The sequence below is a fragment of the Mustelus asterias genome, chromosome 12 (genome assembly GCF_964213995.1).
Source record: "Mustelus asterias chromosome 12, sMusAst1.hap1.1, whole genome shotgun sequence".
Lineage (NCBI taxonomy): Eukaryota > Metazoa > Chordata > Chondrichthyes > Carcharhiniformes > Triakidae > Mustelus > Mustelus asterias.
This window is the reverse complement of record NC_135812.1, coordinates 77,441,885-77,513,973: the sequence shown is the minus strand read 5'-3', so window position 1 is coordinate 77,513,973 and position 72,089 is coordinate 77,441,885. Positions and strand designations below refer to the sequence as shown.

At 43.7% G+C, this 72,089-nt stretch overlaps 1 protein-coding gene across 1 annotated transcript; it reads left to right on the top strand.

Moving 5' to 3' along the window:
• Positions 1-17,026: 17,026 nt before the first annotated feature.
• pik3r6 (phosphoinositide-3-kinase regulatory subunit 6) lies at positions 17,027-70,059 on the top strand. The gene is made up of 20 exons (XM_078225470.1): positions 17,027-17,179; positions 19,711-19,803; positions 20,158-20,265; positions 24,117-24,208; positions 26,275-26,340; positions 28,695-28,827; positions 32,813-32,882; positions 40,306-40,489; positions 44,048-44,204; positions 46,780-46,866; positions 51,991-52,450; positions 53,859-53,949; positions 54,421-54,543; positions 56,563-56,673; positions 57,518-57,608; positions 60,664-60,734; positions 62,745-62,835; positions 65,627-65,697; positions 67,007-67,125; positions 68,783-70,059. The coding sequence occupies exons 1-20, from the start codon at positions 17,167-17,169 to the stop codon at positions 68,934-68,936; spliced, it is 2,385 nt and encodes a 794-aa protein (XP_078081596.1). The 5' UTR covers positions 17,027-17,166; the 3' UTR covers positions 68,937-70,059.
• Positions 70,060-72,089: the final 2,030 nt, after the last annotated feature.

The following is a 72,089-nucleotide window of genomic DNA, read 5'->3' as shown; positions in this document are numbered from 1 at the left end:
AAGACGGGTTTTTACGACAACGGTCATCATTAGACTTTTGATTCAAATTTCACCGTCTGCCGTGGTGGGATTTGAACCTGGATCGCTAGGTCTTGCTCTCCGGAATACCGGTTTGATGACAATACCACTACACCACTGCCTCCCCCTTCTTAAAGAAAAGTTATTTGCCTTGGATTAAAATACTTATTTGCCAGGATTATGGGAAACCACAGCGAACATTAATATTTGAGGGTGTGCGTAAACTTTTGAGTTATGGTTTTGTGACTTTTATTTTGCACAATGGGCCTGGATTTGGTTTTGCAAGTACCGGAATTGTGATCATTCTCGAATTAAAAGCTAATGTTTCACCCCAGACTCAAATGACAAGAAACAAAGAATCTAATTGAGGCTTTGGCCAGGATTTGAGGAAGTTTATGCTTTTGTTGCAAGTTGCTATGGGACAAGTAGTTGTTCAATTGTGTAAGAGTGCAGACGGGATTTCACAGGGTTACTTGCAAAAAAAAAAGAGCTTATTGTATTGGTTGAACACTTTCAGAGACCATTGACTTGTAAACCCTTGAACTTTTACGATATGGTGGCTTCCATTTTCAACTAGAAGAAGAAGAACTAGGCGCAGGGGTAGGCCATCTGGCCCCTCGAGCCTGCTCCGCCATTCAATAAGATCATGGCTGATCTTTTTGTGGAATCAGCTCCACTTACCCACCCGCTCACCATAACCCTTAATTCCTTTACTGTTCAAAAATTTATCTATCCTTGCCTTAAAAACATTCAATGAGGTAGCCTCAACTGCTTCACTGGGCAGGGAATTCCACAGATTCACAACCCTGTGTGTGAAGAAGTTCCTCCTCAACTCAGTCCTAAATCTGCTTCCCCTTATTATTTTGAGGCTATGCCCCCTAGTTCTAGTTCATCCGCCAGTGAAAACAACTTCCCTGCTTCTATCTTATCTATTCCCTTCATAATCTTATATGTTTCTATTAGATCTCCCCTCATTCTTCTGAATTCCAATGAGTTTAGCCCCAGTCTACTCAGTCTCTCCTCATAAGCCAATCCTCTCAACTCCGGAATCAACTTAGTGAATCTCCTCTGCACCCCCTTCAGTGCCAGTATATCCTTTCTCAAGTAAGGAGACCAAAACTGTACACAGTACCCCAGGTGTGTCCTCACCAGCACCTTATACAGCTGCAACATAACCTTGCTGTTTTTAAACTCCATCCCTCTAGCAATGAAGGACAAAATTCCACTTGCCTTCTTAATCATCTGCTGCACCTGCAAACCAACTCCTTGAGATTCCTGCACAAGGACACCCAGGTCCCTCTGCACAGCAGCATGCTGCGATTTTTTACCATTTCAATAATAGTCCATTTTGCTGTTATTCCTACGAAAGTGGATGACCTCACATTTACCAACATTGTACTCCATCTGCCAGACCCTCGCCCACTCACTTAAATTATCTATATCCCTTTGTAGACTTTCAGCATCCTCGGCACACTTTGCTCTTCCACCCACCTTAGTGTCATCTGCAAATTTTGACACACTACACTTGGTCCCCAATTCCAAATCATCTATTTAAGTTGTAAACAATTGCGGTCCCAACACTGATCCCTGAGGCACATCACTAGTCACTGATCGCCAACCAGAAAAACACCCACTTACCCCCACTTTTTGCTTTCTGTTAGTTAACCAATCCTCTATCCATGCTAATACATTACCCGTAACACCGTGCACCTTTATCTTATCATAGAAATCATAGAAACCCTACAGTGCAGAAGGAGGCCATTCGGCCCATCGAGTCTGCACCGACCACAATCCCACCCAGGCCCTACCCCCACACACTTATCCGCTAATCCCTCTAACTACACATCTCAGGGACAATTTTTAACCTGGCCAATCAACCTAACCCGCACATCTTTGGACTGTGGGAGGAAACCGGAGCACCCGGAGGAAACCCACGCAGACACGAGGAGAATGTGCAAACTCCACACAGACAGTGACCTGAGCCGGGAATCGAACCCGGGACCCTGGAGCTGTGAAGCAGCAGTGCTAACCACTGTGCTACCGTGCCGCCCGTCTTTGGTAGCAGTCTTTGGTATTTGAAGTTCACCCATTATGAATTCTGCATTCCTGACAAGGGCTTGTGAATAACCTATTAGACCCACACATGTTTTACAGAACTCCAAGAATTTTCTATTGCTTTTCGAATCAAAGCATCAGTGTTTACAGCATAGCCATCGTTAGCATTCCCTTCCCTTTCGCTTATATCTTTTTTCATATTTAACTATTTATTCCTTTCTCTTTAATAGCCACTATGGATTCTACTTTCACCATTATTGCTGATGGGGCATTATAGGTCCTAATAATACTCTAAGTTAAAATTTCTCCTCTCTTCCTTTCTTTAACATGTAGTATCTTGAGCCTTAGAGATGCACTAAAAACAGCAAACTTGTGTATGAATTAAATAATCACTTGCATGTGAGTTATTTTGACATTTCCCACTCCAGCAACAATTATCTTAAATATCTGTCCTCCTGCACTGCCAAGAATGCCTTATTTTATATCTTGGAGTAATTATTTTATGAGTGTCTTGGGAGGCAGTGGCATAGTGGTATAGTCAGTGGACAACTAATCCAGAAGACCAAGGATAATGCTCTGGGGACCCGGGATCAAATCCCACCATGGCAGATGGTGAAATCTGAATTCAATCGCAAAAAGTCTGGAATTAAAAGTCTAACGATGACCACAAAACGATTGTTGATTGTCGTAAAAACCCATCTGGTTCACTCATGCCCTTTAGGGAAGGAAATATGCTGTCCATACCCGGTCTGGCCTACAGGTAACTCCAAAGCCATAGCAATGTGGTTGACTTTTAACTGTCAGTGATGCCCACATCCCATGAATGAATAAAAAATACATGAAAACATATGTAGTATACAGCAATCCACGGAGCAGTACTTACCAATATGTGCCTTTTGCATGGCTGGGCATAAATGCCCGACTTTAACTTGAGTAAAATGACAATGGAACATGGAGATTCCTCAGATAAACCTTTTGGATACCCATAGGAATATTCTAGTAGATATTCTAAAGTCTAGAAATGTTTGTTAAATATATATTCCACCTTGTCAACTAACATGAATATCATAAAGAAAGGGTTCAACTGGTTTCATTGATATCTGTCGGTACCCGAGTGATATAGAAATCTTTTTCTCTACTTAGTTTCTACTGAACATCTGGTTAACAGCCCAATATAAGATTGACTGAGCAGTTGTTGGTGTCATTAAAAATGACGCACTCCTATACATGTGCAGGATGTTGGTTTTACCTTCTATTTTCTGCATACTTGATGTGACCTTATTTTAACATATTCTCTACACAAGCCAAACCAGTATTTTTACTTGGTGTAAGAATATACAGGTGAGAGTAAGGCTGACCCATGCAAATGTGAAGAACACTAGTCTGCTTTCCAACATTGTGTGACAAGATTCCTATATTTTCGTGCCTTTTTTGTGTACGTTTTTAAAACTTCAGAAATGATGCCATTGCTGTCAATGGCAGCTTTGCCGAGGCAGTGGAAACTCATTACTGAATTAGAAGGTTAAGTGCCCCACTCTAAAGACTTGAGTACATAGGTCTGAATTCTCCGGTCGAGCACCCTGTCACCGTTGCCAGCAAGAATGGAAAATTTGGCGTGCAGCCAAATCTCCATTCTTAGCAGCAGGACCAGAGAATTCCAGCTGCAGGCGGGATCGGAGAATTCCGGCTGTAATCTAGGCGTCAGTGTAGTACAGTTGCTTTGGCAGGAGTGCCTCTTTCAGGTGAGATGTTAAAGACTCCTCATGTGAATGTGAGAGGTCCAATAGCATCGTTTGAAATTCACGCCAATATTTATCCCTCAACCAACGCCATCATAAAACAAATGAACTGGCCATTCTGATTGTTGCTTCTAAAACCTTGCTCTTTGCAAATGGCATGTGTGGCTAGATGACATTGATTTAGTTCATTTCAAATGAATTGGCGGTAAAGCACGTTGAGTTGTCCCGAAGACTTGAAAGCTGTAATATGAAGACAAGTTCATTCTTCATTGTGTGTTAGCAAATGGGAATTTTAGCAGACAGATATAAGAATTGAAATTCCCACCAGTATTTGGAATTTAGAGCTTATTCTCCGACTAGTACTCCCTAACTTTTCTTAATGCTTCACAATTTTGGTGTTAAAACTGACCCTAAGATGAGCTTCCACACATATTCACGCCACCCTTAAGACTGCACCTCCATCAACTTCACCTGAATGCACCCCTGCCTCAGCTTGTCTGCCGAATCCAACACATGGTACAATGGCACAGTGGTTAGCACTGCTGCCTCACAGCACAAGGGACCCGAGTTCGATTCCAGTCTTAGGTGAATGACTGTGTGGATTCTCCCCTTGTCTGCGTGGGCTTCCTCCAGGTGCTCCAGTTTCCTCCCACTCTCTGAAGATGGGTAGGTTAGGACAATTGGCAATGCTAAATGCACGATGGTTCAAGCTTTCCTGATATTCAGTAGAAGGAATGTTTGGTCCTGATGTTGATAGGGGCAGGCTTGGTGGCCAGAGCTTTAGTCTCCAAATTGTATGAAAATCAGTCTTGGTGAGGAATATTCCAGAACAGACCACAGCCCCAGGCAAGGAGCCAGCAACTACTGGTGGATCCTTGACCCTGAGGGGAGAGGATGTGGAAGGCTCCAATCCCAGGCTGGTCTTTCCATTGGAGGAGGTGAGTGGGTCCAATTCTAGGGAAGGAGGTAACCTGACAGTGGGAGAGTCAAGGTGAAGGTCCTCTGTCCCTTCTGGTCCACATGCATTGCTATAGGGCACTTATCCTTTTCTGTGAATAAATCGTGGCTTCCCTTGAGCTGTTGGATTTCCCCAAGGCTGAGATTTCCCCCCATAGTGTCTTCACCAAACATCTCCCCCCTCTCCCTATTTAAGCATGTACCAGATTCCCTGACTCTGAAACCATGGGATCCTCTGCTGGGAAAGTGAGACAATCTCCTGTTCCTTCAGCTACAGTTGTAATGTGAGCCACCCAGGGCCACATACTGACTAGAATGATCTACTTCCTCTTGGGTTGAAGTATCTGAGCTGGTGCATGAGAATGAGTAAGCAGATGATGCAAGAGCAGAGACTGAAGAGGTTATGGCTGAGGAACATGGAACAGGATATTGGTCAAGGGACTTTATTGGTGGTAATAAGCTTGACTTCCTCTCCCTCTTTATCATTATCATCTTCCTCATTCTTTGCATCCTCACGGTTGATAGAAATATAGAAGCCCACAGCATAAAATGATACCATTTGGCGCTTTGGATGAGAGTGGGAACATAGAGTGCAGCAAGGAACATGTGCTCAGTCAGGAATTTGGTACAGGTGGGAACTTTGTGCAGTGGGGAATAGAGTTCCGCTTTTTTCCGAAATCCAGTAGCTGGTGGGTGTTCTTCTATTGCCTCCAAGCTAGGGGACTTGCTGTTCACTTTAGCTGTATAAATCAATAGTGAATTGACTAATTAAATAAATAAGATGAGACAGACAGAGAAGTGATGTTGGTGTGCCATGACTGCAACATGTAGAAATCTGTGGATCACAGTCCTGGGAACCAAATCCACTGTAAGAGTCTGCAACTTGAGCAACTTCGGCTCAGAGTTGATGAGCTGGAGTATGAGTTACAGTCACGATGGAGTGTCAGGGAGGGGGAGATTTACCCGGACACAGGAGGCAGTTAGATCTCTTGGGTTAGTTAGGACTTTAGGGTTGGTCAGAGCTCGGAGGGTATGGCTGTGGAGATTCAGAAGGTAGTGAAAGAGGAGTCCTCCACTTAAACCAGGAGGTATGAGGTGTGGGTTAGGAGAAGGACGGCAAGGGGTGAATGAGCAAACTGAATATGCTGCAGGATTCCATTCAGCTGGAATCTTTGAATGACCCAGACCTTGGTGTGCAGGGCATAATTTCAAACATTTTCAGATATGAAACTTGGAAGCATTGTAAACTGTGAGGAGGACAGTGTAGAATTTCACAAGGACATAGACAAGTTGGTGGAGTGGGCAGGTATGTGGCAGATGAAGTTCAATATGGAGAAGTGTGAGGTGATGCATTTTGGTCGGAAGAATGTGGAGAGACAGAAATAAAGAGTACAGCTCCGAACCGGATACAGGAGAATAGAGACCTGAATGACATGAAACTTGGAAACATTTTGAACTGTGAGGAGGATAGTATAGCAAGAAGGATCCATCTGGGTCTCACTTAGAAAGCTGAGGATAGGGTCAGTGTTGGGGCCTTGCTCTTCCTGACGTATATTAATGACTTAGACCTTGGTCTAAAAGGCACAGTTTCAAAATTTGCAGATGAGACAAAACTTGGAAACTTTGTGAACTGTGAAGAGGGTAGCGTAGAACTTCAAAAGGACAATGACAAAATGATGGAATGGGCAGACAAGAGGCAGATGTTGTTCAATACAGAAGTGTGAGCTGATTCATTTTGTTAGGAAGAACATGGTGAGACAATAGAAAATAAAAGGTCCAATTGCAAAAGGGATGCAGGAGCAGAAGTACGTGTGCATAATCCATTGAAGGTGACAAGACAGGTTGAGAACATGGTTAATAAAGCATACGGTATCCCAGGCTCTCCGTACATTCCAAGAAAAACAAGGTTACATTGGACTTCCAGCCTCCTTACTCAGCTGGAGCATTGCATCCAGTTCTAGGCCCCGCATTTTTAACAAGATGTGACAGCGTTGCAGAGAGTGCAGTAAAGACTCATGAGCGTGGCTCTGGGAATGAGGGACTTCCATTACGAGGATAGATTGGAAAAGTTGGGACTGTTTTCCTGAGAGAAAAGAAGGCTGACAGGGGACTTGATGGGGAGAAACTGTTCCACTTGTGAAAGGATCAAGAATGAGAGGGCACAGATTTAAAGTAATTGACAAGCGAAGCAAAAGCGGCATGAGCAAAATCTATTTTACACAGAGTGGTTAAGGTCTGGAATGCAGTGCCTGAGAGCGCGGTGGAGGCAGTTTCAGGAGAAGGGAGAAATTCAAAGAGAAAGGTCGGGGCTACAGAACAGTGTAGTGATAAAGTAGAAGTTAAAGTAAAGTTTATTTGAGTCACAAGTAGGCTTACATTAGCACTGCAATGAAGTAACTGTGAAAATCCCCTAGCGCCACACTCTGGCACCTTTTCGGATACACTGAGGGAGAATTTAGCATGGCCAATTCACCTAACCTGCGCATTTTTGGACCGTGGGAGGAAACCGAAGCACCCGGAGGAAACCCACACAGACACGGGGAGAATGTGCAAACTCCACACAGACAGTGACCCAAGCCGAGTCCCTGGCGCTGTGATGCAGCAGTGCTAGCCACTGTGCCACCCTGTGGGTAACGCAAGCAAGAGTTGGACAGGAAAGGACAAAAGAGTTTAACAGTAATGGTGCATCAGTGAGTAAGGATCCTGCGGTGAATGGTAATGACATTACCAAATCTTTATCTGAATGTGTGAAGCATCCACAATAAGATAAATGAACTCGTAGCACAAATAGAGATAAATGCTTTAAAACTAATAATGATAACAGAGACATGGGCCCGAATCTTATCACCATTCACGCCGGCGGAATTTTCCCATCCCGCTTCATTGAACAGCAATTTGGCTGGCCGCCAAATTCTCCGACCTCGCTGCAGCGAAGCATGGCGTGAGCGCCAGGTAAGATCACACCCACAGTTACCTGGTGACCAAATCTGGGAAATAAATATTCCTGCTGCACGACATTTCAAGTAGACGGATAGAATGGCAAAGGAGGTGGGGTAGCCCTGATAATAAAGGATGACATATGGACATTAGTGAAGAAGGATCTTGGCTCAGAAGTAGAATCAGTATGGCTGGAGATAAGAGATAGCAAGAGTCAGAAAATACGATGTGAGTTGTCTATAGACCTTTAGCAGCAATTATCCTATTGAACGTGGCATTAAGTAAGAAATTATTGGAGCATGTACCAAAGGCAGTGCAATAATTATGTGGGGTTTTAATCATCATATAGACTGGATCACTCAAATTGGCAGGGGTGGTCTTGAGGTGAGTTTGTAGAATGTTTTTATGACAGTTTCTTGGAGCAATATGTTGTGAACCAAGTAGAGATAAGGCTATCTTAGATCTAGTATTGTGTAATGAAGCAGGGGTAGTTATTTATCTCATAGTAAAAGATCCTCTGGGAACTAGTCATCATACTACCATTGAATTCCATGTTAAACTTGAAAGCGACATAAACCAATTACCTCGGCATGAGGGAGAACTGGTAAAGTTAATTGGATAAATAGACTAAAAGGTATGGCGGTAAATAAATGGTGGGAAACTTTTAAAGAAACTATTTGAAATGTTCGACAAAGTTACATTTCATTGAAAACCAAAAACTCAGCAAGAAGGATCCATCTGGGCCTCACTTAGAAAGCTGAGTATAGGGTCAGTGTTGGGACCCCTTGCTCTTCCTGATGTATATTGATGACTTAGACTTTGGTCTTAAAGGCACAATTTCAAAATTTGCAGATGACACAAAACTTGGAAACTTTGTGAACTGTGAGGAGGATAGCATAGAACTTCAAAAGGAAATTGACAAACTGATGGAATGGGCAGACAAGTGGCAGATGAAGTTCAAAACAGAACTGTGAGCTGATTCATTTTGGTAGGAAGAACATGAAGAGACAATATAAAATAAAAAGTCCGATTCTAAAGAGGGTGCAGGAGCGGAGAGACCTGGGTGTATAGGTGCCTAAGCCATTGAAGGTGGCAGATCAGGTTGAGAGAGCGATTCATAAAGGATACAGTAAACTAGGCTTTACTAAGTACAAGAGCAAGGAGATTGTGTTAAACATGTATAAAACTGGGTGTCACACTTCAGGATAGATGATTTGATAGAGGTATTCAAAACATTGGACGTCTGGATGGGGTTTAATTGAGGCATTCAAGAGGAGATTAGATTATTATCTGAAAAGGAAGAATGTGCAGGGTTATGATGGGAAGACAGGGGAATGCCACTAGGTGAGTTCCGCATTCCGAGAGCTGGCACAGATATGACAGGCCAAGTGGTCTCCTTGTGTGCTGAAAGGATGGTGAGAAGCCATCTCTTTCTGTGGTGATGGATTGCCTCTTCAACAATGCCCATTGGTTCTATGACAAAAATTTTGCTGACCTTAGTCTGGTACCTCACGTTGACTCACAGAACACCATGGTGCCAGTTTAATTTTACTCCCAGAAGAACAGGGCAAGTTTATCTAAAATGGCATTATGGGTACGGGTGAAAGAAGGACCTAATTGGCCGAATCTTCTGCTGTTTTTCCAGAGTTTCAGTGAGACAACAGCTGGGTAGCTCTCCAGCTACGCAGCGGAGTTTTCTCTCCAGACACTCTATGCCAGGGCAGTGCCAGTGCATGTCCTCGCCCACACCCCACCCCACCCCCGCTCCCGCTCCCCATCCCACCCCGGGGCTATACTTACCTTTACGCTCCCAGTGGGTTCCTGCCAACAGCTTCACGTTCTGCAGAAGCTGTTGTAAACCTCGCTGACATGACGTCACGGCAGCGAGGGGGGATTTTCCCTTCCTGGGGCGGGGGGAAGGCGGTGGGTGGGAGAACATGGTTGCGTCACCACCGAGGTGAGGGGAAAACCCAAGCATGAGATCTCGCTGGCATTCCCGCAGCCCTGCAGCAAATGCCGGCTGAAAATACCCCCAATGTAATGGCCACCAAGCTCTTTACAGCTAATGGAGAACTGTGGGAAATACAGGGACAGGGTTTGCGCGCACCTCCTGGATTGCTGAGAAACTTTTCTTCATTCGTTCATGGGATGATGTTAAACTTCTAGAGCGTTATTACAGCTGCACTCGTCTGGACATGTGGCGCCCCATTCTGGGACCCCCAGCATTTCAAGGCAAATATTCACAAACAATATTGATCTTTGATAATATATGAACCATGTGGAATACATGATCATAAAAATAATATATAGCACCTTTCACATCCTCAAGAGAAGATTGCAAAGAGCTTCCCAATCAAAGAATTACTCCTGAACCGTGGTCACAGTTCTGGAGGGCAGAGCAGCCACTTTGCACCAGATTATCTAAAACCTCTCAGCCTGGTGCTTGGTTTTGGTTGAGGAATAAACATAGGCCACAACTCCCCCCCATGTTCCACTTTGAATATTGGAACCTTTGGCATCCACTTGAGTGTACAGATGGGGCCTTCATTTAATATCTCACCTGAAAGATTCTGCTCCTGACAAGACAGCATTGCCTCGGTACAGTGTTGAAATACCAGCCTGGATTATATAGATGATTATATGGTGATTGAATCCATAGGCATCTGACTCGAGAGTGCGGCCTACAACTGGCACTTCACTGGTCATAGTGTAATTTTTAAGTTTTCACTCTGCCAAGAAGTATTTTTAGTATAAAGTCTTTCTCCCTTCAAAATAGCTCATTTGAAAAGATGTTCTTAATTTGTTTACCTGTTGAAATGTATTCCTGGGTTTACGATTACTCAGCAACTTGCTGGAGAACTTCATCTTGAAAATGAGTTTGACCCATGGTGTAAACCCTGCTGGGATGGCCAAACGGAATCTTCCCTCATCACATAGACCAATCATAGAATATCACAGTGCAGAAGAAGGGCATTCAGCCCATCGAGTGTAACCTACACATCTTGGGACACTAAGGGACAATTTACTCTGGCCTATCCACCGAACCTGCACACCTTTGGACTGTGGAGGAAACCAGAGCACCCGGAGGAAGCCCATGCAGACACGGGGAGAATGTACAAACTCCGCACAGTCACCCAAGCCAGGAATCGAACCCAGGTCCCTGGTGCTGTGAGGCAGCTGTGCTAGCCACTGTGCCACCGTGCCTTGCAAATGATTCCGTGAAAATCAGCATTGCTGATTTCACAGGGTGCATTTGCATTCCAAATGTGAAGTAGCTTCAGCCTTCTGACCAGTGCTAAGTTGCGATATTATTAATGTGATGTTGAAAGTGCACAATTCCAACTCCAGTGTAATTGTGCGTTGAGATTCTGCCTATTGTGACAGGGCTGCTGAGAGAGTTTATCTGATTATTGACTTATTCCCAGGAGCGAATTTACAATGAAACACACCGTGTTGTGGCACAGCTCCTCCCCTGCCTCTCGCCTCCACGAACGACAAGAGGGGCCCCAAAATGATGAGTGAGTGCTGAACTGTCGGAAGTGCCGTCTATGAGTTGAGGCATTAAACTGTCAGCTGGGTACAAAAAAAATCTCCTGCCAGTTTTCCCCCCCCCCCTCTCAGGACGTTAAAACAAACCATAACAGGATTTGTGAGCTTGGTGTGGCTGGAGCGAAGGGGAGGGAGAGGAAAAGTGTGGGGGAGGCAGCCTCAGCGTGCCCCATGCAAAATGGATGGATGACTGAGAGACGGAAGACACCTCCCTCCCCCCCCCCATGGTGTCCCTGCAATGATGTCACCTTTTGCAGCTTTTAGATTCACACTCTGGGCTGGCTTGGTTATAGTGTGCGGGCTGCTTTCACCAAAGCGCTGCACTGGCGCAGTGATATTGTTGCTGGACTGGTAATCCAGAGACCCAGGGTAATGCTCTGGGGACCCCGGTTCAAATCCCACCATGGCAGATGGTGAAATTTGAATTAAATAAAAATCTGCAATTAAAAGCCGAATGATGACCATGAAACCATTGTCAATTATCTTAAAAACCCATCTGGTTCACTGAGGACGGACATCTGCCTTCCATACCTGATCTGGCCAAGTGTGATTCCAGACCCACAGCAATGTGGTTGACTCTAAAGTGCCTTTAGAGATGGGCAACAAATGCTGGCCCTGCCAGCGACACCCACATCCCATGAACAAATCATTTTTTAAAAGGTTTAGTTGTGCAAAGTACAATGAACACAGCGCAGTTCCAGAGTGAGGAATGGTGACACAGTTCTTGGCAGCAGTGATTGCTATCTGGAACATGCATGAAACTGACCAGCCATTGCTGAAGCTCCTTTAGAACAAAGAAAATTACAGCACAGGAACAGGCCCTTCGGCCCTCCAAGCCTGCACCGACCATGCTGCCTGATTTAACTAAAACCCCTTACCCTTCAGGGGACCATATCCCTCTATTCCCATCCTATTCATGTATTTGTCCAGACGCCCCTTAAAACTCACTATCGTATTTGCTTCCACTACCTCCCCTGGCAGCGAGTTCCAGGCACCCACTACCCTCTGTGTAAAAATAAAACTTGCCTCGTACATCTCCTTTAAATCTTGCCCGACACCTTAAACCTATGCCCCCTAGTAATTGACTCTTCCACTCTGGGGGAAAAAGCTTCTGACTATCCATTCTGTCCATGCCCCTCATAATCTTGTAGATTTCTATCGGGTCTCCCCTCAACCTCCATCATTCCAGTGAGAACAAACCAAGTTTCTCCAACCTCTCCTCGTAGCTAATGCCCTCCATACCAGGCAACATCCTGGCAAATCTTTTCTGTACCCTCTCCAAAGCCTCCACATCCTTCTGGTAGTGTGGCGGCCTTTCTCTCCATTCACTGCAATGTTCGCACAGCGACTGCTTTTGGGCATTTTAGCATCAATGGCTCCCTCTTTCCTCCCCTCCCATACAAGATATCACATCAAACGATGGCAACTATATCAACGCTCACCAAAGCATCCACACTGGAGAATGTATCATTTGAGTCAGATCTGACCAATCACACTTCACTTTATGAACATAATCCTTCAACCTATTGGTCTCAATTTTTTATCATGTTTTGCATTAGTTGTCACAATCCGTGAGTGTTGGACTGGGGTTGAGCTGGAGTAAGTATGTAGAAAGACTTAACTTTTGGGTTAAGGCCATGGAAATTGCAAACTATACCCAAGAACAGCGCAGTTTTGTTCTTTCATTAAAAAGTAGAAGCAGAAGTAGGCCATTCAGCCTTTCGAGTTTGCTCCTCCATTCATTTTGATCATGGCTAATCATCAAATTCAATATCCTGATCCCACCCTTCCCTCCCGTATCCCTTGATCCTTTTAGCCCCAAGAGCTATATCTAATTTCTTCCTGAAAGCAGACAACGTTTTGGCCTCAACTACATTCTGTGGTAGTGAATTCCACACATTCACACCCTCTAGATGAAGAAATTTCTCCTCACCTCAGTTCTAAAAGATTTACCCCTTATCCTCAAACTATGACCTCTAGTTCTGGACTCCCCCATCATTGGGAACATTCTTTCTGAATGTAACCCTGTTAGAATTTTATAAGTTTCTATGAGATCCCCTCTCACTCTTCTAAACTCCAGTGAATACAATCCTAACTGACTTAGTCTCTCCTCATATGACAGACTTGCCGTCCCAGGAATCAGCCTGGTAAACCTTCACTGTACTCCCTCTATAGCAAGGACATCCTTCCTCAGATAAGGACACCAAAACTGCACACAATGATTTCACCCGTGGGTCTGCAACATTTTACCCGTGGTGCCTGCCCAACTGAACTGCAAATTTGATGAGGGAGTAGCTCAAGTGGTCACAGAATACATGAATAGGAAGCCAGTCATCGTCACAAAACAGGCCAGTTTTAAGCACAAGAGAGAAAGTCGGCAGCAAAATGTGCTTATAGCAGAATTGAGAAAACTGAAACATGTGACTGGTGGGTTTCTCAACATTGCAATAGAAGGTGATTTTGTCAACAGTTTGAAGCAGAGGAAACTGTTGGTGAGATGACAGATACACATCTGCTAGAGCTCTCAAAATAACGTTTGCTTTAGAATTGGTGAAAGATCATTATGGCATAGGCAGTGTAATATTTGGATCAGGTGACCTGTTAACAAGCTCATTGTCGTCCCAGGCATCAGCCTGGTAAACCTTCGCTGCACTCCCTCTATAGCAAGGAAGGCCTTCCTCAGATAAGGACACCAAAACTGCACACAATGCTTTCACCCGTGAGGCTGCAACATTTCACCCGTGGTGCCTGCCCAACTGAACCACAAATTTGATGAGGAATTAGCTCAAGTGGTCACAGAATACATGAATAGGAAGCCAGTCATCGTCGCAAAACAGGTACGTTTTAAGCACAGGAGGGAAAGTAGATAACAAAATGTGTTTATCTCAGAATTGAGAACACTGAAACATGTTATATTTTATTAAAATGGTGGCAGGGCTGCCGATTTAGGCCCCTGCCTGCCTCCTGTTTTGTAAGAAACTGGAATGCTGACTTTGGGTTTACGATCTGTCATCATCATGCCAGCTTTTAAACATTTGCAAGCATAAAATCCTAGTCTCAGTCTCCTTCCTGTCAATCCCAACAAGGAACCTGAGTAAGAAATCATATCGCAGGGTCAAACAAATGAAGAGACTTGCGTGTCTACAGATTCCGTAACAGGGAAGGGGGGGACAGGAAATTGGGATCCTTGTCTGAATTGAATTTTGAGCTAATTCCTCATCAAATTTGTGGTTCAGTTGGGCAGGCACCACGGGTGAAATGTTGCAGCCTCACGGGTGAAAGCATTGTGTGCAGTTTTGGTGTCCTTATCTGAGGAAGGCCTTCCTTGCTATAGAGGGAGTGCAGCGAAGGTTTACCAGGCTGATGCCTGGGACGGCAATGAGCTTGTTAACAGGTCACCCACTTCAGAAAATAGATTCTGAAGATCTGTTACATCATCAAAAGTATGCAAGAAAACATTCAGGAAAATTGCCCAAGAGGAAAACAATATTTTCCTGAAAGAATCATCTGGAAAATGGAGGCAAAACATATAAAAGCAAAGGGATTGTGCTAAAGTGTTATCATTCGTTGTTTGGGCTTCAGCTGGAGTGTTGTGGACAACTCTAAGCACCAGACTTCAGGAAGAATGTAAAGACCTTAACAAGGGTGCAGCGGGGGTTTACCAGGCTGTCACAAAGGTTGAAGGACTCAGGTTTGAGGAGAGCTTGCAAACGTTCAAGGTCTATTCACATATTTGTGGTGAACAGAGTTCAGTCTTCCTCTTCTCACTTTACGGATCCAGAATCCAAGTAGCACATTCCATTCTTCTGTCCATGTCATCCTGAGGTCTACAATTATTATCACTATCTGCTAAACTGTCGAGATTGTCAGAGATAGGAAAGTAGAAGTGTGAGTGCTAACTGAGTGCTTGTATGACACATCCCTTGCCTTCCTTTCATCTGACTATTCCCTTCATTATATAAATTATATGATGTAGCTCTTGACCATACACTCCTATTGGAACATCTTCCAATCAGGCAAGGCATAATCTGTAAATAAACATTGCAAATGCTACACTGTGAAATCCTGGGATTGTGTGGTGGGAGGAGGTGTTGTTTTAGCTCAGTGTGGGTGTATAGTGAAACATCTGTTATTCACACTCCAATTTTCACTGGACAAAGTCTTATGTAGGGCGTTAAGCCAACTAGCCGGTGTTGAGAGGCTAATCTGTATTGATTTTGCTTTCATTTCCCATTGCTGCGTATTGGTGCAATAACACATGTTGAGAACTCTCATTTATGTCCTAATATCCAGTATCTATAGTGTAAAATTCCTTTTATTATGATGGATTCAGCGCTATACTTTCAAAATTGAATTTTTAGGGATCTACAGGTGGCTGTCACACCATCAGCTTTAGTGAGAGGTTAACAAAGACAACATTCAATTCTTACTGATCATTGAATCTTGACTTTAAAGGCAGTCAATGAAATAGAACCATTGAGCAGAATTCTCCATCACTGCAAGGCTGCCCCTGGTCTCTTTATTAGTACCACAATGCAACTGGTGGAGGTTCATATGCATGAGCAGATCTAACTCCTAAGATATCAGGCTCCTAAGAGTATCAGGCTAAAGAATCTGGCTAAAGTGAAACTGCTGTTACTGGACAAGAAGAGGTAGCTAAAGACATAGACGGACCAGACTGAAATCTTCCAGTGACTGCCCTGTGATGAAAGCCAAGGTTGAGACTGTTAGCTAAATGTGGGTCAGAATGGAGGCCAGTGCAAGGTGATGCCCCTTCATGGGGCTGACTGTCTGGACAATTAGATCCCTGCCAATTCCCATGTGTCACCCCTGGGAAGTTGCGGGTAGATAGGATGGATAATTCATCGGAAAGCTAAGCTTTCCCACTTTCAAACAGCGGCCGCCCAGCGGTAGTACGAGCCAAGGTGGGGGGAGGGTATTGCAAACTGTACATTGACTTGACAGCAGGCCTCACTGCCTGAATTTTCCCTCATTGTCCACCATTACCTTGCCTCATTCTGGCCGGAGTCGCAGAGTAGAACCCTGCCCAATTTACCTTTGCAGAAAAGACTTAGAAAAAGAAAAGTGTGCTCAAGCATAATAGGCAGCAAGCTCTAAAACTGAAATAAATGTTGCCATTCAGAGAGGAAAATTGCAAAGTGCAGGGAAAATGTTTGTGTTAAATAATGTTGTAGGCGTTTAATTTATAAATTTGAGTGCCAAAACAATTCATTTTTAATCGCAATTGTTTAATTATTGCAAAGTACACGCTGATTTCAGCCTTTTTGTGGATGTAAAGAAACAGAGCTAGTTGGTTCCGAAGGAGAAGAGTGTCTATTTGGATAGCATTTCTTTGCAATATCGAATGTTTCTCTAGAAATGCAGACAGTACTTTCATTGCACAATGAGCTCGTTTTTCAGACACCACTGCTCAAACCACATGTGGTACCTGTTGCTTCCACCTCCCCACCTCCAGCTTCCTGTGCAGTTTGCTGAAGGCTCTCCAGCTCTGTCCATGTAGTAGATTGTATCCTAGCTCTCTGATTGTAAAAAGTTGCAATTTCAGCCACAAAGTGGTTGTGTTTGTTATGATGTTGCATGTTAAAAAAAAGCACATTTGTAAAAAAAAACCATTCACGGACAAACATGGTATTGAATGCTGAACCTAAAACTGTGGGTTTAACAGCCAGAGCTTCTTTGCGAACACAGTTTAAATACACTCCGCACTGTAATATTGTTTCTCTTTTTAATTTTGTAGCTGTAAACGGTGACGGGAGGAAAAATAATGTAGACATCATCAGGATCCACAGGCGCAATCAATATAACAATCGGGAAACCCGGCTTTTATCCCAGTCAGTCTCTTGTATGTGGCTCCTCGATTCCATTGAAGACACTAAGCAGCACTTTAACAATGGAGCCTGGAGGTTAGTCTAAGTGAAGCTCTGTAGAAACTTCCCATATTATGTCAGCACTTTTGTTCACAGAAACTGAGTCGTTTACGCTCTGAAGTGTAACTTGTTGTGAATTTTAATCATATGCCTCGTCCCGTCAAAAGCGATGGATTTCTTTCATAGTTTTGTCATCCGAATTTCCACACTTGACTCAGTTCGGCGATGCTGATTAAAATTGGGGCTCCGACAATTGATCAATGACTCCCGGCTGAATGAATGGCAACAGAAATGTGGTACATTGCAGTACAAGGCGTGTGGGTTATATCAGAATGGTACTGTGATGGATCAGTTGCATATTAAGAGAATGGCACAGTAAGGACTCCTGTTATCTCTAATGGTATTAATGTGAGAAACCTGGAGTACCGCCGGGGGTTGTTACTGTGAAGGATGAGAGTACATGCCACAGTTATTCTGAGAGGTGTTAGGTTTGTGGGGTATTTTGTTGCGAGTGATATGGGCTATATCGGGGAGTGGTACTCTACCAGATGTAGAGTATGTCAGAGTATTTTTACATCGGGGAAATGTTACTGTTACGAGTGTGAATTATAAGTTGAGAAAGCCGTTTCAAATTTAAAGGGATTCTTAGCTTTATAGAGAGGGAGAGACAGACTGAAATGCAAGGAAAATGACATTATAAAACACTGCTTAGGCCTTAATTGGAGTATTGTGGCAAATACTGGGCATCATACTTTAGGAAGAACGTCAAGGCTTTTGCAGAGGTTGCAGAGGGGATTTGGTACAATAGGATTTCCGTTATGTGAAGGGACTAGAAAACCTTGGAGTCTTAGAGCAGAGTGACATAGATTTGAAGCGAACTGATTCACAGGGTTATGGGGAAAAAAGCTAGGGTGTGGGACTATATGTATAACCCTTTCATGCTGCGTGGAATGCCGCTTTCTCTGCTATAGGATTCGGCAGTGTTTAGCACTTCTACCTTACGATGCCAGGGATCTATGTTCTTTTCCGGCTTTGGGTGACTGTCTCTGTGGAGTTTGTACATTCTTCCCATGTCTGCGTGGGTTTCCTCCGGGTGCTCTGGTTTCCGCCCACAGTCCAAAGATGTGTAGGTTAGGTGAATTGGCCATGATCAATGCATGGGGTTATGGGGAAAGGGCGGTGGAGTGGGCCTGGATAGAGTGCTCTTCCGGAGAGCTGGTGCAGATTTAATGTAGTAAGAAGGCTAACAACACCAGGTTAAAGTCCAACAGGTTTATTTTGTAGCAAAAGCCACTAGCTTTCAGAGCGCTGCCCCTTCGTCAGGTGGGTGGGAGTTCTGATCACAAACAGGGCACAAAGACACAAACTCAATTTACATGAATAATGATTGGAATGTGAGTCTTTACAGCTAATCAAGCCTTAAAGGTACAGACAATGTGAGTGGAGAGAGCATTAGGCACCAGTTAAAAAGATGTGTATTGTTTCCAGACAGGAAAGTTAGTGAGATTTTGCAAGTCCAGGCAAGTCATGGGGGTTACTGATAGTGTGACATGAACCCAAGATCCCGGTTGAGGCCATCCTCATGTGTGCAGAGCTTGGCTATCAGTTTCTGCTCAGCGATTCTACGTTGTCGTGTGTTGTGAAGGCCGCCTTGGAGAACAGATTTAATATGCCGAATGGCCTCCTTTCGCACTGTAGGGATTCTATGGATTCTAGGATTCTAAAAAACACGAGTAAAATTCATGACCGAAATTTCACCATCCCACCCGTTATGGGAATTGTAGCGGGTGGGACATGGACCATGTAAAGGTCCGTTGACCTTGGGTGGGATTTTCTGGGATGAGCATGGCCAGAAAATCCCACCACATAGTGTTCAAAATCATAAAGGGTTTGATAGATTAAATTCGGAGAAACTGTTTCCAATGTCAATAAGGGTTAATTACAAAAGGACACAGATTTTAGATAATTAGCACGAGGAAAAATAATTTACAGAGTGAGTTACTATGGTTTGGAATGCATTGTTTGAAAGAGTGGTGGAACCAGCAAAATGGTAACTTTCAAAAGGGGTTGAATAAACAGTTGAAAGGGAACCACTTGCACGGCTACAGAGACAGAGCAAGGGAGTAGGACTAATTGGATAGAATCTTTCAAAGACTTGTGGGCAATGTGGTTTGAATCACCACCTTCTGTGCTGTACCGTTCTACTCTTCCTAATGCTTGAGAAAGGTATAACAAGAGGTTTGAAGACTAAAAAAAGATTAATTATAGAATCCCTATAGTGCGGAAGAGGCCATTTGACTCATCGGGTCTGCACTGATTCTGTGACAGAGCATCTTACCCAGGCCCTCTCCCCTGCCCTATCCCTACACATTTCCCATGGCTAGTCCATTTAATCTATACATCTTGGGACACTAAGGGGCAATTTGGCATGGCCAATCCACCTAACCTTCACATCTTTGGGCTGCTTAATTGTTTTCATGGGAGAGATAAGAAATTTGTGTCCCCAAAATAGAGGATTAATGGGTTTATTTATGTTATGAAATTATTTTTATTCATGCTTGTTTCAGTGAAGGATCCAGTAAAAGACACTGCAGCGTCATGGGAGGTAAAACCTGCAGAAGGCACAAGGTTGTCACAGGACTACTGCACAAGTACTGGGGGTAGGTGACGCCAACACAGAAAGATCCAGAAATGTGCCGGCCTTTGCTTCCCTTTGGCTCTTTCTCTCGCTGTTTCTCCAGTTTTCCTTTCATTTTCTTCCTTTCACCTCCAATTTTCTCAGACTCTTACTTTCCCCTCATAATGGTTTTCTTTTCTTTTTTTCAAACCAACCCTCTGCTGCTGCAGATCCCAGATGAGACAATATTGTAACAAATCGGGCTGTGAGAAAATATTTTTCTGACACTTTATTTCTTATGGCCACTCTCCCATTTCTATGGGGATTGGAGACTCCGAGAGTCAGTGTTTGTGATAGGTCTTGGTAAAATGTGTCTTATTCTGTTTGATTTGTTTAGTTGGAAGCCCCGGTATAGCAGGAAATGCTGAGGCTGATGTTCTGCGCAGTGTAAAAGCCATTATACGGGAACTGGAAGAAGGACCCTCAGGAGTCCAATGCAGTCGAGGTAAGTTTTTAAGTTTAAGTTTATTTATTAGTGTCACAAGTAGGCTTACATTAACACTGCAATTAAGTTACTGTGAAAATCCCCTCGTCGCCACACTTTGGCACCTGTTCGGGTACACTAAGGGAGAATTTAGCATGGCCAATGCACCTAACCAGTACATCTTTCAGACTGTGGGAGGAAACCGGAGCACCCGGAGGAAACCCGCGCAGACACAGGGAGAACATACAAACTCCACACACACAGTGAACCAAGACAGGATTCGAACCCGGGTCCCTGGCGTACGAGGCAGGGATCTGTGGTGTCCGAGGAAAGATTTTTAAGGTTATCAGTTAAAGAGTAATGAACTATTACTTAGATCAAATCTCAAATATAACTAAGTGGCGCAGTAGTTAGTACTGCTGCCTCACAGTGCCAGGGTCCCAGGTTCAATTCCAGCCTCAGGTTACTGTCTGTGTGGAGTTTGCACATTCTCCTCATGTCTGTGTGGGTTTCCTCCGGGTGCTCCGGTTTCCTCCCACAGTCCAAAGATGTGCGGGTTAGGTGGATAGGCCATGCTAAATTGCCCCTTAGTGTCCCAAGTTGTGTGGGTTAGGGGGATTAGTGGGGTAAATGGGGTTTACGGGGATAGAGACTGAGTGGGATTGTTGTCGGTACAGGCTCGATGGGCTGAATGGCCTCCTTCTTCACTGTAGGGATTCTATGATTGAATGATTGATCTGCCAATGGTCTAATGCTATAACTGATATTTGGTTGACAGTCTTATGATTTTGCCTTTTTTTAAATTTAAGAATAATATATTTAATTTAAATCATAGTTCTATCTGCCATCATGTGTATACAAAATCCCTTAAATGCCTTTTTGAACCCATTGTGTAACCAGACTGATAAAGCTGTGTAAGACACTTGTTTGTCCTCAGCTGGAGTATTGGATCTAACTCTGGGCACCGCACTTTAGGGAAGGTGTGATGGAATTAGAGTGAGTGCAGCAAAGATTCAGGGTTGTGGTTCCAGGGATGAGGAAATTTAGTTAGTTGGATAAATCGGAGAAGTTGGAGCTGCTCTCCTTGGAGAGGTGATTTGATAGGGGTGTTAGGTCTGGACAGAATGAACAGGGGGACCTGTTCTCATCGGCCAAGGGACAGAGAACGAGAGGCCGCTGACTAAGGGCGATTGGAAAAAGAAACAACGGCAACATGACGGAAAACTATTTTACGTAGTGATGTAGGATGTGGAATGCACAGTGGAGGCAGATTCAATCGAGGACTACAAAAGGGGAATTGGATAATGAACTGAATGGAAAAAATGTGCAGGACTTGAAGGAAGAGGCACAGGAATGGGACTAGGTGAGTTGCTCGTGCAGAATGCTGACATAAACACAAGGGGCTGAATGGCCTTATCCTGTGTTTTGAACATTCTCGGGGCAATTCTCTCAGCCTGCTGCACTGCTCTAGCAGCACAGCGGACCAGGAGACTCGAGCAGAGGCTGTGTAGTGATCTTCCCACTGGGCGCCATGGCCTCCACACATCTCCGGCAGCCGGATTTCCAACGTCGTTAGCACTGCACCAGAAATCGGCGCGAGCTGACTAAATTATGCTCCAGGCCCACTAGCCTCTCTCCTCCCCAACCGGGAGAGTTTCACTCAGCAGGGAGCTGGCGGCCCGACCCCACTGGAGCGAAGGGACCATAGAGGCACACCAGGAGGTTGAGGGTAAAGGGAGGGGTGACCCCTGGGCATTGCCAGCCTGGCCTCCTGGCACTGCCCAAGGAGCAAAGCACTGCCCACAGGGCATCGGGGCCAGAGTGAGGCAGGGTCTATCGGGAGCGGGGCCTCTTGGGGGGGGGGGGGGGGGGGGGGGTGGGAGAGATCAGTGGTGTGGGGTGTCCTGCTGCCACTCTGCACTCAGCGATGACAGAGAGAGGGAGGCCAGCGATTGGGGCTGGCCACCGGGGTGGTGTTTGGCCAACCCGAGATTTACTCCAGTTTTTTCACGAATTCGGCACTTAGAATTTTTTTGGTGAGAATCCCACCCTCTATGTTTCTGTGAATTGGAGGTCAAGGAATACCAGTCACACACACATACAGTCATGGAGTGGATAGAATTCCCACAACTGAAAGTGGATCATTACCAATGATTTTAAACTCTTATGAAAATAGAAATGCATGCATAGCACTCACTGATTATTCCTAATGAGGTAGCAATTCATTTATCGTTTTGTCAGACACTTTAGGAACATTTAAGCGGTTATTGGATAGGCACATGGAGCACACCAGGATGATAGGGAGTGGGATAGCTTGATCTTGGTTTCAGATAAAGCTCGGCACAACATCGTGGGCCGAAGGGCCTGTTCTGTGCTGTCCTGTTCTATGTTCTATGTTCTACCAATCCAATTCAGCAGCCTTGATCTTTCACCTTTGATAAGGGCAGCTTTAGAATGCTGTATGCAATTTTAAATGGCCTGCTTTTAAAAAGGGCAAAGGTCACTGGCAAGCACAGAATGGTAAGGATCATGCTGAGGCTTAGGGGGCAAACTTAGTTTACATTGAGGAAACGGCAACAGGGGAGTGACAGGCCATTATCCAATTCTTCAAAATGGGAACACAGGGAAAAATGGGAATACAAGTTTAATCAGGTTCCTTAACTTGTACTGTGAATAAACTAACATATATTAGTGCAAAATTAGTAATCCTCAAATCAGACTGCACATTGGAGGATATAATTTTAAAGCCCTACAGCGTCTTCATGCAATTCAATGTTTTTAGAGACATGTATAGACAGAACTGTATGGTGTATGTTGCTGGAACCATTTGGTACGACATAACTGGTCAGATAACTCCAATTCCTGATCCTTACTGTTTAAGCCGTTTAAACTTTCACAGAGTACAACTAATTATTTTTAAAACTAAAAAGTCACGGAATTTCTTGTGTATTTAGAATAGAATAGAATCCCGAGACTACAGAAGGAGGCCATTCGGCCCATTGAAACTGCACTGACAACAATCCCACCCAAACCCTATAGCCATAACCCCCACATATTTTCCCTGCTAATCCCCCGACACTAAGGGGCAATTTAGCATGGCCAATCAACCTAACCCGACTGTGGGAGGAAACTGGAACACCCGAAGGAAACCCACGCAGACACGGAGAGAACATGCAAACTCCACACAGACAGTCATCCAAGGCCAGAATAGGACCTGGGTCCCTGGCACTGTGCGGCCGCAGTGCTAACCACTGTGCCACCATGTCGCCCTTATTTACATGGAGATATTCGTAACTGGGGTATAAGACAACTACCCAGTGTAAAAGAACAAAGAAAACTCTGGTGCACCTGTGTTACACAGACAATTACACGATAGCATTTCTTCTCTCTTTTATGCCCATCTAGTGATTCCTGCCCCTAAGTGCACCTCAGTTAATTATAGGATCTGACTCAGACGAACAAGCCATGCATACAAATTTCCTATGCTGGCTCAAAGCATGTATAAAATTAAGCCTAGACTTTTAGATGAAGCAGAAAATGTTATTTTTCTTGTAGTTTGATATATTTTGAACTTACTTTGCTTTTACTTCATTGAGATCTGTGCTGAGGTCTAAGTCATATCAAAAAGCTTCCATAATTACATTCCATAAACATACAATGCCCAATGTGCATGAACATGAGCGTCATTCAAATGGCTTGAAACCTTTGCCCAAGTTTCATGTTTTCCTCGGGGACTCTGTTTGCACTTATCTCTGCTTTTTTAGAACTGTTTTTGCTTTCTGACAGAATATCAGCCCTCCATTCTGAAGACTAAATATGTTTATTTGAATTATTGTAAATAATGAAACCGCTGTATTTATTCTTTTCCACAGGGATGTTTAGGTGGACATTGCACAAGAAGACTGAACGAGACCCGTACAACAACATTTTTCTGGTCAAAATTCTCATTAGTGAACTGGAACTGGTGAGAAATTATTTAAAAATAAACATGTGGGCCGGGATTCTCCCAAAAAAATTCCAAGTCCCAATTCGTGTGAAAACGGGAGTAACTCCTCCTGGTTTTTTAGCGGGATTTTCAGAATGAATCACCCAAACTCTGCATCACACAGTGCCTCAATGGGATTCCCTCTGAAGATCAGGGGGCATGGCCTGTTCTCACTGGAGAAGCCGGCAGCATAGCGCTGAGTGGGCTACTGCGCTTGCGCTGATCTGTCAGCGCAGAGATTGGCACATGTGCAGTGGCCCCTCCCATTGCCAGCCTCCCGATCGCTGGCCAGCATCGCAAACCCCTCCCCATCGCTGCCCCTCTGACCCCCCTCGCCTCCCGATTGCTCGCCTCCTGGACCCCCCCCCCCCCCCCGCCCCACCCACCCCCCCCGCCCCCACCCACCCACCCACCCACCCCCCCCCCCTCCCCCCCCACCCCCACCCCCATCTCTCCAAACCCAGATGGCCAGATCTGACCGCCGTCCTCCCTCAATCCCAATGCATAGTGACAGTGGGAACCCCACTGATCGCCCCCTATAAGTCCCATCCCCCAATAGGTTCTGGCCCTGTCCCCTTGGCACTGCCCATTGCCTAGTGCACAGTCCCAAGGTGCCCGTTGGACATTTGTCAGTTTGCCCCTTGGGCAGTGCTGGGGGCCAGGCTGGCACTGCCCAGCGGTACTCCCCCACTTCACCCGGACCTCCTGGGGGAGACTTCAATGGCCTCTGTTCCCTCCAGAGGGCTCGGGCCACCTGTTCTTCGCTGGTGTGGGGAGCAGTAGTAAACGCCGCTGGAGTGAACCACTCCTGGCAGGGGAGGACGGATGCTAGCAGGCCCAGAGACTGCAGCCCGGGCCCACTAATGGGATGCAATATTAAATATTGAAGTAATGATGATGCTCAAAGTCTCGGGCTGGGAGAGGCGCGGAGGCCTTGGCGCCCAGTGCGAAGCCTGCCCGCAAAACAGCCTCCGCTGATGTCTCCCAGCCCAGTGTGCTGTTAGAGCAGCGCAGCAGGCTGGAAGAATTGCCCCATGATCTCTCAATGATAATGAAAGAGTGATAAACCCATGGTATTCTGTGGATACAGATCCTTCAGCCATCTTACATAGAAGCAAGCTACACCTGCAGTACCCTACCATTTGTCATTGAACTTAGCAACAACATTTTGTGAAGATGTTGATGTTTGAAGCATTTGGTCTCGCAGTATTTGCTGAATTATGTGAACTGAAGTATTTGAGTGTTGATCAGTAAAACTCATGTCTATATGCACCACTAAGAGGGGTATAATTGTCAGCCTGCCTACCAGGAAGTGGGTGGCATGGTGGCACAGTGGTTAGCACTGCTGTCTCACAGCGCCAGGGACCCGGTTTCGATTCCTGCCTTGGGTGACTGTCTGTGAGGAGTTTGCACGCTCTCCCTGTGTCTGCGTGGGTTTCCTCCGGGTGCTCTGGTTTCCTCCCACACTCTAAAAATCTGCAGGTTGAGTTGATTGGTCATGCTAAATTGCCCCTTAGTGTCAGGGAGATTAGCAGGGTAAATACGTGGGGTTATGGAGATGGGGCCTGGGTGGGATTGTGGACGGTGCAGTCTCGATGGGACAAATGGCCTCCTTCTGCACTGTAGGGTTCTGTGATTCTAAACGACAAACTCAGAGATTTTCTTATGTTGGAGGGGATATTTCCTATTATTTGTAGCAAAATCATTCATTTATTATGTATATGCATTTATGATAATATAAATAGTAAATTGAGGGAACATCCTCTCCAATCTCACACCCCCAAATTAGAGGTTAAGATACTTTTAAGGTGCATGTATGTGACTACTCAGAGTATATGTTGATTCTATGTACCGCACGCCTTCTATTCCCCATCAAGGTCATTCTTTGGGACACAAACATATATAGAAAACTCCATTATTGATCAAATAGAAAACTCCATAATTGATAAAATAAAAAACATTAGCTACATTTAATTTGTTAATGGCTTGATTCTTGAGAATTGTTAAGTCTTGAGTCCAACAGTGACTGGATTTTCTTTTAACAGGCGAAGAAAAACAATAAGCACTACATTCTACCTTTGCTGAACATCTTAATGTATGCGATTATTCAGGTGGGTGCAGGGTGAAATCTGCTGGATATTTGATCTGCAGGATAAGTGTAGTATAAATGCTTTTGACTGGGTGTAATTTTTAAGTTCTGTTTAGCATACAAGTTTAATACGAGCCTATTTTTAAACATCAGTGGTGTCTCAGTATTCACTGCTGTATTTGATTTAATTTATTATTGTCACATGTATTGGGATACAGTGAAAAGTATTGTTTTTTGCATGCTATACAGACAATGCATACTGTTCATAGAGTACATAGGGGAGAAGGAAAAGAGAGAGTGCAGAATGTAGCGTTACAGTCACAGCTGGGGTGTAGGGAAAGATCAACTTAATATAAGGCAGATTTAGCCCCAGCAGTACTGTTTTGAAAATTTATCCGCTTATAATTTGTTTTGAAAATTTATCCACTTATAATCTGTGTGGAGTTTGCACATTCTCCTCGTGTCTGCATGGGTTTCCTCCGGGTGCTCCAGTTTCCTCCCACATTCCAAAGATGTGCGGGTTAGGTTGAGTGGCTATGATTAAAATTGCCCCTTAGTGTCCTGGGATGTGTAGGTTAGAAGGATTAGTGGGTAAAATATGTAGGGACATGGGGGTAGGGCCTGGGTGGGATTGTGGTTGGTGCAGACTCGATGGGCCGAATGGCCTCTTTCTGTACTGTAGGGTTTCTATGATTTCTATGATAATTGACTTTAAAAAATGTAAGAGCAAATACTGCTCAAAACACTGCATTAACCGTTTATTATAGAGTCACTACAAATGTCACAATTAGCTGTTCATTTACAATTCATTAAGGTTCTCCTTTTGAGATGCACAAAGCAGGTACATTTGGTCATTTTATAAATGGTTTTCTTGGCCAAATAGAAGTCTGTTTTGGAGATCGCACAGCAGAATTTCAGGTGTTTCTCACGTGCCGGTGTGGACTCGATGGGCCGAATGGCCTCCTTCGGCACTGTAGTGATTCTATGGAAATTGACTACACCCCTGGTGCTGTGAATCAGCAGTGCTGGCCACCATGCCTCCCCAGTATTATAAAAGAAATGTGCAGGTATAATTTGCACCTTCCGAACCTCCTGACATTTCAAAATTGCAGATCTATATGAATGGAGGGATGCAATCTCTTTAGTTGGAAATGAGGAGAAAATTCAACTGAAAATAATGCTTTATAAAACCTACCTGACCAGCGAGTGCCCCCAGCCCAGTAAAAATTGCAGATGCTAATCTCCAATTGACTTACTTTTCAAAACAATTTTTTTCGATTGATGTGGACAAATCTGACGTCTTTCTAGTTGCTTGATTGGGGATTCCGAACGAAGGTTTTTAATTGAGATATTTTCCATTCTTCCAGGAACTTTTCTTCTTTTTGTTTTAAGTACTATAGTTATATTAACATAAAAAACTTGCATTGACATAGCAACTTTGGATTACAACCAATAAATTACTCAAACCTGTTCTAATATAGACAAAAATGGCAGCCAGTTTGCCTACAGCAATGCCCCGATATTATTCAGATAGTTGTTCAGTTAATCTGTTTTTGGCAGCATTGACTAAGGGGTGAATGTTAGATGGAACCCCATAGAGGAAATCATATTCCTCTATGAGTGCTACTCTGTGAATACTGCCGCAGGATCCTTTACATCTATCTAAGCATGATGTGGAGATGCTGGCATTGGACTGGGGTGGGCACAGTAAGAAGTTTCACAACACCAGGTTGAAGTCCAACAGGTTTATTTGGAATCACGAGCTTTCGGAGCGCTGCTCCTTCATCAGGTGAGTAGAGACTCCACTCACCTGATGAAGGAGCAGCGCTCCGAAAGCTCGTGATTCCAAATAAACCTGTTGGACTTCAACCTGGTATTGTGAGACTTCTTACTCTATCTAAGCAAGTAGACAGCTTCAGTGACATCTTAAATGAAATGCGTCTCCGACATGACATTTCTCAACCATTTCTCTTCTTGCAATGATTCCTGACTTTGCAATATTATTATGTTTTTAAACTTAATGCAGAAATCCTGTTGTAGTTGAGACCTTGAAGAATATTTTTAAACTGTAAATTTATGGAGGGAACAACAAAAGCAAAACCCAAGACTTTCACAGAATGTAAATCCCAGATGTATATGTCAATCCCCAGCGCATCGAAAACCATCTGGCATTTTAATTTCAAATTGCTTTATTGTCTTTTCAGTGCCTTTAAGTTTTGTTTCTCAGGTTTGTGTCTTCTGTAGCCACACTTAACGGCCACCATTTTGGTCGATGTATTTGCAAAGTTACTTCTCATCAAATAAAATAAGTGAAATGATGTTTAAATATTATACAATCAAATTTCTAAAAAAAAACATGACCTGTTTACATTTCAGGCTGCGTATGTTCCTGATGATCTTCACGAGAAAGCATATAAATTTTGCAAAAGGCTGCTATCCTTTGCCAAACCCTACTGCACCATTGCACACGAGTATGCGGTTATGCTGAAAGCTGAAAGAAAAGCGCCAGGTAAGTGAACACGACCTAACTGATGAACCTTTAGGTTTTGGAGTGTACAGTTATTATAATCAATCTCTTTAATGTAGAGCTTCCCTGTGAGTGCAGGTGTAAGCATTAGCTGCTTTGGGGGGTGGGGGTGGGTTTCAGGGAAATAAAGGCTGGAATTCTCCGTCTGTTCACACCGGCGGGATTCTCCCGTCCCGCCGGCAGCGCACCTCCGCCCGTGGGTTTCCCGCCGGTGTGGGGTGACGTCAATGGGAATTCCCATTGATAGTGGCGGGACCAGAGAACCCCGCCGCTAGCAAACAACCCGCCACCTCCTGCCGACGGGAAACACGCGGCTGAGAGGCCGGAACATCTCACCCAAAATGTCGCCCCTCCCTCTGCCTCACTCCAAATTACAGAATTGCAATGGTTGTCTTCTCAAACTCTGCAAACATCGCTGTGCCCCAGCTTGTGAGAAAAGGCAGTTTTCAGTAGTCTCCACCAAGCTGGTTTCCCTAATGGTTAAAGTAGCTCTCTAAGGGCCGCACCAGATGATGCGAGTTTGAAACAAGCCAATCCTCTGTGACTAGCTAAGTATTCCAATATCTAATTCAACACATCCATCGTACATCAAAGCACTGGTGATTGTAGACCAGTCAAACCTGGCTCACTAATGGAGGGGCAGGTGTTTGGAAGGAAGTTTTCTCACTTGGCTTCAGAAAAGCTGCAAACCACTATTCCAAAAGACAGTTTGATCTTAGTTGGACTAATGGCAGGCTGATTTTTATATGTACATGTCGTTACCCTAATGAAATTTGGCATCAGAACTGAATATCTATCTATATACCTATGTAAATATAAGATGAATTAATCAAGGTAATACTAAGTGCTGGAATGTAACGTGAAGGGCAGCAGATGTGTGGGAACATTACCACCTGGGATTTCCCCTCCAAGCCACTCACCATCCTGACTTGGAAATACAGCACTGTTCCTTCACGGTCACTGGGTCAAAATCCTGGAACTCCCTCCCTAACAGCTTGTACTTGCACCATATGATCTGTAATGGTTCAGAAAGGCAACTCACCACCACCTTTACCAGGGCTATTGGGAATGGGCAAGAGCAGCTGGCTTTGTAATGGTAACATGACTAACTTGCAGGGTTAATTAGGAAGACTATGATGAGCACTGTTTTTACAATCAGTTCCTGCACTACCTGTTGAATTTTTACCCATTGTGTTGTACAACTGCATCGGTGGGATATTCCACGGCCCCCGCAGCATGTTTCGCCGCGGCAGAGGTAGCCCACCATTGGGTGGCAGTGGGATCTTCTCTGTGGCTGTCAAAGGGGTTTCCCATTGTATACCAGGTCCCCCAGTGACGGGGTTTCGCCAGTGGCAGGGCCTGAAGATCCCACCGCACAAACGGCTGGAAAATTCCGGCCATATTTGTAGCATTTTTTTTATCAAGGTAAAATTGAAGTGCACCAGAATCTGACACACAGGATTAAAGTGACCACTTGTCCATTAGTATCTATTTACAGGTGTAACCTAATTTGCATCATAAGAAGGAAAATGTTCACCTACACTTGACACAGAGTCATAAGATTATTTAACAAGATTAACAGGAGTTCCTTTACTTTCAGCAAATATTGCATTTAACAAATGATGTCTGCTAATGTTTTAGTTGTACTATTTTTGGGGGGGTTATTATGCTTTAGTTTACCCTCTTCAGCTCTGATGTAAATTGGACATCAGGATACTGATCTGTTGCTGAGATACCAAGGTGATTTTACTGTAAAGTATGTGTGCCTCAGTAAAGCGCACAGCCTCAGAGTGAAGAGATGACCCTTTGGAACTGAGATGAGGAGGAATTTCTTAAGTCATAGGGTGGTGAATCTGTGGAATTCATTGGGGCAGAACGCTGTGGAGGCCAGGTCATTGAGTGCATTTAAAGACAGAGATAGATAGGTTCTTGACTGGTAAAAGGATCAAAGGTTACAGGGAAAAAGCGGGCTTGGATCCACTACAGCTCGCCTACCGCCACAACAGGTCCACAGCAGATGCCATCTCCCTGGCCCTACACTCAATCCTGGAACACCTTGATAACAAAGACACCTATGTCAAACTCCTATTTATTAACTACAGCTCAGACGTCAGCACCATTATTCCTGCGAGACTTATCTCCAAACTCCGTGGCCTGAGTTCTTCCTGTGGGTAGCAGGCCCGATTCCGGTTAGCACCCACTCTCCCAAAGGCAAAATCCTGGGATTTTGGCTCTCACGTCAGGTGCACAAAATTTGGAGAAATCCTGACTCCCAAGAACCGGGCTCCTGAAAAAGTGCCGTCAAAGTTCAGATTTTTGTTCTGGGGATGCAGGTTTATGGGAGTTATGCCCACTACCCTGAGAGAAAGTTTGTAGGCAGGCACAGGAATTGCTGGGTGTAGAGGTGAGCTGGAGCTCTCACACTTTGTCCCAGCTGTGAAAAAAGAATGAAACCAAAAAAAAAGTCTCTCAAGCATTTACCCCTTCCCCCACCCCCACTCACACAATCCCCATGCTTCATTCAAGACAGCCCAAGCCATCTCATGCCCACCCCATCAACACCCCTGCCCAGTGGCTGCTCAGAGCCTTTGTGCCAACCTCTGATCCTCCACTCACGCCATGATCCATTATAGCTTCAATGCTAACTCATGATAGCTGATAGTCCTCCACCTACCGCTCTTTGAGCTTACACCTACCAGGTGCATGCCAACAAAGATTGAAATAGCAAGCACTTTTTTTTAACACTGCAGACTTTTTCCCCAAACATTTAAATGACAGGAGATGTAAATGTCTTGACAGCTTCCTTTGATAGCTTCAATGAGCTTGTCAGTCCCAATGAGTTTATGCACTTTTTACGCACATTCATGTGTACTTTTAACAATCTTAAAGTCACTTGACCTCTCCCAAAGGGAAGCTGACCTCTCCCAAATGTGTCTTGGGACCATATTGAAAAGGATACCTTATCTCTTCAAAGGGTACCCTCCCACTCCGATCATCTCCGGTAAAGCTTGAATCTTCTCCTATCGGGTCGAATGGGCACACATCATATTTCCCACTCCCTCCTTGCAAAATCAGATCAGACTGAAGGCAGCTGCATGTTAACATATACAAGTCCGCAGAAGTGCAAAGTTCAACCCTCCACCGCAAATATCGTGGGGGCCAAGTTTGGGGACGGAACCTCCAGTGCCACTTTCACATAGAGTCTCCCCCTCGACATGAAAATTCATAATGTTGATATTTCTCAACGTAAATACTTCAAGATCAACTGCAAGTATCATTTTCAATTAAAGATGCTTCAAAACTCTAATTGTCTGCTCTAGATCAGGGCTGGAATTACCGGCCATTCATGCCGGCGTGATTCTCCAATCTTGCTGAAATGAACGGAGATTTGGAACGTTTTCCATCCTCTCTTGCAGCGGCAGCGGGGCGTGAACGGCCGAAGAATCCCAGCCAAGATATCACCAGAAGTGTTTAGATAGGCAATTGGATAAAATAGTTTTCTGATAACTTAGAGACATGCATCGCCAACTCCTCATTTCAAACTGTGTGTGTGGGTTCCATGGTGTAATGGTTAGCGACTCTGAATCCAGCGATCCGAGTTCAAAATCTCAGTAGGACATTGTTATGGGGTGGCACCGTGGTTAGCACTGCTGTCTCACAGCGCCAGGGACCCTGGTTCAATCCCCAGCTTGGGTCGCTGTCTGTGTGGAGTTTGCACATTCTCCCGTGTCTGCCTGGGTTTCCTCTGGGTGCTCCGGTTTCCTCCCACAGTCCAAAGATGTACAGATTAGGTTTATTGGCTATGCTAAATTTGCCCCTTAGTGTTTGGGATATTAGTAAGGTAAATAAGTAGGGTCATGGGGATAGGGTCTGAGTGGGATTGGGGTCGGGGTAGACTTGATGGGCCGAATGGCCTCCTTTGGCACTGTAGGGAGTCTGTGATAATTAAAGCCTCTTGTTCTTACAGGTGTATTGTACCAAAGGTTAATTATTTCCGAACACGGTCTGAAGAACGACACATTTCCACATTTGGAAAAGTGAGTATGATCAAATGGATGATAAGTGGGTGAAAGTATCTCGAGAATGAATGGCAATAACGTGGCATATCTGACCTACTTCCAGCTTTGGGGTCATTTATATGTTGGGGATAGACTCTATGGCCCACATATCGGAGAATAATGCCAGCTCGGGGCTGGAGACTCAATGTGGCAGGAATGCGAAGCCAAATGTGACTCCATTAGGTTTGGGCCTTTCAGTTGCAGTACAGTAAAGGAAACTCAAGTCCTGCTTCTTCGTAAACTCACTTTATTTTCTGATTCAACTCCACATCCAACACCCAGTGCCATCTGTAACCTGTTTATATGTCTCAGTATGATTAAACAATTAGCAAACCAATTAGGTTTAAAATGGAAGGTAGTAGTTAATCCTTTCCTAACACATCACTCAATAGCAATTGGGATAAACAGCTTTTCTCACCATTTGCGGAGCAGATTCTAACACCAGCAAAATGACATTGTATGCTCAGGAATCTTACAAGCCTAATTGCATCAAATTGCTACTGTACAAAACCTGTGGAGACTGTTTAAATGTGCTGATGGAAGCCTTTAATGCAGGAAGCAAGCTATTTTTATTTTCTAACCGTCAAATGGAGAACAGAAAATGGGACAATTGCACTGCAGTTCATTGCAGACATTTTAGATAGTCCAATCAGTTCCCATAGTCGATGTTTGAAAGAGTTAGAAAGGGAAAAAGTAAAGTAGCCATATATCCATGATAAACTCAGAAGCAATATTCGCGGGAGACATTTTGTTTCTCAAGGGAAAAACATTTTTACTTTGAAGATTAAAAGGGCTGTGAGTGAGGAGCTAATCGCAAAGGAAGGAACTTTAAAACAAACACTGAAATTAAGCAACATTGCCAACAAGGAGAAAGTGTCAAACGCTTACAAGAAACAGACACATGACTCAGGGTAGTCCCAGAGGAGACTATCTGGATCTTAAAGGGTTTCTTAAATTGCACTGATAGATCGGGGGAGCAGACATTTCTCTGAATGCATCCCCTGCATTTCCCCATGCCCTGTATAACTCTGCCATTCAAAAACTTGATCTAGACATGATGACCTCTGAGGAGGTGAAGGTAAGCTGTAATCTATCACTTGGTAGATTCCTCAGTGACTGCTGTATGGCAAAAGTTGGTTGGCTACTCCTGTGCTACAAAATAGTCACGTGACTGAGGAGGCAATAGGTCCTGTGAGGGAATCGCTGTTGGATGTATTTCTGGAGTTTCTGCCCGGCCAGGCTGGTGTTTCCAATGTAGCTGCTACTTTGATCCCTGCAATAGGATAATTCTCCCCTGATGTAACCACAAATAAGGGTATAGACTTCAGTCATGCCTGTCAGTTGCTGCACGCCTTGCAAGACGGACCTCAGAAACTCAACATAGCTGGGAGATTCCTAGTTTTCAAGTGTTTACATGAGCTATATGACCTAAAGCCTTCTCTTTGGCCTCCACTGGGAAGGTGACGTGCCCTCACTCACTCTCTATTCCACTAAGCCTCTTATGCTTTGCAAATCCCCTAATCTCATGTTCTTGCTTTCATGATTGCAGGCAATTGGTTGAATGTGTTTAAACTGGTGGAAGAATTTGCAAAAGCAGGAGCTGCCATCTTGGTGTTGGCAGAGGGACATGGGATAGGATCTTGCTCTCGATACTCATCTGATCTGATCTGATCTTTCTAATCTTCTGCTTTGCTGCTCATTTAGCTGGTGAAGAAAAAATTCTAATTACTTTTCCTCCAGTTGATTACCCTCTGTCCTCCATTACTCTGATGAGTCTGCAGTAAAGGAAAGTCTGTGTTGGCTCCCACTGATCTGTCTCAACGTTGAAACAAAGAGAGAAAAAGGGACTTTTTTTCAAAAAGGGGGCGACATCGCAAAGAAACAAATGTGCGAACACTTAGATTTGGAAGCAAATTGGCAGGGAACGAGAATGTCCACAAGAGACAATAGCCAATCTCGCCATCTCCTACTGTTAAAGCTGTTTGTTGTATAGAATCTCATTGATCTGCTTTGGATTTGGATGTTTGAGGCAAGTTTTTTACACAGAGGGTGATGGGTGCCTGGAACTCGCTGCCGGGGGCGATAGTGGAAGCAGATACGATTTGGGGGGTGTCTTGACAAGTACATGAATAGGATGGGAATAGAGGTCCCCTTAAGGGAAGGGGGTTTTAGTTCAGTCGGGGAGCATGATCGGTGCAGGGTTGGCGGGCCGAAGGGCCTGTTCCTGTGCTGTAATTTTCTTTGTTCTTTGCTCTGCAGTGTACCTGCTCTCTTATGTGTACAATGCTGGTTCCAGTCCTCTGCCTTCCTGTCATAACAAATTTGAATGTACTAGGTTTTGGTTACGAGTTCTTGAGTGACAATGAGCAACTTGTGCTATATATCTGGTGATTTCAGCCCATTAACTTAGGATTTTAAGGTTCTACATGAGAGTAATTACTATTAGGGGAATGGCGATAAATGTTTCAGAATCCAGAATTGGTAACTGTCCCGTGAGAAAAGTATAGTATTAACAGTTATTTGTGCTTCTATTAATTTGAGTGCGATCATTGTACTGATGCCCATTGCAACAGTGGGGGAGGGGATTGGAAGTTCTACTTGTTTGCTCTAGTCAGGTCATTGTACTTTTACTTGCATTTATCTGCAGTCCTGGGGGTGAGGGACGGCAGTTAATAAATACCATAGCCATCTCGTTCCATGTCGCATGTAAGACACTTTTTGAGAATTCCTCCTACAGGCGCCGAGCAGACTTTCTCTGTGTTGCATTTGTCCAGAATTGCAGGTGGTTTTATTGGGATTCTGTGCTTTTTGTTCTTCCTCTTTCAATCTGCCTATATTTGGGTGCCTTTGCCAGATGCTCTACTTGAAGACATTCTTTAAAAATGCCGCAAAACCACACAAACTCTCTATGACAGATATCTGACAGTGACCTCAGTCCTGCAATAGATTCAGCAAGTATTGACCACTCCCATATGCTCATGCTGCTATGTTCAGTTCTTTTGTAGAACATAGAACATTACAGCGCAGTACAGGCCCTTCGGCCCTCGATATTGCGCCGACCAGTGAAACCAATCTAAAGCCCATCTAACCTACACTATTTCAATATCATCCATATGTTTATCCAATGACCATTTAAATGCCCTTAATGTTGGCGAGTCCACTACTGCTGCGGGCAGGGCATTCCACGCCCTTACTACTCTCTGAGTGAAGAACCTACCTCTGACATCTGTCCTATATCTATCACCCCTCAATTTAAAGCTATGTCCCCTCGTGCTAGCTATCACCATCTGAGGAAAAAGGCTCTCACTGTCCGCCCTATCTAATCTTCTGATCATCTTGCATGCCTCTATTAAGTCACCTCTTAACCTTCTTCTCTCTAACGAAAACAACCTCAAGTCCCTCAGCCTTTCCTCATAAGACCTTCCCACCATACCAGGCAACATCCTAGTAAATCTCCTCTGCACCCTTTCCAATGCTTCCACATCCTTCCTATAATGTGGCGACCAGAACTGTACGCAATACTCCAAGTGCGGCCGCACCAGAGTTTTGTACAGCTGCAACATGACCTCCTGGCTCCGAAACTCAATCCCTCTACCAATAAAAGCTAACACTCCGTATGCCTTCTTAACAACCCTATCAACCTGGGTGCCAACTTTCAAGGATCTATGCACATGGACACCGAGATCTCTCTGCTCATCCACACTACCAAGTATCTTACCATTAGCCCAGTACTCTGTAATCCTGTGACTCCTTCCAAAGTGAATCACCTCACACTTTTCCGCATTGAACTCCATTTGCCACCTCTCAGCCCAGCTCTGCAGCTTATCTATGTCCCTCTGTAACCTGCAACAACCTTCCGCACTGTCCACAACTCCACCGACTTTAGTGTCATCCGCAAATTTACTAACCCATCCTTCTACGCCCTCATCCAGGTCATTTTATAAAAATGACACGCAGCAATGGCCCCAAAACAGATCCTTGCGGTACACCACTAGTAACTGAACTCCAGGATGAACATTTCCCATCAACCACCACCCTCTGTCTTCTTACAGCTAGCCAATTCCTGATCCAAACCGCTAAATCACCCACAATCCCATGCGTCCGTATTTTCTGCAATAGCTCACCGTGGGGAACCTTATCAAATGCTTTACTGAAATCCATATACACCACATCAACTGCTTTACCTTCATCCACCTCTTTGGTCACCTTCTCAAAGAACTCAATAAGGTTTGTGAGACACGACCTACCCTTCACAAAACCGTGTTGACTATCCCTAATCAAATTATTCCTTTCTAGATGATTATAAATCCTATATTGTAAGCTTCCTTTACTGATTTCCACCCACTCCCTCACGCGCTGCACTATCGTGATACACAGGAGCAATGCGCTCCTGAAACACCAGTGGGAAATTTCATTCATCTGACTGCACAATATCGGCACACATGACCTTGTTGATGTTCTGGGCTATGCTCTCTTGTGGGCATTCTCGTTCCCTGCCAATTTGCTTCCAAATCTAAGTGTTTTCACATTTGTTTCTTTGCGATTTCTTCCCCTTTTTTGAAAAAAAGTCCCTTTTTCTCTCTCTGTGAGTCAGGTTTGTCTTCTCTGTGTGTCTCTTAATTGTTTAGATTGGAAAATAATGTTGTTCCCCTCAGGATAATGGATTTGTGGGACAAACTTCAAGAGGGTGAGGCTGAGTTGGATCAATTGGCATTTCTTCATAGTAAAGAGTTAGATTAATGTCATTTGAGAAGCATGACTGATATTTATTGAACAAACCTTGTTTTCCGGATTGGTAAAGGAAGGAAATTACAGTTCCTTAAATTAGGGACTTTACAGTGAGGTGTGAGCGATGACAGATTGAATACATATTAACTCTGGGTAGTGTGGTTTTTGTGAATTTGAGTGGGATTTTTTTCATTGGTTTAATGTTCTTCTTTTCTCTCTTCCTTTTCTGTTTCTGTATTTCAAGTAGCCTCTCTTGTAATCACTTTCTGATAGTTCAGACGGTTAATGCTGTTCACTTGCCCAATTTATTTATTGTTCCTCTCGACAACGTTGCACTGCGAAGACCTTTCTTTTTCTCTGCATCAGGAGAATATAAAATATGTTGTTCCTTGGAACGTGTTTCTGTAATCATCGCAGTCCAAGTTTACCCATTTAATCTTTCACGTGTTGTATCCTGGTGATTACATCAATCCTTTACACTATATTACCCGTGATTGCCTATAGAGATGTCATTCCAATTCCAATTCTCTTCCTGCACCTAGTGGTGCACTGAGGCAGCATTTCCATAGCTAGCAATTCTTGGAACAATCTCTAGTCTGTCACCAGGGGTTTATAGCATGAGGGGAACCATTCCATATCAAGCATGACTGACCAGGAGTCTCTCCCGCTCTTACCGCCAGCCATTGGCGTGCTTGGAAGGACCTGTTTGACTGCATTGTGAACGCATCTTCCTTGGCCAACAAGCTCTGAGGTGGGACTTGAGCCCGGAGCTTCTGGCTCAGGGGCGAGGACACTACCCACTGCGTCACAAGACCGCCAAAGAGATGCCTTGGTTGTATGTTATCAGTAGTTGCCTTTAAATATACTGTTCTATAGAATATAGACATTTTATTAACTAAAATCATATCTCAGATGGAATCCCACAGCATTTGAGTTGAATTGTAAACTTTATTTAATTTTCTACAGCCACGGGTTGGATTTTACAGCTCACCGCCAGTCATGTTTTTGGCGGTGGGGTGCTCAGCCCTTCACTTTGTGCCCACTCCCCAAACTGTCCCCCATAAGACGGTTGGTGGATGGGCACCAAATCTGGCAGGTCATCCCCCATATTTAAATAAATCATTAAAGGCCAATTGAGCTTGTTGCCAAGCTGATTGTCTGGCGTGTTACGCTACCCAGGTAATATGCTTAGTGTTGGCAGGTGGGCGGGAGTGGATAGTATGTTCGTTTGAGACCAACTGGAAAAAGGTGGGGGGGGAGGGGGACATCATCCAGGTGAGGGGGGCCCCCTCCTGATGTCACTTCCGCCTTTGTTCCTCGCCGCCAGTCCTCCTGAACCTGGAACTGCCCCCTCACCCTCTCCTGGTCAATTTTCCTTCCTGGAGGGGGAACCTTCCATTCCAGTAGCCCACTCGACCCACCCCTTGCCACTGGCTGTAAAATCTAACCCCTTGTTCTTTTCACCTCTTTGCGCCATTTTCTCTCTCTTTGCAAGTTGTCTTGACTTCCTCGCGTTTCCGTAACGGTCTTTGTTTTGTTACATCTTGATTATTGTTCTTGTGTAACTGTAGAAAGCTTTTCAGATATGTGACATTACCCAACATGTTTAGTCAAGAAACCAGGGAGAAAGAGTTAGTGTGGGACGGCAGAGAGGCTGACACAGTTCTGATGGGGTTTGTTAGGGAATGATTAGCTGATACTAAGGTTGTGCTTTAAAAGATTTTAGGAACAAGGAAAAACTGAGAAGTGTAAAGAGTTCCAGAGTTTTGAAATGCTAAGAAAGAACTAGTTAGATGAGGAGGTCCGGTGAGGGCTCTTGATGCCAACATTGAGCATGAATGGCAGCGAGTGGAGAATAGCGGTTTTATTTGAATCTTATAATGAATAAGAGGAGCATTGACTGTTGTCGGAACGACAGAATAGAATAAAACAATGATTCATTAGAGAAAGAGATAAGTTCAAGTTAGGAGATCGAGGGTTAAATTGGATTATCAGGCCACTGCCTGGCCATGTCCCTCTCCCCTGGGGGCTATACTCACCTTTACGTCCCCAGGGGGATCCCCACGACAAGTTCACATCTGGGTGGGCCTGTTGTAAACCGCACCGACATGACATCCCATCATGTCAGCACGGTATGAATATGCGGCGGGGGTGTTTAATGATATGGAAATCTATTAAAATGTAGGTAAATCAGGATCACACCCATTGTGGGAGTGAACAAGATCACATCGCTGGTGAGGCTGGCAAAAATGCGAAGTTGCGATCGCACTAGCGAGATCTGCGACTTCCAGGTTCCAGCTGCCGCTCCTTGTGCCCACACCGGCAATCTCGCTGACGGCAAGAGTGGGCTCAAGATCCTGCCCAAAATCTATTGGATGGTAAGTTTTATCATACCTAAGTGCAAAGGAGTTGCTGCTCTCTCCGGAAGAGGAAAAAATCTTAAATAGACTTGGATTTATGGGGAGTTCAGCCTCGTTAGCTTATTTTTGGAGAAATATTTGATACCAAAAATATGGTAATTAAATGTTTGACGTTATTTGGAGTGAGATGTTTCTCATTGGTATAATTTTTTTTTTAAATGAGCAATGTTATGTGACATTGTGCTTTTAAAGGTAAATAGTTTCGGGTCAAAAGAAATTGAAATTCTTTGATGAGATAAATCCTTCTTTTTCAGGACTTTTGTATTTGCTGATCCTGGTGCTATCTCTGAAGAAATCTGCAATTACCTTTACAATGAGATCCAATCAATGAACCCAAATGAGCTACTCACTGTTAATATGGGTCATGTTATCAAACATACCATCCAAGCAGCCCTTGGAGAGAACTGTAATATCAGCAGACTGGATGACGTTTTGCAGGTCAGTAGAATGTTCAAAACTAATCCCTTCATTTATAGAGCGTTAGAAATATAGGGACAGAGGAACAAGAGTAGACCATTCAGCCCATCCAGCTTGTTCCGCCATCCTTCTCGATCATGGCTGACCATACACTTCAGTGCTTTTTTTCCCCCACACTATCCTCGTATTCCTTTATGTCACCTCTGCTTTAAGCACACTCAGTGACTGAACTTCCACAGCCTGCTTGTCGTAGAGAAATCCAAAGATTCGCAACCCGCTGAGTAAAAATATTCTCCTCATCTCGGTCCCAAGTGGCATCCCCCTTTTCTTCAAATTGTGCCCCCTGGTTCTAGACTCCCCAAACAAAGGAAACACCTTCCCTGAATCTACCCTGTCCATCCTTTAAGTTTTTTGTAGGTTTCATAGAATCATAGAATCACTGTAGTGCAGAAGGAGGCCATTCAGCCCATCGAGTCTGCACCGCCAACAATCCCACCCAGGCCCTAATCCTGTAACCCCACATATTTACTTTGCTAATCTCCCTGACACTCCGATCAATTTATCATGGCCAATCAACCTAAGCTGCTTATCTTTGGAGTGTGGGAGGAAACCGGAGCACCCAAAGGAAACCCACGCAGACACAGGGAGAATGTGTAAACTCCACACAGACAGTGATCCAAGGCCAGAATTGAACCTGGGTCCCTGGCGCTGTGAGGCAGCAGTGCTAACCACTGCTGCCCCTCTCATTCTTTGAAACTTTAGAGAATAGGCTGTTTTCCCAGTATCTCTTCATAGGACTTCATTGGATTAATTGACATCAAGAGTATACCATTTTTATTTTTACTCATTGGTTTAAAACTTTATTAAACAAAATAAATCTTTAACTTTATGCAGAGTTGAATTACTGTATGCCATACCCGATGGATTTAATTTGCCATTAGAAACCAAGTGAGAATTCTTTCATTATCTTCAAGTCAGCCCGGTGGAGGTGGTTAGCACTGCTGCCTCACAGCGCCAGGGACCCAGGTTCAATTCCAGCCTCAGGTGACTGTCTGTGTGGAGTTTGAACATTCTCCCCGTGTCTGCGTGGGTTTTCTCCGGATGCTCCGGTTTCCTCCCACTGTCCAAAGCTGTGCCGGTTAGGTGGATTGGGCCATGCAAAATTGCCCCTTTGTGTCTCAAGGTCTGTAGGTTAAGGCTACCAAATAAACCTGTTGGACTTTAACCTGGTGTTGTGAGACTTCTTACTGTGCTTACCCCAGTCCAATGCCGGCATCTCCACATCATGGTTAAGGGGATTAGCAGGGTGGGTGGCGGGCTAGGGTAATGTGCTCTGTCGGAGAGTCGGTGCAGACTCGATAAGCCGAATGGCCTCTTTCTGCACTGTAGGGAGTCTAAGTCCCCCATGATCCTTCACTCTCTTCCGATTGTTGATGAGAGATTCTGCATATTCAGTAGCATTCTGTCACTAACATTTTAGCACAAAATAACAAGTTTGGGAGAGTTTTTGACTGCACCTTCCACTGACCAGATATCTTTCTTCTTCTCCCCTTCCGGATATATTGTGATGAAAATTCTGGTACTTTTTATTTGAGTTAAACATTTGGAAGAATGTCGAGGTTCCAATGTTCAAGTGTCACTTTAATTGTGATTTTTTTTTTACAAACCTTGGCTACTTTTGTGCTTTCTAGAACTCATGTTCAAAACGGTCTCCTTTCTCAGATAGTCATTAAAGATTAGGAGTGGAATAAGGCCAGTTAAACTCAGTTACTCATCAGGTGATCTCAACCCAATACACGGTTGTTCACAGTGGAAAAACTGTCTCAGAATTTTATGAACTGAATGCCATTAGCAGAATGGAAATAGAAAAGAAAGTGAGATCGGCCCTGCTAATAATAGGACCACACTGCCTCCCACAATGACCTCGACAACACCCACTTTTTGCAAGGACTCTACTCTCCCAATTTTTCCACCTCTATCACATCTGCTTTGATGATGCCACCATCCATATCTGTGCTTCGGATGCATCCTCCTTTTCCCTCAACCTGCTCTATCATTGACAGGGCCTCAACAATGTCCATCCGATTTCCTGCATTTCCGCTCTCACCTTTTCCCTTTCCTCCCAGCACCAAATACTCATCGTCACCTTCCACCCCACCAGGCTCCATATTCGTGGATCATCCTCTGTCATTTTATTTTATTTATTCGTGTCATTTTTTATTATACATTTATTATACATTAACACTGCAATGAAGTTACTGTGAAAATCCCCTAGTCGCCACACTCCGGCACCTGTTCGGGTACACTGAGGGAGAATTTAGCATGGTCAAAGCACCAAACTAGCACGTATTTGGACTGTGGAAGGAAACCGGAGCACCTGGAAATATGGGGAGAATGTGTAGCCTTTGCACAGAGAGTGACCCAAGCTGGGAACTGAACCTGGGGCCCTGGCGCTGTGAGGCAGCGGTACTAACCACTGTGCCACTGGCCGTCCCACCTCCAGCTTAATGATCATATAGATCTCCTTTCCTTTTTTTAAGCATTCAGAAGGGACTGTCCCACCTGTCCTGTGAAACCCCCCCCCCACCCCCCCAACGCCCCAGTCCAATCTTCAATCACCCCTGTTTGACTGCTGACAGTCAGTGCCCTGTGCGTTGATTGGTCGAATCTTGGATAGTGTTCTGGACAGCCTCTGGAAATTATTGCCGTAAAATCTGAGAAACAAGTTGATTATTAAAAATGGACAGCAAGGATTGATGGCGCATCGAGATGTCATTATGAACAAGCTACAAATCCCATTAATAACAATTCCTGGTACATTTAGCACATCCTTTCTCACCTTTAGAAGAAAGAATCCTTTACTTGTTATGATTTTTTAAAACATTCTTTAACACATTCAATTGTTTCTTTTTATTCTTCTTCTGCTGTGCACTGAGGCAAAGATTTAATAACTTAGCAACGCATGAAGCATCGGCCTAAAACTATTTTGTTCAAAATTCAGTTTGAAAGTGTGGGAAGCTAATTTATTTCAAATGCTTGACTTGGTTTTTAAACGTCGAGAGATGCTACATCACTTGTCGAATTGCCACCTCACGTTTTAACTGTACTTCCCAGTGTGGGTTTTTGAGAAGGTCAAGTATTGAAACTGCAGCCCTCTTCACACCTCGTGTTAAGCGAATGCAGTCTGAGCTATTTTCTCCCCTGCTGTGGGTGTGGGTTGACTGACTCGGCAAGTGGAAGGAAGGTATGTGGGTGACCACTGCAAAAATCCGCTCCATCCGCTAAAATTTTCCACTACAGCTTGAGTTTGGCGGCACTCGTGACAGGAATCGAAGTGACAGATCAGGTCAATGACATTTTGCCAGAAGGTCACAGATGATGCCAGACCTGTCAAGAGTTTCCAGCATCTTCTGTTTTTATTCCCAATTTCCAGCGCCCCTCAGATGTTGCTTTGGCAGAGGCTTTCTCCAAAGTATATTGAACAGGCTCATTCTTTTGTTCAGCACCAAAGCTTGTTTGAGCTAAATATTATTCAGCACATGGTGACCCTGCAATATCAGTTGCATTTTTCTGTTGCAGAATGAACCCTGCAACGTGATTGAGGGCTATTTCCAGGAAGTGGTTGCTATCACGGAGCAGTCTTGTTTATCATCAGAGGAGGTGACAACAGGCCAGAAGAAACACATTAGCAAGTTGCAACGACTTTACCAGACGATAATTAGCTCTGCTCGCCAAGGTAGATGAGAATCGCTAGTTAATTCATTACACCATCTGACAAAGTATACTGAAGAATATACTGCAAGGGCAGCACGGTGGCACAGTGGTGAGCGCTGCTGCCTCACAGTGCCAGAAACCCGGGTTCAATTCCAGCCTCGGGTCACTGTCTGTGTGGAGTTTGCACATTCTCCCCATGTCTGCGTGGGTTTCCTCCCACACTCCAAAGATGTGTGGGTTAGGTTGATTGACCATGCTAAGTTTCCCTTAGTCTCAGGCGGATTAGCAGGGTAAACACATGGTAATACGGGGATAGGGCCTGGATGGGATTGTGTTTGGTGCAGGCTTGATGGGTCGAATGGCCTCCTCCTGCGCTGTAGGGATTCTTATCAAAAAAAAGGTTAAGATTTATGAACTAGAATTCACTTAAAACTTTCACAGCGCGAGACTAATGAATGTAGGAATTGCAGCAAACTGTGAAATGGCATGACACAATGAAAATGCAATCTCTGGCAGGCATTTCAGGGGTGCATTAAAATAAGTGTACCATTTTCTGTTATATATTTGTCCTCTTTGGCTCACCATAGAGCCCTGCTGTGATAATGTATCCAAGGAAGTGGCACAATGCAATGTAAGCAGGAAACAGAATGAGAGCGAACACACCAGAATAAAATTTTGTTCATTTATCGAGTGTTCCTGGGTGTCATTCTCCAAATACACAACAACTTCCACAAGGAGAGGCAGTGACTCCATGCTTTGGTTATGGACCATGTTGAATTGGATTGGGCAGTGTGAACTGGAACCCTGAGTCGGGTAGTTTGCCTAGTCTGTGGTCTGTTAATAAATATGGGCTCCAAAACCACACCAGCTTAGCTATGGTTAGAGCTCTGTGGATTGACCACAAACTCAGGCAACCCAGACGGTCAGCTTCCAGGTATCGTTCGGGAATTCTGGAATGATCTAATAGGGTGGAGTTTCTGCACACCCCTACATGAGGGATATATGGGAAAGAGACTCAAAGGCCAGAGTTCCCAAATCCTGGAGTTGATGGAAGACCACCTGAGATCACTAGGTAACCCAACTCAGCCCTCAGAGTAAGTGGACCCACTTGGGGGGTCCGGACCAGGATCAAGACCATTATTCCAAATACGATAACGAACAGTAGAAACCTACGTTTTTTTGGGCTCACATGGCCTTAGGAGAATGGTGAAGCCAGCAGCAACCATGGTAGACAGATCCCAGCAATGACGCCACGGAATAGCCCCACAAATTACTGGGGCCATGATTTGATTGCAGAGGAGCAAAAGAAAGAGGAAAATATATATCTTTCAGAATAGAGATTTAAAAACTCCCAACAGCAAGTTTCCAAACTATATTGATGTTGAAAACACTGTCCAAACACTTCCTGTATTGTATGGCTTTCTTTTAATCATGCATGGGATGTGGGCATTGTGAGCAAAGCCAGCACTTATTGCCCAACCCAATTGGTGAATTGAGAAATTGGCGGTGAGTTGCCTTCTTGAACCACTGCAGTCCATGAATGTTACTCGCCACTTATCAGCCCAAGTCTTAATGCTGCAGTTATTGTTTCATGCCAACGTGAGCTGCTTCCTTATCTGAGGAGTTGCAACTGGTGCTGAATGCTGGGCCATCATCAGTGAACATCCCCTATCTGACCTTATGATATAGGGTAGATCATTGATGAAGCAGCTGAATATGGTTGGAAATAGGACACTGCTCCAAGGAACTCCTGAAACAATATCCGAGGGTTGAAATGATTAGTCTCCAACAACCACAACCAACTTCCTTTGACTCCAGCCAGTGGAGAGTTCCCCCTCATCCCCACTGACTTCAATTTTACCAGGACTCCTTGATGGCGCACTGGGTCAAAAGCTATCTGAGACGGACGATGCACTTTATTACTGTAGATTGCTGCAAATGCTTCAACCTTGTCTTTTACACCGACATGCTGGGCTCTCCCATTGTTCAGCTTTGGGATGTTCATGAAGCCTCCCCTTCCCCCTTTTGCTGTTTAATTGCCCACTTCCACTACTGTTCACAACTGGTTGTGGTAGGGCTGCAGATCTTTGATTTGATTACTTTCTTTACTATGCCTATAGAGGGATATCCACTTATAGAATCCAAAAGTTCAAAAGGAGACATTTGGCCCTTCGAGTCTGCACCGACCACAATCCCACCTACGCCCTATCCCCATAACCCTATGCATTTACCCTCGCTAGTCCCCCTGACACTAAGGGGCAATTTTAGCATGGCCAATCCACCTAACCCGCACATCTTCGGACTGTGGGAGGAAACCAGAGCACCCCGGAGGAAACCCACGCAGATAGTGGGTGAATGTGCAAACTCCACACAGACAGTGACACAAGCCGGGAATCGGACCTGGGTCCTTGACGCTGTGGGACAGCAGTGCTAACCACTGTGCCACCTTGCCGCATTAAGCATTCATAGTCACATTAAGCATTTATATACTTGTGTCTGTAACCATTTCTAAAATAGATCTTTTATTTGCATTACAAATGACCACACAACATGAGAACATCGGATATTGAAGCAGTTTTTTTTATTGGTGTTTTTAGCGCTGCCTTCAAATGACAGGCTGCAGAATATTCTCCTGCCAAAACCAAATATCAGTTTTTTCATGTGGAAAGAAGACGACCTACTCTGTGAGTGTATTTTGTTCTAACGCTATAATGCCTATAATAGGATTCTGAAATGTATTGTGCATACTTGGTTTTTACAAAAATGATTTCATTCAACATTCCGAATTAATATGAGTCCTTTCCATTTTAAAATATACAAATAAGAAAATGTTTATAATATGGTGATGAAATATATAATGATTGAAATGTAAAGATGAAGATTTTTTATCTTCTATTTTACAAGTGTAGGACATTGCTGCGTGACAAATTTGTCTTTGAAGGGAATTTGACGTAGGAATTAGGAGCGGGAGCTTATCCTCCAAATTTGTATGTTCATTTGTTAGGAGTAGGCCAATCGGTCCTTCGAACCTGCTCCGCCAATCAATAAGATCATGGCTGATCTGAGTGTAACCTCAAGAATCTATTTGCTCTGCCTTAAAAGTATTCAAAGACGGAAGGGAGTTCCAAAGACTTACGACCCTCTGAGAGAAAAAAATACTCCTTATCTTCATCTTAAATGGGTGACCCCTTGTTAGAACCATAGAAACCATAGAAATGATATAGCACAGAAGGGGGCCATTTGGCCCAGCTTGTCCAGACTGACCCAAAGACATCCAGGTGCCCTTTCTATTCCCATCTTCCTACACATGCCCCATAGTCATGTTTTTAGTTCTCGATCCTCCCACAAGAGGAAATATCCTTTCCACATCCACCCTGTCAGTGTACCTCAGGATATGTTTCAATCAAATCACCTCCTACTCTTCTAAAATCTAGGGGATCCAACTCTAGCCTGTCCAACCTTTGTCATATGGTTATCAAAGAACAAAGAAACTTACAGCACAGGAACAGGCCCTTTGGCCCTCCAAGCCTGCACCGACCATGCTACCCGACTTAACTAAAATCCCCTACCCTTCCGGGGACCGTATCCCTCTATTCCCAACCTATTCATGTATTTGTCAAGACGCCCCTTAAAAGTCACTATCGAAGCAGTGATGGTAGCTTCAGAGTAAAATGAACCAACACTTCAGGCTGCTGTAAAGCATCTTTGAGATCCATGTATGATTTCTCACAGTCTGATGTCCAGTCCCGTAACTGTTTCACACACAATCAACTATGTAATGGCTTCAATAATGTAGCTAAGTTAGAAACAAATTTGTCATAATTTATTGATCCTCAATTGCACCACATTCGTCAACATTCAGAGCATTCAAATGGTTATTGGATAAACATATGGATGATATTGGAATAGTGTAGATTAGAGGGGCTTTAGAATGGTTTCACTGGTTGGCGCAACATCGAGGGCAGAAGGGCCTGTACTGCGCTGTAACGTTCTATGTACCTGCTTCCACTACCTTCCCCTGGCAATGAGTTCCAGGCACCCACCACCTTCTGTGTAAAAAATCTGCCTCGTACATCTCCTTTAAACGTTGCCCCTTGCACCTTAAACCTGTGCCTCCTAGTAATTGACTCTTCCACCCTGGGGAAAAAGCTTCTGACTATCCACTCTGTCCATGCCCCTCATAATCTTGTAGACTTCTATCAAGTCACCCCTCAAACTCCGTTGTTCCAGTGAGATCCTCCCAATCCATGTGTTCGGCTAGTAAACCTTCTCCAAACTGCTTCCATTGCATTTGCATCCTTTTTTAAATAAGAAGACCAGCACTGTACACAGATGTGGTTTCACCTGTATAACTGAAGCGTAACTTCTCTAATTTTGTATTCGGTTCCCCTTGCAATAAACAAGCGCATTCTATTAACTTTGCTAATTACTTGTTATACTTTTGTGATACATGCACTAGGATAGCCAGATCACTCTGCATCTCAGAACTCTGCAATCTCTCACCATTTAGATAGTATGCTTCTTTTTTATTCTTCCTGCCAAAATGGACAATTTCCCACATTATACTTCTTTTGCCAGATCTTTGCCCATTCAATTAATGTACCTATATCCCTTTGTAGCCTCCTTATGTCCTTTTTGCATCTTAATTTCCTACCTATCTTTGTGTCATCAGTAAATTTAACAATCATACTTGCAATCCCTTCATCCAATTCATTTATATAAATTGTAAACAGTTGAGGTCCCAGCATTGATCCCTGTGGCACACCACTTGTTACACCTTGTCAACTAGAAAATGACTGATTTATACCTGCTCTCTGTTTCCTGTTAGCTAGCCAATCTTCTATTCATGCCAATATGTTACCCCCAAACCATGAGCTTTTTTCTCCCATCGTAATCTTTGATGTGGCACTTTATTAACTGCCTTCTGAAAATCAAAGTACAGTCCATCCACCAGTTTCTCTCTATCCACAGCAAATCTTACTTCTTCAAAGAGCTTCAATAAAGTCTTTAAACATGATTTCTCTTTCACAAAACCATGTTGACTCTGCCTGATTACCTTGAAGTGCCCTGCTGTAACTTCTTTCATAACAGCTTTGAACATTTTCCCTATGACAGATGTTAAGCTTAGAGTTTCCTACTTCTGTCTCTCTCCTATTTTGAATAAAGGAGTTATATTCGCTCTTTTCCAGTGTAATGGAACCTTCCCCAAATCCAGGGAATTTTGGAAAATTAAAACCAACGCATTAGCAATTTCACCGGCCACTTCTTTTAAGACCCTAGGATGAAGTCCACCCGGACCTGGGGATTTGTCAGCTCATAAATCCAACAATTTGCTCAGTACCGTTTCCCTGGTGATTGTAATTTTCTTGAGTTCCTTCCTCCCTGCCATTTCTTGACTTACAGCTGGGATATTCCTTGTATCCTGTATGGTGAAGACCAATGCAAAATACCTGTTCAATTCATCTGCCTTATCTTCCATTATTAATTTCCCAGACTCACTTTCCACAGGACCAATGCTCATTTTATTATTTACAACAGGGCACTTTAAGGTAATCAGGCAGAGTCAACATGGTTTTGTGAAAGAGAAATCCTGTTTAATCACTTTATTGAAGCTCTTTGAAGAAGTAAGATTTGCTGTGGATAGAGAGAAGCTGGTGGATGTACTGTACTTTTTAAAATATCTATAGAAACTCTTACTGTCTATAAGCTTTCTCTTGTACTCTAATTATTCCCTCCTTATTCATCTTTTCGTCATTCTTTGCTGTTTTTCATATTCTGTCCAAACTTCTGACCTGCCAGCCATCCTTGCGCAATTACATACTTTTTCTTAAGTTTGATGCTAATTTTAACCTTTCTAGTTAACCGTGCATGGTGGGTCCTTCCCTTCGAAATATTGGTTCTCATTAGAATGTATCTATTCTGTCTGCCGCTGTTTTGTCTGCCGCTGTTTCTCTATTGACCTATTCCTTAGCCTTGTTAAGTGAACTTTATTCATTTTCAGTCTCATTTTATAAAAAGACACATTACCAATGTCACAAATATGCATGTAGTTGAATAGACTGACTTCTGTTTACATAGCATCTTCTCACATCTCTTAAAAACGACGCAAAACACTTCACATACAATTGTTGATTATGACGTGGGAAGAAGTAGTCAATGGTTTGTTTTATTTGATTTGATTTATTATTGTCACATGTATTAGTACACAGTGAAAAGTATTGTTTCTTGCATGCTATACAAAGCATACTGTTCATAGAGCAGGAAAGGAGAGAGTACAGAATATAGTGTTACAGGCATAGCTAGGGTGTAGAGAAATATAAGGTAGGTTCATTCAAAAGTCAGATGTCAGCAGGGAAGAAGCTGTTCTTGAGTTGGTTGGTACGTGACCTCAGATGTTTGTATTTTTTTTTCCCGACTGAAGAAGGTGGAAGAGAGTATGCCCAGGGTGCGTGGAGCCCTTGATTATGCTAGCTTCTTTTCCAAGGCAGTGGGAAGAATAGACAGAGTCAATGGATGGGAGGCTGGTTTCAATCCTCGCTGAAAGATTCTACTATATAAGACAAAGGCTAAACATTAGCTGAGTTAGTCCATTTGGAAATGAGATGGAAATCTTACAAAGGCTAAAAAATCTCAAACCAAAAATTCTCAGGAATAGGATGAAACTGAAGGAAATCTAGGGGCAGAACCTTATCATATTATTTCAAAGCGTGAGGCTCAGACTGAAAACCAGCGTATTACTCTCTAGCTGCACAGCCCAGTTTTCACTCCAGATTTTGAGCCTCATAGAGTGAAATAAATAAGTGGGTGGTGTTTATGCCATCACTCTGGTGAGGTGGGGCCTGATCGAGCCAGCAAGGCTGCTTTATGATGTCTTAATGTCCTGTTCCTGGTTTAGCAGTTGCACCCAATCTATGCCAACTAACATTGGCAGATAGTGCTTGAAAGGCAGATCATAGCTAATTTATCTAAGGGTATACACTTGGCCAGAAGACCGATGGCAGACATCATAGAAGCTTCCTGCCATTGTTTTCAACTTTGGTGTTCTGCAAGGTTTGCATGACTCATACATGGCTCGCTGTACCCTAATTTGGTAGGTTCTCAGAAAACCTGTGTCTTGTTCATGTACGAAATGTAGTCCTAAAGTCTGCAGATGAGTGCATTTGAGGCTGAATGGCTCTGCCTTCAATCAGTATTAAAAGGATTTGACTCAATTGGAAGTCCTCTATAGGATTCTGACCATGACGGTACCATAAGAGTTGCGATTGTTTAATTTGGCCCTACATATTTATGCCTGGGACATAATGAACTCAGAAGCTACGACAACAGCATGCTAGTTTTCAGCATCCTTCAGTCTTATATACAATAGCAGCACTGAAGTTTCACAAATCACTTATAGACATTTTGGAGCACTTCCCAAAACAAAATGTGGGATTTGCTTTTGTCTAGAAATTCAAATAATGAGCTAAATGTCATTCTGGGCTTGACAAAGCTATGGGATAATTGTTATCTGCTGGTAACCTATTGGGTGGAAGTTTCTCGTCTAGCCCGCCGTGGTAATTGTAGCGGGCAGGACAGGCCCATGCAAAGGTCCATTGACCTTTGTTTCCGTTTCCCCCTATTCCCAGCGAGCAACAAGGTTAATTTTGTGACAACTCGGTATACATATATTTGTCTATGACAATTTTGCCATTTAATATACAAAACAAAATTGCTAGTATTTTATGTTGATAACATACGCAACAGGTCATGCAACTGCACGTTAACTTCAGTGTTTTGCCTCTCACTCACGTTGTTATATATCTTTTCAGGGAAGGAGCTGGTGCAGTTTGTTAAAAATCGATTTGAAGGCAGCCAGGAGATCATTAACAGTGACTCCGACAACTCTGAGATGATTGAGCCAACAGACAGCCCTAACTTTGAGCAAACAAGATTATCGGTTCTGTCAACAGACAGTGGTATCGTCAGAGACTGTGGGGATCCACCCCTGTTAAATGATTGCCCCCATCAGGAGACACCTGAAAAAGAGCAAAGCAAGTTGTCCAGAAGGTGCGGCATGAAGAAAAAAAGTCATCATTCACACGACACGCTGATCCTTTCGGACGTTTATGATAATACAGCAACAGGGGCTGGTCTGAAACTTCAGCGCAAGTTTGGTTGCAATATGACGTTAGCTAACTTCAAGCAACAGAAGCCTTACACTGCACGCGTTATGGTGATTGGGGGCGATTGCATTTTGGGAAAATTAGCAAAGGCTTTTCTTTCTTTGAGGTAATTCTTTGGACAATTGATCACGGTTTATATGAACAATTTACAAAATAAGAAAAGTTCCCCTTTTTAGATGCTATCCAACGTCTGTGTTTGGCTTTATTCTACTTCATATTTCTATCAATTTTCCTGTTAAACTTTATAATGGTTTGCATTAAAGCAGCAGTGTGTCACCTTGTAAATCAATAATTGGCTCCTTGTTCTTTCAGATAGGCATTTTCATCTCATTAATTTCTTCCCTCAAATGTAGCTTTGTGCTAGGTCCTGGTTCTGTAATCTTGTGGTATTCTCGGACACCTCTTACAATTGACAATGAATGTCAGTGGACTATTTGGTTGTTGTGAACATCAGAGCCCAGTTCAGTCCTAATTTTCCTGATGTCCATTCACACGCACTTTGCAGGTGAAGCCGATGGAAAGTCACCAGGAGTGGAAGTTCGGTTTCTTCATGAGCTTTCTCAGCTGAGCTCCACTTAAGTAAAAGTTAACTACCCTCCTCCTCCCCCACCACCTCCCGCACCCAGACTAGTACCACCCAGCTGAGGCATAACATTATTTTTAAGTTCATTTTTGTCTGAGGGGTTCACATGCAGCACAATTAGTCCCAGAGTGAAATTATAGCACAATCAAGCACTATGGTTAGCACAGTGCCAAGGACCAGGGTATGATTCCGGCCTTGGGTGACTGTGTGGAGTTTGCACGTTCTTCCCGTGTTGGCGTGGGTTTCCTCCAGGTGTTCCGGTTTCCTCCCACAGTCCGAAGATGTGCAGGTTAGGTGGATTGGCCATGCTAAATTGCCCCTTAGTATCCCAAGATGTGTAGGTTAGGGGGTTAAAGGGGTAAATACATGGGGTTATGGGTAAAGGGTGGGCAGGAGGGCCTGGGTAAGGTACTCTGTCAGAGAGAGTCAAGTGCAGATTCAATGAGCTGAATGGCCTCTTCAAAATTATAGAGATTCTATAATTCAAGGTGACCGTTTCTGATCCATTTTCGGACCAATGCCATCTTAAAATCTCAAATGCACCATGACTCAGAAATATTTTATGATTCTTTATTATCCTTCCCAATTAGCAATGCTACTGATATAATCCACATATTAACAATTCGTCTCCTAAAGTCATCTTGATACTTCAAGAACTTTAAATAAAACTTGCAATTTTAACTGTATTCATAACTTTTGTGGAAACGTAACAAATTTTGTAGTTCCTTTGGTTTCTGTTTGTGTTATTGGATGTAGTTTCATGACTTCAGGCTGCCAAGTGACTATGACTCTATGACTCTAAGTGATTGCATTAAAAATCTTCTCAAAGTAAAATAATCTAGATTTATTAAAACAAATAATAATACTGAAGTCAAAATGATTATGGACACCGGGCAATGACAGAAATATTTTACTTTCATTCTTTACTTAGAAAAAGAGAAACAAGAAGATGTATTCTGACCACAAAACTAAACTTGCATTTCTACTATATCCCTGTTACAGACGCCGTATCTGCTGGCAAGGTGTGTGTCTGAATCAATTATTATTTTCTGTAAGATTAATTCTAATCTTTACATGTTAGATCTGATTGGTCCCTGCTAACTGTATAGTGGATGATATCAGAAAGTTGACCCTAAATAAACCAGAATGATTTGTAAATTTGGTGTGTTGAAACCCTTTGATTCATTTGAGGGATGTGATCATTTGCTTTTTAAATGCAAGCCTTCTATTGTCATTAAGTCTGTTTTATTGTTAAAAAATTCTGCTCAGTAGTGTAAAAATTAGTCTCTATGTTTAAATCAGGAATTAATCCTCTTCATATTCCAATGTTGTTTATAAGATATATTGCCTCGGACATGAAGTAGTTAAAAGGAACTGTGTTGCAAACAATTACTAAATGACCAGTTATTTTTTCCGACTTTTGAAAATTAGTTATACTATCGGTACCTATGAATAGATAATAGTGAAAATCTTTTTAATTACTTTGTTTTTAGGTCGTACCTTTATTGCATAATGACCTTTCATGTGAGATGTCCAGATATTTGGGTAGTATCGATCCATGGTATAACAGCAACATCAACAGCCTGCGGGCTATGATACCGGAACTGGCTAGAATGGTAAGAGCAATTTGGATTTCATCCTTAATGATGTGCAATATGAAGTAAAAGGTTGTAGGAGAAAAAATGTAGCAGGCTACCTGTAAATTGTATGTTACTGGATATTTCATTTTATTTAGAGGATAAACAGTGACTGTTACGCTCATAGAATAGAATCATAGAATCTCTACAATGTAGAAGAGGCCATTCAGCCCATCGAGTCTGCACTGACTCTCCGGCAGAGTATCCCACCCAGGCCCTCTGCTCCACCCAATCCCCGTAATTCCACACATTTACCATGGCTACTCCATCTAACCTACATATCTTGGTGACCATTTAGCATGGCCAATCCACCTAACCTGCACATGTTTGGACTCGTACATAGAGGAGCAGGCTGAAACTGTGATTGTTGTTTGGAGGTCCACAACCTTTAATGTGTCTCTCCGTAAATTCCTTGCAGTGTTAATGTAAGCCTACTTGTGACTAACAAATAAAATAAAAGCGTGTACCTGTAATTGCAAAGACCGGGGGCGAGATTTTCCGGCCGCACTCGCCCCCAAGAGCAAAATATCCTGCCCGAGGTCAACGAACGTTTGCATGTTCTGTGTCCCACCCAGTATGATTCCCGTGGTGGTCGGGACGGGAAAATTCCACCCTGGGCTCCAGTTCTACCCTTCGCCACCTGACTATCCAAATTCTAACATTACTCGCATGTGAACACAACCCTTGCATGAGTAGCTTTGAAACTATGGCCTTTGCAGCATTATCAGAATGTGGAGTCTGTACTAGTACCAAGTCCTAATATCAGCAGACTGAATTCTAAATCAATTACATTGTAGTAGATGGATTCCAGTGAATTCAGTAGCCAATTCACTCGGTAATACTGATATTTTTTGAACAGGTTAACAAATTCATTACAATAGCATTCATTTACAATTATTGTTAAAGGTGATTTCAAGCCCATAATAATTTTAAACTGTTTCATTATTTTCACGGAGTATTGGTTCCTTGTGTGATCGCAATGTAAGCTGCAATGGAATGAAATCATACTGCAATTTTTACATTCACTTGTCATAAAAGAAATTTCTCTATTTTAACATGGGCATTATCTTTTGTTAAAAGGAATTAATATTTCCATTCAATTTCCAGATTAAACAATTTCATATTAATTTAAATCATACAATGTGGTTTCACCAGTTCAGTTCTGAGTCATTTGTTTGTTGATACGGCATTTGTTATGCATAGTGTTTAAGGTAATGTTAAAAGTTTGAGCTGCTGGTGTCTTCTTGATCAAAAGGCTATTTGTTTCATAATAGCCAAAGAACCAGTTCTGTCAGGCCACAGCTGTGTGACACAGGGTCCCCGCACCGGCCCCCCCCCCCCTCCGCAAGCATCAGGGTGACCCCCCCAACACACATAAGGGGAACGCCCCCCCCCCCCCCAATGGGGCTCCCTAGAGGGTAAGCCCCCGGCACAGCTCCCTGGCACTGCCAGGTTGGCAATGCCAGAGTGCCAGGGCACTGCCCAGGTATGACCTCTCCCTCTGTGGGTTATACTTAACTTATACCTGTTGACTGCCTAGTTTTTCTATCTGTGTTGTAAACCTCGCTGGTGTGACATTACATTGGCATGGTATGGATATTCAATGAGGGAGGAACATATAGCAAGGGAACCCCTTTCATTATATTTAAATATATGGCAATTTATTCAAGAGAGGTTCCTGCCCAAAATGTCACCAGTGAGGGGAGTGGAAAACTGGAAATCAAGGTCTCATTGGCGAGAATCTAGTTTTCCGAAGCTTGCGAGATTTTTTGCCCACATCACTTTTTGTGCTCATGGTGAACACGGGTACAAAATTGCTCCCGATGTCTGCAACACAAAAATAACGCAAAACCTTTAAAATTAATCATTTAAATGCATTTCATGTCTCGAGGCTTTTGATTTTAAACTATTTTAAACCTGTTGAAAAATGACAAATAAAGAATTGTTTTTCCATTTCTAGCCTGTTTTTAAGCTAACAGATATAACCACTTTCCACAGACAACATCATTTGGACAACAGTCCGGTGCGGACCCATTTGTTGTGGACGTCACATCATACTATGTACGAATGGGATATCAGCCTGTTTACTTTCAAATCTACAGTGTAACGGTGAGTACTCCAAGTAATATATTTTAATGAGTTACAGAATTCTTAAATCACATTTCTGTTACATTGACCCAAATTTGAACAGTGAGGATGCTGAGCGAGAGAAATATTTCAAAGTGCTATTTTTTCATAGACGGTTATATTTTGTAGAGTGGTCATCTGGATTGGTGTACAGTGCCATATTTTACCTCAAGTTGTGATATCTGGATTTCTGCAATATTCTGCCTGTGAGCTAAGGCTCCCGTGAGCGACTGACTGCGTTTGTGCTGAGCAGGAACGATTCAGTTTCACTTTACTAAACGCTTCTGTGCATCCGTTAGTCTACTCAACCATCCACAGCAAAACCCTCTTCTGAATAGGATGCCTAATTTGAGTATAAATTCTTTCAAATGGAGATTGGAAGGATGTTGGTTTAGCTTTGTGAACTATTCTTTCCATTTAAGGTATTCAGAGCGAATTCCTGCACAGTGGTTAGCCATTGCTGCCTTACAATGCCAGGGACCAAGGTTCGATTCCCTGCTTGGGTCACTGTCTGTGCGGGGTCTGCACGTTCTCCCTGTGTCTACATGGGTTTCCTCTGGATGCTCCAGTTTCCTCCCACAGTCATGCTCCTTAGATGCATTGGCCATGCTAAATTCTCCCTCTGTGTACCCAAACAGGCGCCAGAGTGTGGCGACTAGGGGATTTTCACAGTAACTTCATTGCAGTGTTAATGTAAGCCTACTTGTGACTAATAAATAAACTTTATAAATGTCATTGATGCTTTCTTAGTTAGGGACCAAAGTGGAAGATCTCAGTGAAATTGTATTTGTTATAATTAAATGTAATGTCTCTTTCTGTGTCACAGTTTACTTTTACAGATGAGACGGTTGAATGTGTGGATGACGTTTTTCTCATTCAGCTTGTTGCAGACTTTCCTCAATTAAAGTGTGCCAAAGGTGAATTATTTATGAGAAAATATTGGACACCTTGTTGCTATAATAAAATTATTAATGTGTTTACACATTGTAGAGAAGTGGTAGGCAACCTAGGCTAGTCTCCTTCATCTCAATGCATGATTGAAACTGGGCTTGTTCACTAACCGTGACCGCATGAATAAGATTAAATACATTTATTACGCATCAAATATTTCATAACCAGTAATAGAAAATACTCCATCATTCATATATTAATGAAACTGTCATCAACTTCAAATGGTGAAAACAGAAATATTTAGGCTTTGGACACAGAGGGAGCGCCCAGCTCTCTCAGTCAATGTTGTGAGCAATCAGCACGCACCTCACTTCACTTGCCCTGGCTCTACACTTCAGTCATACCAGTAGGAAAAAAAACCACGCAGATGGAAATAATCAGAATGTGCCAACCCTGCGCATGAGCAACGGTCAACAAAAATTCTCATAGGCCACACTCGGAACCCAGAAGAGTTGCATGTCACCCCCTGGGCCGCAGTTGCCCACCACTGTGATCAGATGGGGGAAGTTGGTGATGTCGTCCGATGTCACAGGACTAGCAATCCAGAAATCCAGGCTGGTACTCTGATGACATTGGTTCAAATCCAACCACAGCAGCTGATAATTTAAATTCAATTCAATTCATAAAATCTGGAACTGAAAGCTAGCCTCCTTAATGGTGACCATGACAACTATCATCGATTGTCGTGAAAACCCATCTGGTTCACAAAAGCCCTTTAGGGAAGGAAATCTATCATCTTTATCTGGTCTGACCTAAATGTGACTCCAGATCCAAAGCAATGTGGTTCCTCTGAACTGCCCTCTGAAATGGATTAGTAAACCACTCAGTCCAAGGACAATTAGGGATGGGCAACAAATGCTGGACTGGTGATGCCCGTTTCCCGTGAAAGAGTAAAGAATAGACAGCTGGTGCATTTCACTGTTGCAATGCTGCATTTCTATATTTTTGGACACCAGTTTAATGTGGTTAAACTGTGGGAATAGCTGTAAACTGTTACTATGAGCAAGATTTCTCTTTCACAAGTTTTGTCTTTGCTTGGTTTTAATATTATAATTCAACTTAATCTCATTTTTTTAATGACATCAAACCCAAAATCTGTCTGAAATGCAGAGAAGAAAGAAGTGAATTAACTTGGTATGGATTAGAAAATGGAGAGAGGTTTGCAGGGGCGGGAAGGTGGCACAGTGGTTAGCACTGCTGCCTCACAGCACCAGTGACCCAGGTTCAATTCCCGGCTTGGGTCACTGTCTGTGTGGAGTTTGCACGTTCTCCCTGTGTCTAAGTGGATTTCCTCCGGGTGCTCCGGTTTCCTCCCACAGTCCAAAGATGTGCAGGTTAGGTGCATTGGCCATGCTAAATTCTCCCTCAGTGTACCCAAACGTGCGCCGGAGTGTGGCAACTAGGGGATTTTCACAGTAACTTTGTTGCAGTGTTAATGTAAGCTTATAATAAACTTTAATCTGTTACGTGGCAATTTTCTTTCAATTAATTTTTCACCCATTACCAATGTATTTGCATTGTACATTGCTGGCAATGCCATCTACTGGTAGAAAGAGAACAACGGTGATGGTGTTTTGTTGGTTAAGTGACCAATTAACAGCAGTTACAGGAAAACATATGACCAATTGCCAGATACTTTCTGGGTCTATTTTGATCAGGGGTCTGATTAATTCCTGAGAACATTAGTACAAATTATTTTCAGTTTAGAATCGATTGAAGTGCCAAAATATACGTTCTGCTTTTTAATACCACAAAAGAATCAGAAGATTTTTTAAAAATTCATGGGCATCACTGGGTGGCCAGCGTTTAGGAAATTTTCACAGTAACTTCATTGCAGTGTGAATGTAAGCCTACTTGTGACTAATAAACTTTAATTTTATTTATTGCCCATCCTTAGTTGCCCTTGTTCAGAGGGCAGTTGAGAGTCAACCACATTGCTGTGGCTCTGGAGTCGCACGTAGGCCATGATGTGGAGATGCGGGCGCTGGACTGGGGTGGGCACAGTCTGAAGTCTCACAACACCAGGTTAAAGTCCAACAGGTTTATTTCGTAGCACAAGCTTTCGGAGCGCTCCGAAAGCTTGTACGACCAAATAAACCTGTTGGACTTTAACCTGGTGTTATGATACTTCTTACATATAGGCCAGACCAGATAAGGATGGCAGATTTCCTTCCCTAAAGAACATTTGTGAACCAGATGGGTTTTTCCAACAATGGTTTCATGGTGATCAATAGATTCTTAATTAATATTTTTTTTATTGAATTCAAATTCTAATATCTGCCATGGCTGGATTTGAACCCGGGCCCCAAGAATACTAGCTGAGTTTCTGGATCAGTAGTCTAGCGACAATACCACTAGGCCATTGCCATTAAACTGCTTCAATTAAATTTGGTGCGCCAAAATGCAATGAATCCTTATTATAAATGATTGCAATGAATGGGCTCCTCATACTGTTCACAGTGTGTCTCACTCAGCTCCATTCTTTCAAAATATTAACGATTCATTTGTCAGATTTGTGGTTGGCATTCTCTGCCAAGGGTCATCATTCTTGACCTTCCACCCCTGTCTGACCACCTTTTTGAGAACCATCTCACTCGGTGCACCATTCCTCAGATGATATGAACAAACAATCTGCTGCTAAGCATTTGCCAAATCCGCTCCAGGTATATTCCAGCGTGTTCTTGAATGATTAGGCTGTTGTAAACGGTGCGCTGTGTAATGCTGCACCTTTTAACCAAGATGTGATACCTGGCAGTAAAGTAATATACCTCTCGTGACACGACATTGTGATAGGGAGAAACTTTAATCAGGCAGATAAATGAAACATCACATTGACGTCGGCTATCAAGTGATATATTTCGAGCACAATCGATGTTGTAAACAAATGTAGATTTAAATTTGTCAGAAGTTTTTTTGTGGAAGATGTGGCCCTTGGTTATTTATGTTTAGCATTGTTACCTTTCAAGTGACTATTCAATTTCATACAATGATGATAAGAACAGCTTCACAATATTCTTACAGAAAGCACATTGACACGGAAAAGGGCAACATCAGACGGAACGTGGGTACAAACTGAGGTTACGTACAAAAAGGTAAGAGTCAAAACATCGTAGCCAATCAACAGCTGTTCATAGAATTATAGAATATGGAATCCCTACGGTACAGAAGGAGGACATTCAGCCCATCGAGTCTGTACCAACCACAATCTCACCCAGGCCCTATTCCCGTAACCCTCATTCACCCTAATAATCCCCCTGATAGTAGGGTCAATTTAGCATGGCCGATCAACCTAACCCACACATCTTTGGACTGTGGGAGGAAACCGGAGCACCCACAGGCAACCCACGCAGACATGGGGAGAAAGTGCAAACTCCACACAGACAGTGACCCGAGGCTGGAATTGAACCCAGGTCCCTGGCGCTGTCAGGTAGCAGTGCTAACCACTGGGCCACCATGCTGCCCTCTGCTGTTGTGTTGATCACATTGTGTGCAAATAGCTAAATGATGTTGTGTTGTTAAAAAAAGCAGACATTAAGAGATCTGCAAAATGAAATCTATAACGCAATGAAGAGTACTGATGGCCAAAACATTGTGTGATTGCAAGAAGAAATTAGATATAGCTCTTGCAGCTAAAGGGATATGGAGGGAAAGGCAGAATCAGGATAATGAATTTGATGATCATAATGAATGGCAGAGCAGGCTCACAAAGGGCCGAATGGCCTACTCCAGCTCCTATTTTCTATGTTTCTATATGTGAAAATGGTGACATTATGGTTACATTCCAATAGGAGTGATCCTATATTTCCAGCAGTTGCAGGGAGCACAAGTCAGAGACATGGGACTACCATGCGTTAACTCAATCAGTGACCCACACTCCCGGGAAGTGGTTTCCAGCCGGAAGGACAGGATCACTTCCCATGTGATCAGAATCTTTAATTATAACCGTAAAGAAAGGAATATAGACAATAGACCATAAAGAAGAAAATACCATTTCAACATAGTAAATGTGAGGTGTGTAGGATTGCGTAGACAGTCATTATTCTGGTAAGAAAGACTATTAATGCGATTTCCTTATCATTTAGCTAATTGCACACAAGGCCATTTGCTTTCATACAACTGATTTTACATTAATAAATTCCCGCATCAACCAATTGGCAGGAGATTACACTGAGGAGAGAGTTTCATATCACTGGACATTTTCACCGAGAAAGTGAACCACATGGCACCATTTACTGGGTGTACTTGGCTCTGACAGGTCCAATATGGAATGTGGTACGTCTGCTCTCACTCCACACTGAGAGTGTCACATGCCAGGCAGGTTAGGGTACTCTGGAGTCACCCAGGTCACACAGCTGAAGCTGGGATTTGACCCATTTCCTTGAGAAATCTAGAGTATGGTGTCAGTTTCTCACACTCAGCCACAGAGTTTTACAGCACATAAAGAGGCCCTAAAGTTAAAAAAAGTTTATTTCTAAGTGTCACAAGTAGGCTTACATTCACACTGCGATGAAGGCACTGTGAAAATTCCCTAGTCGCCACTCATTAAGAAGCATTGAAACACCATAGCATACAGGGCTATGGACCAAGTGCTGGCAAATGGGACTAGAATAGATAGGTGCTTGATGGCTGTTGCAGACACAATGGGCCAAAGGGTGGCAGAATGGCACAGTGGTTAGCACTACTGCCTCACAGCGCCAGTGACCTGGGTTCGATTCCCGGCTTGGGTCATTGTCTGCACGTTCTCCCTGTGTCGGCGTGGGTTTCCTCCGGGTGCTCCAGTTTACTGCGGATGTTGGAATCTGAAACCAAAAGGGAAAATGCTGGAAAATCTTAGCAGGTCTGGCAGCATCTGTTAGGAGAGAAAAGAGCTGGCGTTTCGAGTCCAGATGACCCTTTGTCAAAGGATCCTGTAGACTCAAAGCTTTGACAAAGGGTCATCCGGACTCTCAACGTCAGCTCTTTTCTCTCCTTACAGATGCTGCCAGACCTGCTGGGATTTTTCAACATTTTCTCTTCTGGGCCCTCGTCTTTATTGTTTGTCGAACGTATCCAAATTCACAGGAGAAACTGCAACCAATATTTTCTATTCGTTGTCACTGCAGATTGCTCTGAGCAGCAGGGAAAGCACGAGGAAGTTTACAAGTCGTTGCACTGGTTTAGTGATGAAAGCGATTCCTTCAAATGAGACTGAAGGTATGATAAGAATCTATTAGCTGCAGCCATGACTTGGTTTGCAATTCAGTTTCTTGGTTTTCTTTGTGCTGGTTATGCGGATGTATTAAAACCCTGACGCTTCTCATGTTTGTAGCTGCTTGACTTTAGAATTAGTTAATTTAAATATTATGATCACTCCTTCCAGCTCCGTTTCAATGGTGTCACATGCAGTTCAACAGCAAAACATCTGCAGGCGAGCTGTCCCCAGTTCTCTCCCATTTTTCTCCAGAAGAAACAAGATGTGGTGTAAAACAAAATGACTGGAAATCCTGACCAATGTATCGGCCTTGAAGTTGGTTCTCGGCAATTTTAAAATTATTCAACAAAAGCACATGACAACTATTTCCCCACAGAACATCCACCAGATCAAATCTATCAGTTTAAAACTTGTAGTTATTTTTGCCACCGAATCTCTAAAATCATTCCAGTTGCCAAGGAAACATGAAAATCAGGTACCGATGTCATCCATAGAATTCCTACAGTGCAGTAGGAGACCATTCGGCCCATTTGAGTCTGCACCAACTCTCTGAAAGAGCATCTTACCAAGGACCACCTTATCCCCGTAACCCTGCACATTTACTATGGCTAATCCACCTAACCTACACATCCTTAGAATGTGGGAGGAAGCTGGAGCACCTGGAGGAAACCCACGCAGACATGGGTAGAATGTGCAAACTCCACGCAGTCACCCAAGGCTGGAATCGAACCTGGGTCCCTGGCGCTGTGAAGCAGCAGTGCCAACCACTGTGCAGCCCAATCAATCAATTGTTAGCATTCTATAATGCCATCTGCAGTTTACTATTAACCTCTTGTTTTATTTAAATTTAATCTCGTGGCCTCAGTGTGTGTCTTTAATCTTGCACAGTCGAACAAAACCTATTTCTTCTGTCTCAGTCTGAGTAATTCTGATTCACTTGCACTTCCTTCCATTTGGTCTACTGTATTCACTGCTCCCAAAGCATCTTCTCTACATTGAGGAGACTAAAAGCAGACTGGGTGACCGCTTTGCGGAACACCTTCATTCAGGCCGCAAGCATGACCCCACTCTTACTGTTGCTTGCCATTTTAACTCAGCACCTTGCTCTCATGCCCACATGTCCGTCCTTGGCCTGCTGCAATGTTCCAATGAAGCCCAATGCAGTTGAGCACACTCATGAGGGACTCGATGGTGAGTTTGGCAACTTTAGACTGACCTTTCTCCTCCATCTTAAACCCCTATTTATAAATATTCCAGACGTGTAGTGTATCAGTGCAACCCCCATTTCCACCACCACCCCGCCCCCCCCCCGCCCCCCCCCCCCAGGCCATATATGTCTTCTGTTCTTAAGGTTGCTACTATGTGTTGCAATTTCTCACAGCTACGCCTCAATATCTAACACATTCTCCCTTTCTTCAGGTTCTGACGAAGAGCCAGTAGGTCACAAAACATTAACTCTGCTTTCTCTCCTCACAGATACTGCCAGACCTGCTGGGGTTTTCCAGCATCCTCTGTTTTTGTTTTTTATGACATTGTTTTGAAGAGATAAAAACTATTTCTTAAGATACAAGAAAGAACTGAATATATTTGTTGCTGTATATTGATGAGAATATAGCATTAGAGATGTTTCCAACAATACTCTCCCATGTTAACCTGTCACGATCAGTAGGAACAAATTTTCACTGTGCTGAACATTAGACCGGTGGTTCCCAGCTATCTCTCACTGGAGTGTAGGGATTTTGTGGCCTCACTCATCCAGGAACTGTAAAATCCCACCCGAGGTAGACGGACCTTCCCATGTTCCGCTCCTCGCCTGCTTCATTCGATTCCCGTGGCGGGCGGGCTGGTAACGGTCCGGCCATGATTTGACATTCTAAACGGCAGTGGCAACTGAAGCATTGCGAGAATGTATTCTGGCCCAACATGTGCATGCAATACACGGTTGTGAAAGAACCGATGTAAATAAGTGTGATACATTTTACTCTGCAAAAGACTTAATGATTTTGCAAGTGTTTTACAAAATCTGTTTGATGAAAGATGTAAGTTCCTTATGAAATTCCCAGCAGGAGCAGGCATCTGTATGGATATCAGGAAATAAAGAGAATCGAAGATGACCATTAAATTATTAAAACAGAAACCGCTGTTACAGGAATGGCACATTTATGATATTGTTTTATATGATACTATCTGAGTTCATGGAACAGTGGAAGTTAAGAAGCAAACATGGAACATCAGAGAAATAATAACTAAGATAACACTTAATTGAAAATAATGTTGCAGTTGTGGCTGTCACAAGATTAATTGAATTACAGAGCTAATCATCAGATTGAGCTAGTTATTGGCCAATATCAATGCTGCCAAAGTTAGGGCAGGATTTTGCGGCTCTTCTCACTGCCGGGATCATCCGGTCCCGCCGCCGGGATCATCCGGTCCCGCCGCTGGGATCATCCGGTCCCACCAAAGGTCAATGGACTTTGGCTGGGCCACTAAATTTCTCACGGCCGGTCCTGCCATGAAGGGACTGGAAAATCCCGGCCTTAATGGTTAGACTGAATTGGAGCCAACTTATTTTTTATTTGTTTAGAGCTAGGATGGCGGCTATTGCTTCTTGTTCAAAACCAATATCTGACCGGTTACATTGTGACATAAGTTGGTAGAAAATGCTCTCAGGACTGCAGGATGACTGGAAGATTGTATACCATGGTGATATAACTGAGTTTCACTAATGTGTAGCCATAAAATATTGTACAGTCCCATTTAATTTGGTAATCTCAATGCACTCCTGTTTTGCAGATCTTGTTTGCCTGAATGTAAATTTCTCGGAGGTAACGAACAAAATAAACTTATCTGGAAAAGTATCTTTGGTAAGTGTAAACTATTTTGCAACAGTAAATATGTCGAAAAATCATGTGAAAAGCTTTTCACAGCGGTACAGTGGTTAGCACTGCCTTATCACAGCGCCAGGGACCGGGGTTCGATTCTAGCTTTGGGCGACTGTATGTGTGGAGTTTGCATGTTCTCTCTGTGTCTGCATGGGTTTCCTCCGGGTGCTCCGGTTTCCTCCAACACTCCAAAGATATGCAGGTTAGGTGGATTGGCCATGGTAAATTTCCCCTTAGTGTCCCAAGATGTGTCGGTTAGGGGGATTAGCGGGGTAAATACTTGGGGTTACGGAGATAGGGCCTGGGTAAGATGCTGTATTGGAGAGTTGGTGCAAACTCGATGGGCTGAATGGCCTGCTTCTGTGCTGTAGGGTCCTATGATAATGGCTGACATTTTGGACTGCATTGACGAGTTATGTTGGAAAATTGTGCAGGTATTTTGTACTACATATATTCCATAAATAGCAGTGAAATGAATGAATGACCTGATAATTTGTTAATTTAATGCTGTTTTCCATTTCCCTGCTTCAGTTCATCCATTGCTGCAAGTCTGATCCATCTTTTTGTTCATCACGGAAAATTACACCACTTAAAAAAAAGCAGTTGAAAAAAATATTAAACATGCCAACCACTGCAGAGCCTGGAAATTATTGTTCAGTGCTAACTGTATAGGCTGCTAAATTTTATTGAAATGGATCACCTGTGCTAGTTTACACAAGGTGACTGAGGTATTACACTATGAGCAGTGTCCCTATCACCTTGGGAGCAAGACCACCTCTGCTTAACTCAGCAGGGGGACCAGAATCTCTATTACAGATTCTATGCAATTTTATGTAGTCCTGACAATGAAGATATAATAAGCATTAGTGAAGGTGGTTTAGAATGTTTTAACTGCCACGATGACAGCTTGTCCTGTGAGCAGCTTTGACAGAGGAACAGATCTGAGAGTATTCCAAGATATTTGACAATGTGGAGTCAAAGATCTAGCAGATGATAGTCAAATTATCAAGGCCTACATCTCTAATCCTTGGAATCTTTTCTTCATTGTCCATCTTCTTGCTGTGATCTCCAGAATTAAATATGTTACTTGAGAAGTCACCCAGAAGTGAATTGTTTGCTATTGTTTTCAGCAAAATTATCAATCTAGAACTGCTAATGTTGGTTAGTAAAACAAGCTGCAATTATTGGTTTTGTTCTTTGATGATCTGGATGATCCTTTTAAGAATTTCTAGCTTGACAACAAGTTTTAGTTTTTCAGCAACTGAGCTAATGCGCAAACTATCTCTTCCAGGCAGAGAATATCAAGATCAGAACATCTCACATCAAAATTGAAGTCCAGGATTGGTGTGGAAGATCCATGGTTGTTCATCTGGATAAGGATTCTCGGAGAATATATAAGGATGTTGTCAGGTAGGTTTACATGTTTAAATGTTTAACTATATTGACCATTTTAAACCTACCTCAGATGTAAAGCTGTTTACAAGAATGATGCTTGGGTGCCAATGGTTTCTAAAAAATTCAATCAATCCATTTGAATTCATAAGCAAATATTCAATTCCTCCAAAGGAACATTTTTCTTTGCTCCAGGCCTGCCACAGGTGTCAATGCCCAATAGTTGGAGACCAGGCTATCATTTATAGATCTATGGATATAGGCCAAACACGGGCAACTGGGACTAGCTTAGTGGTTAAAAATAAAGGGCGACATGGACAGATTGGGCCAAAGGGTCTGTTTCCATGTTGTAAACCTCTATGACTCTAACCTCTATGACCCTATCAGTGAGCTGCTGATAGGTTTAATCTTTGTAGTGCCGGTTTGTAGATCCAGGTTTAATCTTTGAAGTGCCGTTATTTGGATCCAGATAAGAAGCAGTCTTGGGGAAACATGGGTCTCCCAGTCAATAAGAAATGCTAAACTGAGATCCTGGGTGGAATTTTCATGCCCTGTCCACCACGGGAAACGTTGTGGGCGGGGAGAGGACCATGCAAAGGTCCGTTGACCTCGGGCAGGATTTTCCAGTCTTGGAGCGAGCGTGGCCAGAAAATCCCACCCCCTTATCTCCTCTCTCAAGCAGGCGCGGAGATCCTGTGGCACTATTTCCAAGAAGAAGCAAGGAAGTGTCCCAGCCAATATTTTTCCCTGAATCAAGTTCACAAGATGGGATATCACATTGCTGTTTGTGGAAGTGTTCCCCTGCGCAAATTGGTGCCACAGATTACGGGAATTTAAAAGCAGTTCATTGACTGTGAAGCACTTTGCGATGGCTGGCAGCATGTGAGGCACTATATAAATGCAGGCTTTTCTTTCCCCCTCCACCCGCAGTGAGCAAACATCTGAGGCAGTGGCCATGCCCAGAGCTCACTGAACACATTTCAATCAACTGAACCTGAACAAACAATGAACCCAAATTCTCCACATGAATACAAATCTTAAAAGGCCCTCTTCATTTCCTCCTCGTTTTCAAGGAGCAGTTAGATATAGCTCTTGAGGCGAAGGGGTTCAAAGATATTGGGGGGAGGGGTGGTGGAGGGCGGGATCAGGCTATTGAGTTGGATGACCAGCCATGATCATAATGAATGGTGAAGCAGGCTCGAAGGGCCGAATGGCCTTCTCCTGCTCCTTTTTCAATGCTTCATTCTCCTCTTCGTCAGAGAGTAAAATCCCAAGTTGGACAGGCATACCCCGATTCCGTTCTGTATTTGGATGGATTTAACCTTAACTCTGAGGTTCAATTTGACATTTTAACAAGTATAAGGAAATGAATAAAAGCAAAATACTGCGGATGCTGGAATTTGAAACAAAAACAGAAAATGCTGGAAAATCTCAGCAGGTCTGACAGCATCTGTGGGGAGGGAATAGAGCCAACATTTCGAGTCTGGATGACCCTTCGTCACAGCCCTGACGAAGGGTCATCTAGATTGGAAACGTTGGCTTTATTCTCTCCCCAAAGATGCTGTCAGACCTGCTGAGATTTTCCTTGGGTAGATAAGGGAATGAATGGTCAATTGTTTGAATTTAAGAGTTTGAGAAATATGGCTTATTGGTTTTATTTTTCTAAATGACGCAGCATTGAAGTCTCGCCTTGCCTGGAACCTGGATACAACCTCCACAAACTGAGGTCATCGAGATTCAATCACCATGAAACTGAGAATGTTGGATTAACTAAGTACATGCCAAAGCGTCTGCTGTTACCAATCAACACCTTCGCAGGTATCCTGTAACTAACTGATTCAACCTGGGAAGCAGTTTGCTTTATTTGAAGAAGCCAGTGATGTGGGAGCTGCGGGAACGGCAGTGCACAGACACAATTAAAAGTCCAGCCGTACAGGAGTACGATTTATTGTTATGCATTATTTAAGAACAATTGGGCTGAACAATATTATAGACGTTTCCTTCGAGGCTGGAAGCCCAAAGGAGGAAAAGTGAATCGGATGAATGGTGCAGACACTGATTGGAGGAATTCAAAGCTGATGGGAAGTTAACAGCGGCACGTTGTAGGAGAGGGCTGTCGCTGTTGAAGCAGACTTTTCATCTGGAGATGATTTTTGACACTATAATCTTACATTTCATTTTTTTTTTAATCTGTACCTTAAGTGCTGTGAGCCACAGGGTAATGGAAGGTGCAGGGAGGTGGGATTAGAAAGGGCACCTGGGTGAGCTCAGGCTGGCATGGACAAGATGGGCTGATTGGCCTCCTTCTGTGCTATGCCTTTTCTATGGTTCGAGACCTTGACACTGGGGTCAAATGGGGGTCCCGACCCTGTGCTGTGTTGGGAGTAGTGGCTTCTTAGTGGCCAGAGGGTTCAACTGTCATCCAATGAAGATGGCAAGCAGACTCTTGAAGCTGGATAGCCAATCGGCGGCCCTCCAGCGTGGAAGGAGTTGTAGCCTGTGTCGAAGGAAAAGGGGAGAAGGTGCGGCTTTGTCTTGAGGTGTGCTCCTAACAAATCTGAACTGAAAAGTGACCTCAGCTGCTGGGTCACTAATGTGGGGAGAGAGCCCTTCAACAGGACAGTCTGTGGCGATAGCCCTGTGAGCAGGAGGAGCTCAAAGTAGGCTTGCCAACCCTCCAGGATTGACCTGGAGTCTCCAGGAATCGAAGATCAAGCTCCAGCACACCCGCTGTGGACAATCCTGACAATAGGAAGGCAATGCATCATTAGGATGGATGTGTTGGCTGACTAATGGCTAGAGTGTGAGGGTAAGTCATGTAATAAAACCTCCAGGAATAGATTTAACCACAACCCTACCTCAAAGGCATCCTGGGGTCATGGGTCCTGGTTTGCTGTTAGGTTGTCTCCAGTCGGTTTCTGATAATTGGCATTAATTGGCCGTTAAGGTTATCCTGACAAACAACCAGCTGCTTCTGGGTGGGTAGCTGCTCCCCCCCCCCCCCCCCCCCACCCCGAACTAGACACAGCAAAATGGCTGAGGGGCAGGATGGTGTCAGTAAAAACATTACACACCTGCTCACCTCCATTCTCCCTCCTCCCCAATATCAGGGTAAGAATCCCGTCCTGTGCTTCGAGTTATTTGTCTCTGCAAACAAAACTTGCAACATTTTGCTGTCAAAAGTTTGTCACATAAGTTTCAGTAAAGACGGTAAGCGCAGCCCAAAATGAATTCAGATCGTCAAGGTAAAATCAACCCCTATAAATGGAGGTGTTGTGAATGGAGTTTATAACCGTCAGTAGTATTCACCCACAATCTGAACCAACCACTATAACAAGTCAGCATTGAACTGTTCTTTTAATGCAGTGTATAATGAAATCCCGAGAAATTGTGCGTAGTCAGATGGCGCTCCGATGGCCTATGTGAGGATGCACACATTTTTGGGAAGGCTTGAATAGCTGTTCGGTCTGTCACTGGGGATGATATATTTAGGTGGTTACCCTGTCTTTTACTTGAACCACTCGAAGGTGAACCGCCATTGGCTAGCGTCGGGATCTTCTGATCCTGCTGTTGTCATTGGAGTTCCCTGTCGAATGCATACCTCACCACTGGCAGGCGTGTGCCTTCAGCGGCACCAGAAGATCCTGTCGGCATGACCGGCTGGAAGTTTCCAGACAATGAATACATTCAAGGCTGAGATAGACAGACTTTTGAGATACTGGGGAGTCAAAGGTTATGGCAAGAAAATGAAGTTGAGGACAAGACCAGATCAATCATGCTTGAGAAGACTATATGGTATATTCCTACTCCTAGTGTCTTACAGATGCACCATAGAAAGAATGCTTTCTATGGTGCATCTGTAAGAAAAATACAAGAAGAATATTTTCAGCAAAAAAAGTCCTCACAACTCTTATGAAGCGATTTATTTTGTCTCAAGTCGACCAATAAGAAAAGGTGCTGCCATTGACTCCACGTCCTGTAAGGTGTTGTTTGTCCTGAAACAGGAGGTGATCTACATTAACCCACCTTTACCTAGAATGTAATTGCTAATACAGTAGAACTGTAGCCTAGAAAATAATTTTGTTGAATAAAAAATGAACAGAACTATTCATTTAAAAAAAAACTGCAGGAGCGAAAAGCACCAAATTAAGTAGTTATTTTATTGCAGTGATTTTAATAAAAGACAAAGGACGCGATCTAACGATCTCATCCCGCCTGACTTTCAGCGAGATGAGGTGGTACAGTCGGGTGAGAGGTGAAAAACGCGCCCGGTTTCTTGCCTCCCCAGATTCCGGCCCTGTTTTGCCGGCGAAATTGGCTTTACGCCCAGAAAGGGCACTAAGCCGTTTTAAATATTAATAATATCATTCAAATGTCATTAACGAGTCTTGGACACTATCGTCTGGGCTCTTTACACTTACGTCCTCGCTGGTCGAAGTTCTCACCAGAGAGAATCACGGATGGTCTCCACCCGCGGGAGACCGGACGTGATGGCCTCACTAGGAAGATCAGAGGCCATTGAAGCCCTTGGGTGGTTGGGGGCACAGCCAGGCAATGCCCATGGGGCAGTGTCAGCCCGGCAGTGCTCACCTGGCACCGCCCAACAGGCACCATAACTGTGCCAGGAGCAGTGGCAAAAGGGCAGAGCCTGTTTGGGTGGAGATATGACAGGGGGTAGGAAATGGAAGCTCTGCAGGGGTGGGAGGGAACTCTGCAGATGGGGGCGATTGGCAGGGGGAACTCTGCAAACAGGGTGTTTGGTGAGGGAAGGGGGAGCTCTGCAAATGGGGCTGATCAGTGTGGGAGTAGCAACATCCATGGGGTGGGTGTGGGGAGGGTTAGACCAGTACAGGGGGCGATCAGTGGGGGGACAGTGTCTGTGGCGGGGTGGGGATGGCAGGAGTTGTCCCAGTACACTCGAAGATTGGGGTGCCTGCGTAATGGTGCCCCAAGAGCTCAGCAGACAGCTTCCTTGGTGAACT

Bases quoted from the DNA above. Each gene is read 5' to 3' on its own strand.
- pik3r6 (XM_078225470.1), top strand. The intron at 53,950-54,420 runs GTGTGTGTCTGA...CTTTGTTTTTAG, and splicing joins ACGCCGTATCTGCTGGCAAG to GTCGTACCTTTATTGCATAA. The intron at 62,836-65,626 runs GTATGATAAGAA...CCTGTTTTGCAG, and splicing joins TCCTTCAAATGAGACTGAAG to ATCTTGTTTGCCTGAATGTA.